Raw genomic sequence first — 54,390 nt, 5'->3', positions numbered from 1 at the left:
CTGTCAACATGACAGCAAGGCATTCAGCGTTTGCAGAAAGTCAGCAATGGTGGCCAGCATATTTCCTTTAACTGCAGTTTTCTTTGCATCCCAGTGATTTTATCTGAAGTTAAAATTCTGGGTACTTTCACCTGTTGCGAGTTCCCTATATACCTCTATAGAGGCAGAACACACAGCATCTAGGAGGTGCTCTGTAACAAGCACTTTAAGGCAGAATATCAAATAAAAATGTTCTGCCTGATCCCCTGATCTGCCCTCTGTGAGGCTCTTCAGGGTTTGACAGGTCAGTAAAACTTAAAACTTGAAATATTCAATACACTATTCCAATATCTTTTTAGAATCCCTCTAGGTTTCAGTCTCTCCATGTAACCTCCACCTCATCTGTTCTGAACCTGTGGAGAGGATACCAAATAAAAAAACCAAATTAAACCAAAACCACAAGTTGCCAGTCTTACATTCTTGATAGGTAACAAAATTAAACCGATCTAATGAAAGCATAACATAGTATTGATAGCAGAAGCTAACCTCTGAGTTATCCAGGAGTCTTGCAGTGGTGTGATGTAACCAGAGCGAAACATTTCCCATCCAGCTTGGGCAATCATGGCACCATTATCTATGCAAAATCTTAAAAGAGCAGAGACAAAAATATAGTGAAGAACCATGAAATTGTCTTACTTTCAAGTCAATGCATGACTGGAGAAAGAGAACCAAACCCATTCACATGGGGCACACAAACCCATACACCCTTGCAGTGAGCCGTGTTTATCTGCCTGGGAAGCAAAAGCAGACAGACTGCGTTCTGAGCAGTACACTGGTCCTGCATAGATATACACTCAGGGATGCACATGAAGATCTATGCAACTGTACACCTGTCATTAACTTTAACAGGCTGGCTGCACAGGCCATTTGTGCTTTCTAAGGGAACAAGGATCTCTGCATGGGTGTACAAGTCCATGCATCTGCATGAATGAGGCCTAATAAATCAGGATAGTGGCCAATACTTACCTTTCATCTGTTGCAAACAATTTGGCACCTCGTTCCTTACACATAATCTCCATCATCTCCTGTAAGCGAATGTTACCTGAGTGTAGAAACATAATATTTACAAAATTCAATTTAGTGTTTGACTCCAGAAGATAAACTTGTAAAACTAAGCCTGTTTTTGAGTTTGCCGTTTTACAAATTGCTGTAAACTGTGTTGAATAGGAAAGCTCTCTATCAATTGTCATCTAAATGTGCATCATTAACGTTGGATGGAATTTTTATAAGATACTACCTTCCCAAATAAAACTAAAAAAATAAACCATATTCAAGTATTTATCACGCACATAAAATACCTAGCAGAGAACTGGTAAATAGATGCAGTTTGTTTTGCACTCCTGAGACCCATTTTCAGCTGACAGTGGGCTGAAGCTGTCTCTCAGCCTGTCCAGGCTGGGAAAAGATCCAGACTTGACAGTCAGTTATTCACCCAGAAGCCTGGACCAGCAGCTGGTTCAGCCTCTGAACTGTGTCGCTGGGAGATTGAGCCAGCTGCTCCCTCCCAAGCCCGGTGCTCCAGTGAGCGCTGGAGAGGCAGAGCAGAGAGCAGGTGACTGACAGTCCAGGTTTTCTGCTCAAAGTGGAGGGCAGAACTGAGCGATCAGCAGTATTTGATCGCTCTGTTATCAGTGTAGAGGCAGCGCTGGACAGATGCATCATCAGATCCATGCTGCATCTACCTAGGCGAGTACACTTCTTTTTTTTTTTTTTTAAACCCCAAACTTCTCTTTAAACCACATCCCGCCCAGCCTATAGACAAATGATGGCTTGGCGATGGCTTTCATATCCTGACTGAACGTCAGTAAGCACCGATCACGCAGCGGCGCAATCGGTCACAGGACACAGCCGATGACGGATCAGAGTAACAGCTCGCTCTCGGTACCATATGACTGCCATGACGAATCACAGAAGGTCACACGACAGGCGTACACAATGGATGGCTTCCTTTCATGCCATCCATTGTGTACAACTGTGTTGTTGCTATCTGTAATTGGTCAATTTGATCACATGGTACAGACAGGGCCAATCACAGCCCATCTGTACCATATGATTAGCTTTGACCAATTATAGCTCATCACAACAAAACAGACTGAACAATTCAGTTTCATTCAGTAAAATGCTTTCTTATAGCAATGTAATACATGTAATACACACAGGTGATCAAATACCACCAAAGTACCACCAAAAGAAAGCTCTATTTGTGGAAAAAAAAATGATCCAAAAAAACTTTATTTGGGTACAGTGTCACACGACCACACAATGGTCAGTTAACACAGTGCCATATTGCAAAAAATGGTCTGGTCATGAAGGGGGGTAAATCTTCCAGAGGTCAAGTGGTTACATTGGCATATAACTATATATTTGAAATTTTGTGGAAATAACATAACGCAATCCTAATGTTTGAAAACTGAAAAAAAATAATATATATCTTGATCACTTCCCCAGAAGGAGTAGTACATTACTATAAAAACTTTATATTGCTGTGGTCACTGTGTTGAAAAAAAATAAAAAATCTTGAAGAAAAAAAAAAAAAATTATAATTTTTTTTTGTATTGTCACGAGTCAGTGTGCCCGATTACCGCCACATTGGTTTAAAAAAAAAAAATGTTTTTCATATAATTTCTTCATTCTCCAAAAAATGACACGACACCTTCAAAAAACCCGCCATGCCTCTTACTAAATACCTTGGACTGTCTACTTTCCAAAATGGGGTAATTTAGGGGATATTTGTACTGTCCTGACATTTTTGGGCCTTAAGAAATGAGATAGGCTATCAGTAAATCAGGATTGATCAATTTTCAGACACAGTATATACCAGAGTTTGTGGACTTTCCTACAGACTAAATAATATACACTGATTTGGGTTTTTCACCAAAGAAATGTATCAAAATAAAATTTGGCCCAAATTTATGAAGAACATTTATTTTCAAACTTTATAACAGACACGAGGACAAACACATTTTTTTCCCATATTTTTAGTCTCTTTTGGTTTATTTAGCAAAAAAACAAAAAACCTAGTGGTGATTAAATAGTATACCACCAAAGAAAGCTCTATTTGTGTGAGCAAAATTAAAAAAATTAAGTTTGGGTACACCGTTGCACAACCGCGCAATTGTCATTCAAAGTGTGACAGCGATGAAAGCTGAAAATTGGCCTGGGCAGGAAGGGGGTAAAAGTACCCAGTATTGAAGTGGTAAAGAGTACAACTAAAGTAAAATAACTAGTGTAGGTAAACAGTACAACTAAACAAACTCTCCCAGCAGGGATTCTTCTACTGGACCTTCTCTATGCAGCTAGTTCAATCACTTGGCTCTTGTTTCTCTTCCTGCTGAGGAGAAAGCTAAGGTATGAAAAAGTATTCATACCCCTTGACATTTTCCACATTTTGTCATGTTACAACCAAACACGTAAAATGTATTTTGAACAGTGCTCTGTGAGATGTTCAAAGCTTGGGATATTTTTTTTTTTTTTTATAACCTAAACCTGCTTTAAACTTCTCCACATCTTAATCCCTGACCTGTCTGGTGTGTTCCTTGGCGTTCATGATGCTGTTTATTCACTAAGGTTCTCTAACAAACCTCTGAGGGCTTCACAGAAAAATATATTTATACTGAGATTAAATTACACATAAGTGGACTCTATTTACTAATTAGGTGACTTCTGAAGGCAATTGGTTCCACTAGATATAAGATAGGGGTGTCAGAGTAAAGGGGGCTGAATAGAAATTCACACCACACTTTTCAGATATTTGTAAAATATTTCAAAAACCATTTATCGTTTTCCTTTCACTTCACAATTATGTGCCATTTTGTGTTGGTTTATCACATAAAATCCCAATAAAATACATTTACATTTTTGGTTGTAACATGACAAAATGTGGAAAATGTCAAGGGGTAGGAAAACTTTTTGAAATGCACCGTATAAGGGCAACACCACTGAAATGCAAATGACCTTCAGGTGTTTTCAACTTTTAGTGAATTTGGACCTTAAAAGTATAACTTTTTTCAGGCTATGGACATTCATAAATGTTCATACTCCTAACAGTCAGTCAATGAGATTTAAAATGGGCTTATATATATATATATATATATTTATAGTTATATATATCATATACATACATATATAAATACATACATACATACATATATATATATATATATATATATATATTTATATACATATACATACACATATATATTCAAGTTCATCTTTTCTTTACCCTGCTAAATGTTCATGGTGCATAGAAGTAAGCATACTTTCTTTCTGTATATACAGTAAAACCTTGGTTTGAGAGTAACTTGGTTTAAGAGCGCTTTGCAAAACAAGCAGAATTTTCAAATAAATTTTGACTTGATATACAAGGGATGTCTTGATATACAAGTAGCGAGAGGCGCCTCTAAGTGTAGCAATATGGTTAAATTTAATGAAGGTACAACATTTAGCAACTCACATGGTTGATGATTGGAACAGGCACATCTAAGGATGCAGGCATCCAGGCTAAAGCTGTCCACATAGACCATCCTACACACCGCCATCTACATCATCCCTTCCATGCTGCCTCTCGCTTTCAGATCGCTTTACTGCAGGGTGGTCTTCCTGGTCAGGATTACAGACTGGCAGCCGGCGGTGCAGAAGATAGTCTATGTGGACAGCCTTACCCCGGATGCCTGCATACTTAGATGTGCCTGTTTTATTCATCAACCATGTGAGTTGCTAAATGTTGTACCTTCATTAAATGGAACCATATTGCTACACTTAGAAGCGCCTCTCTTCTCTTTGATACTCTGTAGCTCCTGCTGGATTTTGCTTCTAATCCCCTTGTTGAAGCGGCTATTTGTGGATGGACATTTTATGGTTATATAACCTATCGCAATGCTATAATCTTTTTATATGGACTATAAACTGAAGGACGTATGAATAAATGGTTGTGGAACGAATCATCTGAGTTTCCATTATTTCTTATGGGGAAATTCGCTTTGATATAAGAGTGCTTTGGATTACAAGCATGTTTCCAGAACGAATTATGCTCGCAATAAAAGGTTTTACGGTATTTCTAATGGAGTACTGTTATTTTCATCTATGTCAAGAAAAAAATTAGCCAACATTTTTACACCACTGATTCTGGACTGGATACTAAAACAGCTGGAATGTAGAGCACAATTTTCTTAAAGAGGTTGTAAACTTATTGTAAAAGGTAACTGATACTAAAAAACGTCAACCACCCGCCCGGCGCTAAAATATATATATAAATCAGTGTAAGGTATAAAGAAATAAATATATCTACTCAAATCATGAATAAATAGTAAATAAAATCATGTAGATAAAATCATGTAAAACATGTCACTCTTTGCATCCTTTTTATGCACTAGCTGCCACTGTAAACGTAAAACTTGCAAAATCAAATGTATAATAATAGCCCAATCTGTGCGTCTCAGTTCGTTATATCATACATTCAGCGGCGCTTCAGCACACACAATGTATGTGTGCAAGTATATTAGTCAGTTCCTGCAGTGCTTCAGAGCCTGCAATTGCAAACTAGTCCCAACTCCACAGGATGTGCAGTCACAGCCAGCAAAAAGATTTCTCCTCTGATGTTCAGCACCAGTGATTGTACACACAGTATCACTAATCCTTCACCACACCGACTGTGCACCCCTATGAAGTGGCCACTCACCGAATTGCCCTTGAAATATCGCCTTTATGCATAAGCTGCATGAGCCCTTGCTTCTAGTCGGTCTGTCATCTCTTAGGCACGTCCAGATCCTATCCGTCCACCAGGGGTCACTATCAGGCTGTATATCTCCTCAGTGCAATTTGTAAGCAAACGACATGAAGCAAGAGAGTAGTGTAATACTGTTTCGACTTTATTAATTAAATAAAACTTCCCTCCCCTTCAGCGTATATGTTTACATTTCAATCACCCTTTGCACGCATATCATAAACACAGAGGCTTTGAAAGGTGCCGACCGCGAGCTAGTCCCTGCTGTGGATTACAGCGCTCCTGCGGCTAACAGGCGAGATCCAGAACAACAGCGGTATCCTCCCTTCGTCTCCTCAGCAGCAGCGTACGTGCATCCTGACCGGTTTCGTCTGGTAGACTTCAACAGAGGACTGTGTTGAAGTCTACCAGACGAAACCGGTCAGGATGCACGTACGCTGCTGCTGAGGAGACGAAGGGAGGATACCGCTGTTGTTCTGGATCTCGCCTGTTAGCCGCAGGAGCGCTGTAATCCACAGCAGGGACTAGCTCGCGGTCGGCGAGCGGCGGTACCTTTCAAAGCCTCTGTGTTTATGATATGCGTGCAAAGGGTGATTGAAATGTAAGCATATACGCTGAAGGGGAGGGAAGTTTTATTTAATTAATAAAGTCGAAACAGTATTACACTACTCTCTTGCTTCATGTCGTTTGCTTACAAATTGCACTGAGGAGATATACAGCCTGATAGTGACCCCTGGTGGACGGATAGGATCTGGACGTGCCTAAGAGATGACAGACCGACTAGAAGCAAGGGCTCATGCAGCTTATGCATAAAGGCGATATTTCAAGGGCAATTCGGTGAGTGGCCACTTCATAGGGGTGCACAGTCGGTGTGGTGAAGGATTAGTGATACTGTGTGTACAATCACTGGTGCTGAACATCAGAGGAGAAATCTTTTTGCTGGCTGTGACTGCACATCCTGTGGAGTTGGGACTAGTTTGCAATTGCAGGCTCTGAAGCACTGCAGGAACTGACTAATATACTTGCACACATACATTGTGTGTGCTGAAGCGCCGCTGAATGTATGATATAACGAACTGAGACGCACAGATTGGGCTATTATTATACATTTGATTTTGCAGGTTGTAAACTTATACACACTTTTTTTTCGACCTGAAAGAGAAAACACATAATGAACTAGTATGCATCGCATACTAGCTCATTATGCAATACTTACCTTAGAACGAGCCCCCGCCGTGCAGTCCGCTTACCTCCATGTCCAGTCGCCCGTCTTCCGGGATCGCGGGATCCGGGCATCTGATTGGCCGGAGCCGCGGTGACGTCACTCCCGCGCACGCGCGCGGGAGCCGATGGTCACGGGACTCTGAAGGAACGGCACCAGCAGCCGTTCCTTCAGAGCGCATGCGCCAGTGACGTCACTGGCTGCATGAAAGGTAAATATCTCCTAAACGGTACATGTTTAGGAGATATTTACAGTACCTATAGGTAAGCCTTAATATAGGTAAAAGTGTCAGAGGAGAGTTTACTTCCTCTTTAAGCAAGTTTTAAAAAATATTCAAGTCAGTATGCAACTTACATCCAACGCCACCAACTATTAGTACTTCTTGTGAGCTGCAATGAGCCATAGCCCGTTCTGTAATCTCCACAAGCATGGCAAACAAAGTCTCCTGTCAGAATAGAAAAGCTTAAGTAAATTAAATCAACACAACACAGATGTTAAGAATGGGAGAGTTGCTTACAGTTAAAGTGGTTGTAACCCTAAAGAAATAAAAATGATATAGGATCCTGTTCCTTTAAAGCATGTTATACAGCACAGTGCTTGTGCTGTATAATTTGTCTCTTCCTATCTTGTAATATACCTGGCTGATCCTGTGTCTCCCTGTCTGTGCTGACCATGGTAATCATGGCTGCTGAGCCCTGATTTTGTGGTCAGTTTACGTCCCTCTGTCAGCCCGCAGTCTTTGCCAATCCCCTCCTGCCTGTCAGCTCCTGTGTGTGAGCCATCTCCTCTCTGCCCCTCCCCTCCTGCAGCTATTCTATGTAAAATAACAATGTGTAAAATCCCCTCTGATATATTGCTCAGTGTCTTTGGTTTTTTAAAAATGAAACAGCGCAATATCTTATTGAAGAGCACCGATGTGCGGTCACATGACAGTTTGCTGCTCTCCTCCTGGCTGATATCAGAGGGAACCTCAGCCCCTCCTTGGTCCTCAGACCGGGGAAGGAGGGTGCCAGGACGTCAGCTGACTGCACAGTGGCGCTATAAAATAAGGTATTGTGCTGCTTCATTTTTATAAAACAAAGGTACTGAGCAATATAGCAGGATATAACATAGGGGATTCTACAAGTACACACTGTGACTTTACAACCACTTTAGGTATGGGAAAGATGCTAAAACCATAAAAGAAGAAAATGGTCGCACACCACCATGGAATCCAATGAAGAAAAGTTCCTTTATTCACATAAGTGGTACAATGTACAGCAGGGTAGGACAGTAGACGCGCTTCACACGACTGCTACGTGCTTGTTCACTATCTGCTAAAACCATACAGTGCCTTGAAAAAGTATTCATACCCCTTGAAATTTTCCACATTTTGTCATGTTACAACCAAAAATGTAAATGCATTTTATTATGATTTTATGTCATAGACCAACACAAAGTGGCACATAATTGTGAATTAGGAGGAAAATTATAAAATGGTATTTAAGTATTTTTACTAATAAATATCTGAAAAGTGTGGCCTGCATTTGTTTTCCTCCCTTTTACTTGGATACCCTTAACTAAAATCTAGTGGAACCAACTGCCTTCAAAAATCACCTAATTAGTAAAAAAAAGTCCACCTGTGTGTAATTTAATCTCAGTATAAATTCAGCTGTTCTGTGAAGCCCTCAGAGGTTTTAGAGAACCTTAGTGAACAAACAGCATCATGAAGGCCAAGGAAGACATCAGACAGGTCAGGGATTAGGTTGTGTAGAAATTTAAAGCAAGATTAGGTATAAAAAATATCCCAAGCTTTGAACATCTCATGGAGGCACTGTTGAATCCATCATCTGAAAATGGAAAGAGTATGGCACTGTAAACCTACCAAGACATGGCCATCCACATAAACTGACAGGCCGGGCAAGGAGAGCATTTATCAGAAAAGCAGCCAATAGCTCCATGGTAACTCTGGAGCTGCAGAGATCCACAGTTCAGGTGGGAGAATCTGTCCACAGGACAACTATTAGTTGTGCAAGCCGCAAATGGGGCCTTTTTGGAAAAGTGGCAAGAAGAAATCCATTGTTGAAAGCCATAAGAAGTTCCGTTTGCAGTTTGCGAGATTAGTGGGGGACACAGCTAATGAGGAAGAAGGTGCTCTGGTCAGATGAGACCAAAATTGATTTTTTTGGCCCAAAACTCTGTGTGTGTCAGAAAACTATCAGTGCACATCAACCTGAATACACCATCCCCACCGTGAAACATGGTGGTGGCAGCATCATGTTCTGCGGATGCTTTTCTTCAGCAGGGACAGAGAAGCTGGTCAGAGTTGAGTTGGGAAGATGAATGGGTCCAAATATAGGGCAATCTTAAAAGAAAACTTGTTAGAGTCTGAAAAAGACTTGACAGAGCGGAGGTTCACCTTCCAGCAGGACAACGACCCTAAACATACAGCCAGAGCTACAATGGAATGGTTTAGATAAAAGCATATTCATGTCTTAGAATGGCCCAGTAAAAGTCCAGGCCTAAATCCAATTGAGAATCTGTGTCAAGATTTGACAACTGCTGTTCACAGCTCTGACAGAGCTTGAGCTATTTTGCAAAGATGAATGGGCAAAAAATGTTACTCTCTAGATGTGCAAAGCTGGTAGAGACATCCCCAAAAGCCTTGCAACTGTAATTGCAGCAAAAGGTGGTTCTACAAAGTATTGATTTAGGGGGGCTGAACACAAATGCATGCCACACTTTTCACATATTTGTAAACATTTTTAAAACCATTTATTGTTTTCCTTCCACTACACGATTGGTCTATCATAAAATCCCAATAAAATAAATTTACGCTTTTGGTTGTAACATGACAAAATGTGGAAATTCGAAGGGGTATGAATACTTTTTCAAGGCACTGTATGTATGTGATTTTAATGAATTCAAGATATGGAATACAGCAGAGTGAAAAATGTAAATATCTCTGCAGTTTTTATCTGCTTAAACTAAACTACAATTACACAAATCTTGGGGAGTCAAGTTAGCCAAGGCATATACGGTAAATAAAAAAAAAAATAAAAAAAAAAAAAAGCCTCTTGCTTGTACATACACCATATATTTCTAATGCCAACCACACAATAGATGATTCTACACCAAAATGTTGCCATATGAAGGGGTAACCATGTAGTAACCTTTACACTACACAAAACAGCAAATTGCACTCACTGTGCAGCCAACAGATGGCAACTATACAGTAAATTAATCTACTGAGAATATTTCAATAAGACTGTGGTAATTTAAAAAAAAGAAGAAGAGATTTCACATGTAATAAAATAATTGGCATGAAGTTCATGTGTATCTTACAAACCTGTAAAGAGAAACAGAGGTCCTCTGGTGTACATTCTCCTGAAGTCAACATTTTGTGAGCCATGTCCTAACAATGGAAAAACAAGCTCAAATAATGGTTGCAGTGTAAATACAGCCAGGAGTGTTACAAGAGATGAAGGATATCTAGTATGTGATGCATAATAGCACATTCTAACATTACCTTGTAGGGGGAAACATTTTTCTATTTTATTTTTAGTTTTACTACCGCTTTAAAAGACAAAAGTGAATTTCTCTATAAGAAACATCTTCTGAGTATCATAAACATAAATATGAAACCTCCTATTTCTGTACACCGATATCTGACTGTCTTGAACTATTCTTTCATTATATTAAACACAAAAACATAACTGCAAAAAAATGTGGTAATGTATGTAATACTTTACTCTTCAGGTGCAGTAAATGCATAGGGCACATTTCAAAAAGCCCAGGTCACACTATTTTAAGTTAAAAAAATATACCATTTTTGTTCTATGAATAAATCATGCACTGATAAGAGATTATATAGACCTCAATAAATCAAGAAATGTTATGTTGGAATTCTATCTCTCTATGACATTTTTTGTTATCGCAAATGTCCTCACCTCAATGTAAGAAAGAATGCCAGAGAAGGACACATCCATTCCTTTCACAGTGTATGGCAGCTCCACAAATTTTTTGCCCCTAAAAATCAAAACCATTAAACTTTTTAACTAAAAATAGCTACAGATTAAGGAATTTATCAGCATAATGTTGATCAGCTTGTTTTCCCAGCTGCTCATAAAGATGGGAATGAATCAATGCTGGTTGTTTGGGAACAAGGCCTCTAGAACCAGTCTGCTTCTGAAAATCTCTGTTCACAATAACTACTATTTTGGCAATGACACTGACTAAAAAAATGGCATACGTCCATGTAAGGGCACTGATGTCACCAACAAATCCCATTCGTTTACTTATTTCATTGTTTAAATAAAGAAGAGTTTGGTGGATGTCCAAGCTCATCGCTAATTCAGGAGGGACAGCAGATCCCTCAGAGTAACAACAGTTGCTAGTGGGCTTGAATTAAATGAAGTATACCTACAATCAACCTAATAGTGCTTGTTTTTTGCACTCATGTTTTATTTGCAAATTATATGAACTATTTAAAACTTTTTACCCTGCTGTCAGCACTATGTTTCTATAAACTTAAATTTAGTATACTAGAAGCAGTATTTAACGAGTAACCAATTTGTTGAGGAAAGAAAAAACTGGATTTTTGTAAGAACTTACCGTACAATGCTTTTCTCTGAAGTTCATCGACAGACGCAGCTCCATCTATTCAGAGACTATAGGGTTATGTTCCTCCCATCAGGAAAATGCACTAGGCAGAAAAAAGCGCTTAACCACACCTATGGGGGCTGTCCCTGCAGGCATAACCCCACACGCTCTATCATCAAGCAGTTTAGTTGCAAGTAGTGTTTAGAATAGAAAAAAACCCCATTCACTCAGAAGTAGAGTGGCAGGTGCTGCGTCTGTCAATGACCTTCAGAGAAAAGGATTTTACTGTAAGTTCTTACAAAAATACAGTTTTCTCTATCGTTCCGACAGACGCAGCTCCATATATTCAAAGACTATAGGGATGTCCCAAAGCAGTATATTCATGAGGGGTTGGAAGACAACGCAAACGGAAACATAACCCCCAAAAGGCTACACTTAGCCAACCAGATAACATGGAGCTCAACCAGTAACAATTGGAGCTCTCTTTAAACAGCAGCCTGCAAAACCTTGCGGTCAAAGGAAGCATCTGAAGATGCCAATACATCTACTTTGTAGAATTTTGTAAACGTATGCACAGACGACCAATTTGCCGCCTTGCAAACTTGCAGCACCGATGCCTGATGGCGAAAAGCCCAAGAGGCACTCAGCGCTCTCGTAGAATGCGCCTTCACCGGGAAAGAAGGAACCTGACCCTTCATTGAATAAGCCTGAACTACCGTCTGCCTGATGCATCTGGATATGGTAGCCGCAGACACAGCCAATCCCTTACGAGGTCCTTCGGTAAGGATAAAAAGAGCGTCTGATTTTCTAAAAGGCTCAGTGATCTCCCGATAGACCCTGATTGCCCAAACCACATCCAAAGAGTGGAACGCAAATTCCATAGAATGTTTGGGCATAGGGCAGAGTGAAGGCAACACAATGTCTTCATTCAGATGAAAATAAGAAACAACCTTAGGAAGAAAGGGCTGATTAGGCTGAAGTACCTCTTTGTCTCTGTGTATCACCAGATAAGGTGAGCAGCGACAACGCCGCCAATTCAGATACTCTGCGAGCGGAAGTGATAGCCACCAAGAAGGCAACCTTCTTGGACAACGAGAGCAGAGAAATCTCCCGAATGTTCTCAAAAGGAGGCTTTTGAAGAACAGCTAATATCAAATTGAGATCCCACGGCGGTAGCAGGGACCTTCTCGGAGGAGCCATATGGCGCACTCCCTGTATAAAGGTACGAATCAAAGCATGCGTAACTAACGGGCGTTGGAAATATACAGTCAAAGCCGACACTTGGCCTTTGATAGTGCCCAAAGCCAACCGCTGTTTAACTCCTTTCTGCAGAAAGGCCAAAACCCTCGCTAACGAAAACAAGCGAGAGTGCACCTTGATTTCCACGTACGATGATATATCTTTCTAGAAGTCGACTTCCTAGCCTTCATTACCGTAGGAATCACAGAGCCATAAAGACCTCTATCTCCCAACACCTGGCTTTCAACAGCCATGCCATTAAAGCCAGCAACTGTAAAGCAGGATGGAAGATCAGACCTTGAGATAGCAGATCTTCCCTAAGAGGAAGTCTCCAAGGCGCATCGGCGACCAGTCTTACTAGGTCTGCGTACCAAGACCGGCAAGCGGTCCGGAGCCACCAGAATGACCGGAATGCCCTCCACTTCCATCCTGTGCAGAAGCCTCGGCAGGAGTTTTAAGGCAGGAAAGGCATAAATTAGCCGATACTGACCCCGAGACCTGGCTAAAAATCTCTGAACCTTCTTTTTGAGGTGAGAAGCAAACAGATCGACCTCAGGTGTCCCCCACCGAATACACAGGAGATGATACACCTCTGGGTGCAGGGACCACTCCCCTTGATCCAACACCTGACGACTCAGGTAATCCGCTTGCCAGTTCTCCACACCTGGAATGTGTCCAGCAGAGAGGGCTGGAATAAAGCTTTCCGCCCAGGCCAGAATCCTAGCCTCCTCCTTGGCCGCTAAGACACTCATGGTGTCCCCTTGTGATTGATGTAAGCCACAGCCGTGGCGTTGTCTGATCGAATCCGAACCGGACAATCTTGCAGACGAGTCATCCAATGGCTCAGACAAAGCTTTATTGCGCTGAACTCCAAACCATTTATCGGTAGTTTTGACTCTTCCATTGTCCAGGTACCCTGGGCACAGAGCTTCCCCAGCACCCCACCCCAGCCCGATAGGCTGGTGTACGTGGTCACCACCGTCCAAAACAACGGGAGGAAGGACTTGCCCTGGCATGAAGCTGGAGACCGAATCCACAACAACAGAGCAGATTTTGTGTTGTGGCTTAACCGAATCAAAGAGTCCAAGGACTTTGGATCCTTGTTACATTTGACAAGAATCTCCCTTTGCAAAGGTCTGGTATGGAACTGAGCAAACGGAACCACCTTGAAGGTTGATACCATCAGACCCAAGGCCCGCATGCAAACTTGAAGAGAGGACAGATTGTTTGCCAACAACCACTGAATCGCCTCCTGCAACTTTTGCAGCTTGTCCTGGGAAAGAAACACCTTGGCCAAGGCTGATTCCTGAGTCAAGCCTAGATAATCCAGTCTCAAGACAGATGTCAGGCCGGATTTCTTGAAATTGATGTGTTGACAGTGACTGTCAGATCCCCCAAAAAGACTGAAGGAGAGTTCGCTCTCAACAGGAGATCATCTAGGTACCCCAGTAACGGATTAGTTTGTGAACCCATTTGTCCTGAATCAAGGAGGCCCCCGCCTAGGACGTGGCGCCTTGCCACTAGAGGATTGGGGAAGATGATTGCTCTTACCCCCTGTGATACCTTTGATTAACTCCTCCAGAGGGGATCCAAACAGTCTCTCCCCTGAGAAGGGAAGATCAGTCGAGGCCTTTTTAGAAGCCTGGTTCGCCGACCAGCTTTTTAGGGATGTATCACACAAACAGCAGGGCTTGAGCCAACTGGTCCAGTAGTTCCAACACCGCAGGGGGGAGCCGTTCAGCTTCCAAGTTACTTTTAAGTAATGTCACCAATTCCGTAGCAGTCTGCGCTACCAAAATATGGACAAAAGGTAATCTTTAATAAGTGACCTGCTACCACGTGTAAATGGGGGGACAAGGATTCCACCAGTCTATCCACTGGGTCCGCAAAAGTTGGAGACTCTTCCACCTGTACCAGAGTCGCTTTATTCAACCAGGACACCGGGGGATCCACTTTTGCTGGTACAGTCCACCTAGTGGACACTGCCTCCGCGAAGGGATAACGGCGTGCAAAACGCTTAGGCACCACTAACATATGCTTAATGTGCCGCCATTGTTCATCCACAATAGTATAAAACAATTCTGGACAAAGGCCCGATTTGTGGGATTTGCTGGAGCCAAAAGACACCTGCGTACCCGGAGCTGTGGGTTCATCAGCCAACTTTAAAGTTTCCCACACTGAAACTATCAGAGCTTCCACCAAAGCGCGTTCCAGTGCGGCAGCTGATGAGGACAGGTCCTCTTTATCGTAAGAATGCGACGACACCGACCCCTCAGGGTGGTCTGCGTCTGCGACAGCCATGCAAAGACCCTGCTGATGGAGGTGAGGGCAGAGGGCGTTTGCGGCTGGCAGCAATAACAATCACAAAATCTATCTTAGACATCATATTTTGCAAAAAAGCTGCAATCTCTGGCTGAAACTGTGAACTAGAAGGTCCCGCAGTCACTCCCAGGGGGTCTGCACACCCCCCAAGGTAAAAACCTGCTCGGGGTAGGGGAATGCCGAGGGGTACACAGGACTAATCCTGCGAACCGAGGGAGCCCCTAAGGTCCGACTATTCCAGGGAAGGGCCCACGTCCGGCCCAAGACCGCCAGGAGTTTTCGGGGGGACAATTAACTCACCATACCACAGTACTAAGTGGGCGCCTTTCCGAAACAGATCACCTCCCACCCGGGATGGGGGTGCTGTCAGCCAAGGGGAAGCTGCGACTAAGGGCGCTCCCAGCGAGGCCGTTCACTCGCAGGCTCGTCCCCATCCGTCACGGCACTGTCGTGGCGAGGCCTAGTTCTGCACTATAACTTGCTCACGCTCGCTGGGAGACCTTAAGGATCTAGATTATCCAGTGAGAAACCTCAGCCGGCTGTTGCTTGTAGTTCCTCTGGATCTTGGTCCTCAGGAATTAACTTGTGAAAATAAAAAGTCACAAATTAACAAACTTTCCCATAATAGCTAAGAACGAAGTCCCAGCAGGAGGCTAGGTCCCATTGCTTAAACTAGGCAGAAACAAACTGCTTGATGATAGCAGAGTGTGTGGGGTTATGCCTGCAGGGGCAGCCCACCATAGTTGTGGTTAAGCTTTTTTCCTGCCTAGTGCCAATTCTTTATGGGAGGAGCATAACCCTATAGTCTCTGAACAGATGGAGCTGCGTCTGTCGATAGAGAAAAAGCATTTCATTCTGGGTGATCAATACACATTTCAGAGATTTTAACAAACTTTGTAGCTGAAATAGTTTGACTGTGTTTTGTTAACTGATTCATTATTATTTTTGGGGAGGTTCTGTACATCAACAGTGCACAGAACACCTCCATGTTGCCATATTATGCTGAATTTTCTAGAAAATTGCGACTGCAGATTAACAATGACATTAAAACTTTTTTGTTTGCTATATTTTTTCCCCAAAAAGTGAAGTCATCCTTTAAATTGGATGATCTCATAACCAAATGCTTTGTCTGCTTGGATAAAGTGATGACAGGTGTTTATAGCTGATGCCCAGAAGCATCGGCGTTTACACATTTACAGAGGCATACAGCCATTAACTTCTATGGCTGATTGTATGCCCCAGTGCAGCTCCCCAGGGGGGGGGGATACACTGCAAATTTTACGCTAGGCATATTTAATCTGTGCGAATGTAGCCTTAATGTTGAGAATAGACACAATTGCAGGTAGTAAAAACCCATAACAAAAAACAATACTGAAAGGTAGAATACAATGCTTTGGAAACGTACATAGAAATAAATGTAGAAGAAGTACTTACTTCTTAGCCATTTGCTCAATATTATATCCAGGACTGGGATCATTTGGGATCTTGTGAAAAAAAAACCAAAAAAACAAAAGCTAACTCCACATTAGATCCACATGACAGCCAAACAACCACCATTTCAGGAAGATAAGTCAACAATAGCTGCTTCCATATTCTCCCAGTGCATGTTTCCCTTAACCACCTCCCTACTGGCCCATTGTAGATATACGTCCTGAGTTTAAAGCTAAATACCGGTGTTATGGCAGCAGATAGCTGCCATAACCATGGTATTTTTTTAAACTGCAGGCGATCGGCTTTCCGATAAGGGTGGTCCCAGCGGCGGATTCGCCGCGAGATCACCCTCCGGGATGGCGGAAGGGGTGCCCCCCCCACCTCCGGCCGCGTCCCGGTCCTTTTCCCCGCTTACTGGACCCGCCGGCAGCGGGGAAAACGATCAGTTCCCGGATCCTCACAGACAGGAGGTCTTGGAGGACCGGAGCGACGGCAAACGTCGTTGCCGAGCAACCGGCTTAAAAGGTCCCTTTTTTTTTTCCTTTCTATCTTTATTAGTGTACTTGTGAGATCTGAGGACTTTTTGACCCCAGATCTCACAAAAAAGAGGTCCTGTCGTGCCTATTTCTATTACAAGGAATGTTTACATTCCTTGTATTAGAAATAAAAATGATCAATTTTTTTTTTTTTTTAAAAACGGTGTAAAAATAAAAAATAATAAATAAAATAAATAGTAAAAAAAAAAATAAAAAAAAATTAAAGCGCCCTGTCCCCGTTAGCTCGCGCGCAGAAACGAACGCATACGGAAACCCCGCCCACATATGTAAACGGTGTTCAAACCACACATGTGAGGTATCGCCGCAATCGTAGAGCGAGAGCAATAATTTGAGCCCTAGACCTCCTCTGTAACTCTAAGATGGCAACCTGTAGAAATTTTTAAAGTGTCGCCTATGGGGATTTTTAAGTACCAAAGTTCGTCGCCATTCCGTGAGCGTGCGCAATTTTGAAGCATGACATGTTGGGTATCTATTTACTTGGCGTAACATTATCTTTCACATTATGGAAAAAAATTGGGCTAACTTTACTGGATTCTTATTTTTTTAATTAAAAAAAGTGCATTTTTTTCGAAAACAATTGCGTTTGGAAGACCACTGCGCAAATAAGGTGTGATAAAAAATATTACAATAATCTCCATTTTATTCTCTAGGGTCTCTGCTAAAAAAAATATATAATGTTTGGGGGTTCTAAGTAGTTTTCTAGCAAAAACAACTGATTTTAGCTTATAAACACCAAATGTCAAAAATAGGCCTAGTAGGCAAGTGGTTAAAATCAGTGTCATACACGTTTAATACTTCTGGTACAATCGTTTTTATTGGATTAAACAAAGCCAAATTATGGGCTTGAGGAGAAAGAAGGCAAAATGATCCCACGCAGGGAAACAAACTTTAAATTACTTGTGAACACAAACAAACCACATATCCAATGTTTCAAAGTGAACAGTAGAAGCATCTGGCACTAGTGTCGTGTGGTGTAGTAGTGGTAATGAGTAACCGGGCACGGGGCCCAAAACATATTGAGACAGCAGGGGTGGGATTGTGCTCCTATGGTGAGAAGAGGGGAAGGGGGAAGGGAACAAAAAAAAAAAAAAGGAGGGGGGAGGGTGGAATAGGGAGGGATAAGGATGCAGAGAGTGAGAACCAAGAAGAATAAAAAAGGGAAGAAAAGAGATGCAGGACTAGGCACGGGGGAGAGAAAGAGATGGTCAAGACAAGAATACAAAAAGGAGATGTAGGCTTAGGCGGGAAGAGAGAGCAAAGACTGCGGGTTAGATGGTATACTAACGCTGTCCAGAATCCTCAAGCTTGCCAGGGGCAGAGTGGGGAGAGCATAGGACAACCAAGGGTTCCACACTTTGAGGAACTTAGCATGAGAGTCATGAAGTATACTGGTCATCTTCTCATGCAACATGAGTCAGAATGCTCTTCACCTCTGCAAACCCAACCAAGGGCTTCCTCCAAGCTCTGGCAATAGCACGCTTTGCGGCAATGAAGAGATAGGTGGCCAGCATTTGTTGGTATAAGAGGCCTGGGAGGGGGCAGTGGAGAAGTGCATGTCGGGTGTCCTTAATCTGAAGGTACAAAGGAAAAGTGTTGAGAGGAGGCCGTAGACCCTAGACCAGAATCCCACCAAAAATGGGCAAGACCACCAGATATGGATCTAGTGTTTGCGTTGGCCACATCTCCTGAAGCATCCATCATTGTATGACAGATTTGAATTGGCTATGAGGGCCAGGACCGAATACCAGTGGAAGAGAACTTTATAGGCTGCTTCCATGGTGACCGTGTTGAAGGAACATTTGGGTACTGGGACCGGTAGAGTCCGAAAGAAGTATAGGATCTTAGGGTGCACAGCCATTTTAACCACATTGATGCAGCTGATCCATGACAGTGAAGGGAATCGCCATGAGTCCATAAGGGCAGTGAGAGCGCGAAGGAGAGGGTAGTAGTTAGTGTCAAAGCGAGAAGCGTAAGAGGGGGGTCAAATGGACTCCTAGGTATTCCAGGGAGGAGTCAGCTCACGGGAAGGACATCTGGAGATGAGAATCAGTGGCCAAAAGGTCAAATTCTGCTACAAAAGCATTACAAGCTTTCCACGTCACGGTCGAGGGGGGAGGATTTCCAGGCCGCAGCCGCCAGTTGAGTAATTTTATTACTTCAACCAGTCAACTGTGAGTATTGTATAATGTAAACTTTACATCTACAATTAATCCTTAATGAAAGTTAGGACTCTAATACAAATGTGTGCACCTACAATATCCTTTTGCAGAAAAACAAGCTATATTTGTTAGAAACATCACAAGGAACTATTCCAATTACGGGTATGGGAAAAAATTTACTCTTCAGAATAATTTACCATCAGCACTACTATCTTGTATAATGGGAGAATAGGAATTACATTACAACCTTGGGAGATATTCCTGCAGTGCTGTCCACCTATACAAATCTGAGGAAAGCAAGTCTCCTGCACTCTATGATATACAGTGTCTTTATTATCATAACCGGAAACCGTAAATAAGTGATAGGTTTAAGTCCCCGTTCACACAGGTGCAATTTGTTAGCTCCAAATCGCATGACAAGATGCACCCCATTGTCGGCAATGGAACAGTTCAAATAGCTGTGACTCATGTCGCAGCAACTTTGAAAAAGGTTCCTGCACTACTTTTTTGCGTATTTCAATGCAACTTGCATGGACTTGTGTTGTATGAAGTCGCAATTAAATCAGAAGTGCAAATCGCACTGATGTGGGGCTTTGAAATGGCACTGAAGTAGCGGGATTTCAAAACTGTTTTGGTGTGAAAGGGGGCTTGACTTTTTTTCCAGTTTTCCAATCTTTACAACATGTAATACTTCCTGGTTCCCTATTTTGCCACTTCTTTTAAATGCCCATACTTTCTCATTATATCAATAAAATGATGGGAAGACATAGCCAGACTAGTAAAGATAACACTATGCGATGACCACCTGTACTACGTTAGCATTACCAGTGCTTCTTGGATAAACTGTAGAAACACACACAATTAACCTGTCCCTGACTTGCTGAGAAAACATCTTACAAAGTGTTACAGTACTTACAAATGTCAAGGACTAGCAGTGCAAACAAGAAATCTGGATGCATAAGCTATAAACTGACAATATCTAATCTCTTTTACACACCTAAAATGACTTTGTCAAGAGAAAAACATCCAGGTGATCAGGTTTAGATTAAAGCAGCCATTCCTTAGCTTAATTGTTTCTATTTGTTTTAGGAAGTTATTCAGAGTATAAATTAAGTTTAATGCCCCAGGGAATGGTTGAGTCTAGCAGGTTTTATGCCCTTAATTACTCATCTCTACAACACTAAGGCCTCATGCATACTGGACATTATAATTATTATAAACGTTCGCTGTAGAATACGTTTTTCAGCGTTTTTGCAGTAGCATTTTAAGCTTTTTTTTAACAAAATTATACTCCCACAAAAGCGTATGGCTCAAAAGCGCTGATAATCTCTGAATAGCTGCGTTTTTTTTAGAGTTAGAGCTTTTTTACAGCTGAAAAACTCCTCTCAAAACCCACTAGTTCGACCTTATGCACACTGGACATTTTACAGCAGCTGTTTTTGGCGTCAGACTTTTTTTCTGCAGCCAGTCAACTCCTTAGCATGTTAACCTATGTGTCCATACACACATAGGCTGTTATCACCAGTTTTTGGAAGGCACATTTTCTGGCTAGAAAAAAACCCCAAAACTAGTGGGTTTTAATTTTTCAGCTGTAAAAATGCTCTAAACTCTGATAAAAACTGAAAAACTTGGCTTTTCTGCGTTTATTAGCATTTTTGAGCCATAAGCTTTTATGGGAGTATAGTTTTGCCAAAAAAACCCTACTCCAAAAAAGCTGAAAAACTCACTCTACAGCTAACGCTACTGCCTTTTTTTTTTTTCTAATAACATCCAGTGTGCATGAGGCCTAAGTCTTTATACCATGAAGACTAAGGTATCCTATTGCCTTGTGGTGTGGCTATTAACAGTACTGTTTCGGTGTCGTCTTTTGAGCTGATAGATAAAATGTCTTACCTTTAGGACTCTAGCAAAACGATCCAAACAGTTTCCTACAGCTATATCTATTGTCTCACCAAATATTCGATACCGACGTTCAGAGTATGCAATGACCTGTAGTGGTAGGAATCAAAGGTCAACATCAATAGGTCACATCTGCTTGCAGACAGGTTGTTATTTACATTGCTTGATCTGAGGTTTTTGGTGGGCCATATATAGTTGATGTGGAGGGTAAGGAAGAGCTTCACGTTAAGGATGACACTCTCAGCTCTTTTACGTAGTTTTCTTTCACTTCTCCCAGTAATTGTAGGTTTAGGGAATAACTGGATATGTGTAAGAACTTACTGTAAAATCCTTTTCTCTGAAGTCCATTGACAGATGCAGCTCTTATGTTTCTTATACCATAGGGTTTTGCTGCCCCCTACAGTAGTACCAGGCAGAAAAAAAAAAAATCACTGACACGACTACAGGGGCTGTCCTTCATGGCATAACCCCACACACACTCTGCCACAAGCTAGTTTCGTAGCAAGGAGTGAAAAAAAAGACACAAACCATCCCCATAACAGAGGGGTGGGTGCTGTGTCTGTCAATGGACTTCGGAGAAAAGGATTTTAAAGGTAAGTTCTTACAAAAATCCAGTTTTCTCCATCGTCCATTAACAGACACAGCTCTTATGCTTCTTATACCATAGGGACATACCAAAGCAGTATAGGCATGAGGAGTGGGAAGAATGCAAAAAAAAAAAAAGCAGGTAACGTTTTTCCAAAGGCTAAACAGAGCCAACTGGGTAACAAAGCTCAACCAGGAACCACGGGAGCTTACCCATAGAAAGCAAATATAAACCCCTGAAAGAGAAAAACAAGTCTCTTTAACCACTTCCCGCCCACCCTATTACAAAATGACGGCGGGAATGTGGTTGAGTTATCCTGACCGGACGTCATATGACGTCGGCAGGATAACACAGCTCTGGGCGCCCCCCGGGGGCGCGCAGAGCGGCGATGCGAGATGTCAGTCTGACACCCTGTACCTCCGATCTCGGTAAAGAGACTACTGACGTAGCTCTTTACCATGTGATCAGCCGTGTCCAATCACGGCTGGTCACATCGTAAACAGGAACAGCCGTTGATCGGCTTTCCTTAGTTCGTGCCTGACAGGCACGAGTAAAGGAGCGCCGATCGGCGGCTCCCCTGACAGGGGGGGGGGGGGGTCGGCACTGGTAATCAGATCATTGATTACCAGTGCAGACTCTCGGGGGGGGGGGGATGCCACTAGATCCACCAGGGATGCCCACCATGACCCCAGGGATGCCCACTATGACCCCAGGGATGCCCACTATGGCCACCAGGGATGGCAATCAGGGCTCAGGGAGCCCCCCATTGCCCTCCCCATCAGTGATGCCCACCAGTGTCCTCCCTATCAGTGCTGCCCACAAGTGCCCATCATTGCCATCCTTTAGTGTCGCCCACCAGTGCCCATTATTGCCCACCAGTGCTGCCTATCAGTGCCCATTAGTGCCCATCAGTGCCGCCCGTCAGTGCCGATCAGTGCCACCCACCAGTGCCCACCAGTGCCGCCTATCAGTGCCCATTAGTGCTCATCAGTGCCACCTATCAGTGCTGCCTATCAGTGCCCATCAATGCCACCTATCAGTGCCCAGCAGTGTCGCCTATCAGTGCCCACCAATGCTGCATATCTGTGCTACCTATCAGTGCCACATATCAGTGCCGCCTCATCAGTGCCACCCCATCAGTGCCACCCCATCAGTGCCACCCCATCAGTGCCACCCCATCATTGCCTCCTCATCAGTGCAGTCTCATCAGTGTAGGAAAAAAACTTATTTATTTACAAAATTGTATAACAAACAAAACTTTTTTTTTTTTTTCAAACTTTTCGGTCTTTTTTTATTTGTTTAGCAAAAAGTAAAAATCGCACAGGTGATCAAATACCACCAAAAGAAAGCTCTCTTTGTGGGGGGAAAATGACATAAATTTGGTGTAAGTACAGTGTTGCATGACCGCGCAATTGTCATTCAAAATGCAACAGCGCTAAAAGGGGAAAATTGGCCTGGGCAGGAAGGGAGGGAAGTGCCCTGTATTAAAGTGGTTAAACAGCAGCCTGCAAAACCTTGCGGCCAAAGGATGCATCCGAAGAAGCCAACAAATCTAACTTGTAGAATTTTGTAAAAGTATGCACAGACGACCAAGTCGTCGCCTTACACACTTGAGTAACAGAGGCCTGATGAGGAAAAACCCAAAAGGCACTCAGCGCTCTGGTAGGACGCACTGTCACAGGGAAAGGAGGAACCTGACCAATGAATAAGCCTGTACAACCATCTGCCTAATCCATCTGGATATAGTCGCAGCAGACGCAGCCAAACCCTTACAAGATCCCTCAGTAAGGACAAAAAAAAAAAAGTCTGATTTCCTAAAGGACTTGGTGGCCAACCGGTAAACCCTGATCGCATGAACCACATCCAGAGAGTGCAAGGCAATTTCCTAGGGATGCTTAGGTTTAGGACAGAGTGAAAGCAAAACAATGTCTGCATTGAAATGGAAATCAGACACCACTGCAGGAAGAAAAAATGCTTTAGGTCGGAGTACCACTTTATCTCTGTGGATGACCAAACAAGGCGAAAGGCAGGAAAGCACCGCCAACTCAGATACTCCGCGAGCAGAAGTAATAGCCACCAAAAAGCAACCTTCTGATATAACAAAGGCAGAGATATGTCCCTATATTCTCAAAAAGAGGCTTTTGAAGAATAGACAAAACCAAAGTAAAATCCCACGAAAACAAGGGGGGATCGTCTCGGAGGAGCCATATGACACACTCCTTGAAGAAAAATGCGAATCAAGTTATTAGCAGCGAACGGGCACTGGAAGGACATCGGCAAAGCCGACACTTGGCCCTTGATCATGCCCAAGGTCAACCATTGCTCAACTCCTTTCTGTAAGAAAGCAAAGACCCTAGCCACCAAAAAAAAGGCAAGAGTGCAATTTCGCGATTCACACTATGAAATATACATCTACCACTTGCGATGACAAATCTTTCTTGAAGTCGCTGTTCTAGCCCTCAGCAGGGTAGGAAGTACAGACTCAGAGAAACCGCCATCTCCCAGCACCTGGGCCTTCAACAGCTATGCCATTAAAGCCCGTGACCGTAAAGAAGGATGGAGGTTCGGCCCCTAAGATAGCAGGTCCTCCCTCAAAGGCAACCGCCAGGGAGGCACAATCTTTACCAGGTCTGCGTACCAAGACCGACAAGGCCATCCTGGAGCCACCAGAACCACCGGAACATTCTCCACCGCCATCCTGCGGAAAAACCTTGACAACAGCTGTATCGGAGGGAAGGCATAAATCAGCCGATGCTAGCTTCAAGGAGCTACCAATGCGTCTGTGGCGTTGGCCAGAGGATCTCGAGCTCTGGCCATGAACCTTTGCACCTCTTTGTTTAGCCGAGACGCAAACAGGTCGACCTCCGGGGTCCCCCAACGGACACACAGGAGACAAAATACCTATGGATGAAGGGACCATGCCCTGTGATCCATAACCTGATGACTCAGGTAATCCTCTTGCCAATTCTCCACTACCGGAATGTGAACTGCGGAGAGAGCCAGAACCTATCCTTCTGCCCACGTCAGAATCTCGGCCACCTCCTGGGCCGCCCGGGCACTCTTTGTGCCCCTTTGATGATTGATGTACTCCACAGCCGTGGCATTGTCAGAATTGGATCCGAACCGGGAGACTGAGCAGTCGATTTGTCCATAGATCAGACACATCTTGATTGCTCTGAGTACCAGAACATCGATTGGTAAAGAAGACTCCTCTGTCGACCAGACTCCCTGGGCACAGAGGTCGTCCACCACCCTGCCCCAGCCCGGCATCCGTGGTGACCACCGCTCCCACAGCAGCGGTAGAAAGGACTTGCCCTGACTCAGGGCAGGCGACTGAAGCCACCAACAGAGAGTTGACCTTGTGAGGCAGCTCAAACTTATTCTGTCTAAAGGACTGTAGATCCTTGTTCCACTTGACAAGGATCTATTATTGCAGAGGCCTGGAATGAAACTGAGCGAATGGGACCGCCTCGAAGGTCAATACCATCAGACTCAGGGCTCTCATGCATGTCTGTAGAGAAGAGAGATAGTTTCCAGCAGCAATCTCTCCCTGCAACTTCTGAAGTTTATCCCCGGGAAGAAAGACCCTCGCCACGGAGGAGTCCAGAATTAGTCCCAGTTAATCCAGTCACACCGGCGGGGTCAGTGCAGATTATTTGAAGTTGATGATCCACCCGAACTCTTGAAGGGTCTGAACCGTGATTGACAGATCGCCCAACAAGGCTGGGTGAGAGTTTGCTCTCAACAGGAGATCGTCCAGATATCCTAGGATCGCAATCCCTCTTTTGCACAGCAACACCAACACCGGGGCCAAAACCTTGGTGAAGACCCTGGGAGCGGAGGCTGGACCAAAGCCGCAAACTGAAAGTGCTCCTTCGCCACGGCAAAACGGAGATACCTCTGGTGTCCCCCATATATAAAGATGTGCAGATACTCATCTTTGATGTCAATGGAGGCTAAAAAATCCCCCTGATCTTAAGACGCTACTACCGACCGAATGGATTCCATCCGAAACTACTGCCCCAGCACAAAGCGGTTCAGAGACTTGAGGTCCAAAATAGGACGCACCTTGCCCTCTTTCCTTGGCACCGTGAATAGGTTTGAATAAAAACCTTGAAATCGGTCCTGCGAGGGACATGACACTTCTTGTGCAAGGAGGTCCTGCACTGCCTCCCTGAGATCCTTCAAGCGATCTGGAGAGAGACGAAGATGTGAGGGAAAGAATCTGTCTGCCGGCCGAGACAGAAATTCGAACTTGTACCCAGAACGAATCAAGTTTGTGAACCCATTTGTCCCGGATCAAGGACATCCAGGGTTCCTGAAAGAAACACAGACGTCCCCCCACCCCAGAAAACTGGTGAGGGCGCCCCTGCATCCAGATTGGGATTTGTCCCCCGAACCGGACTGACTGGTCTTGGGCTTACCCGACCAAGCCTTTTTGCTCCCTCCAGGGGCCCTGAACGGTTTACCTTTCTCTGGTGTCCTGAGACACGAAAAAAAAACGCCTTTGGAGGATTGGGGAAGAAGTGTACTCTTACCCCCCGTGAAGCCTTTTATCAACTCATCCAAGGAGTCTCCAAACATTCGCTTGCCCAGAAAGGGGAGATCTGTTAAGGCCTTCTGGAAGCCTTATCAGCTGACCAGCTCTTAAGTCACACCATGTGGAGTATGGCAATCCTTACCACTGACCCTCTGGCAACCAGAGGGGCCGCGTCCAAGAACGCATCACACAGAATCAACAGGGCCTGGGCCATCTGGTCCGTGAGTCCAGTCAAGGTCAGGGGAACTATCTCAGCGTTCAAGTTACCCCAAAGCACTTTAACCCATACCATTACCATCTGCGAAACCAGAACGGACACCAAGATCGGTTTTTGTACCGAATCCGCCAAAACATGGTGGTGGCGGGAAAGGGATTCCACTGGTCTGTCCACCGGGTCCTTGAAGGCTGGGGAATCTTCCAAGGGTACCACAGTAGATTTATTAAACCTGGAAACAGGGTGGTCAACCCTAGGTGGCACCGTCCAGCGGTTCGAGACCGAATCAGCAAAGGGATAAACGCGTTTAAATCGCTTAGGCACCCCGCCATTGCCCACTCATAATATTGTGAAATTCTTCGAGACAAGGAAACACCTGACCCGATTTCTGGGCTTTGCAGGAGCCAAAACTACCTGACTTCCTGACTGTGTGGGCTCATCAGTCAATTGTAAAGTTTCCCTTACTGAACAAATCAGTGCTTCCACCATAGTGCATTCCAGCGCTGCAGCTGAGGACAGGTCCTCTTCGCCATCCGAATGCAAGGACAGGGATCCCTCAGGGAGGGGGCTGTCAGTGGCGACCATATAAGTCTCTGAGTCAGAAAACAGAGAAGGCAGCGGCCGTTTTTGGTTAGCAACTTGTTTCATGACAAGATCAACCTTTGATGCCAGACTTTCCAATGCTGCAGAAAAAACACTATGGACTGAGAGCCGGACGTACCGGCATCGCACTGAGGGGGTCTGATGGAGAATTCACCTCCTGGGACTCCTATTTGCACTGTGACAAAAAAACGTGCACTGCCCCTTTAAATTCGCGATCGCGGTCTGCACCGGCCGATCGCGCTGTACTTTGAGTTACCTTTTAAACAGCGGCAGGTAGAGTGCGCAGGGAATGCCCAGAAACGACCCCTATACTGTATCACCTCACAGAGGAACCAGCAACATCTGCGGCATGGAGAACTGAGCACAGGAAGCGATGTCACAGGAAGTGACATCAATCCACAAGAGGCCGAACTGCCTGTGTAGCTCCAGGCTACAACAAAAGGGCGCCAATACAACTGCATAGGAAGCACAAGGAAAATGGCCACATCACCTCACACAAACAGAGGGAGCCGATGCCCACACCTAAGATGGTGGCCAAACTCTGCCATGCGGTAAGGACCCAGATACAAGGCCACACCAGGGATCTACCTAAACAGACCCCACAGGATAAAGGTACCGCTGTATACCCCCCCCCCCACTCGGTTGCCAGGCACCGAATATGGTGCCCCCATGTGGAAGCAGGGAGGGCAGGGCCGGAATCCTGATAGGCCAGAGGGATCTTTTAGGAAAACTGGGTTCTATTATCCCCAGGAGTGGGTCCACATCCCCCTCCCCCCAGAGGCCACAAGTGACATGGGGGGCTCAGTTTACTCACCATACCATGGACAGGGTGGGCTACGCTCCGGACAGACCACCTCCCATCCTGAGTAGGGGTGCTGCCAGCCAAGGGGTACACTGCGACTCAGGGCGTTCCAGATCGGTGCGTCCCGGTGAGACATCCACTCGCAGGCTCGTCCCTGTCCATAGGGGCTATGTTGTGGCGAGGCCTAGTGAGGGACTATAACCTGCTCACGCTCTTTGGCCAGGCTGGGAGACTGTAAGGATCTATATTATCCAGTGTGAAACCTCAGCCAGCTGTCGCTTGTAGTTCACCAGGAGGATCCCCCTGACACTAGCTAGCGTTAGTGAGTAAAGAGAAATAAACAGAAAAATTTTTAAAAGAACAAAAAAAACTGAGACCAAAGTCTCAGCAGGAAACCTAGGTCCTACTACTTCACTAGGCAACAAGAAACTGGCTTGTGGCAGAGTGTGTGTGGGGTAATGTGGTGAAGGACAGCCCCTGTAGGCATGTCAGTGAATTTTTTCCTGCCTAGTACTACTCCTGTAGGGGGCAGCATAACCCTATGGTATAAGAAGCATAAGAGCTGCGTCTATCAATGGATGATAGAGAAATGTGACTTCTTCCTATGGGACAGTGCTGGTGCTTGATGACTGGCCGCTCAGGCACACAGGCCTGTCATATGAGAGTCCTCAGCTGTTGTACCCTTCAACTAATGTATTACACAGGGCTCTCTCTCTCTTCAATCCCAGCAGCTGAATGAAGTGGTGGAATGAAGGCAAGTTGTGGGTGTCAACAGTAAAGTAAACCTGTTGCTTTGCCCTGCATGAGTTTACTGTAACCCATCTATTCAAATCTATTTGTTCAGTACACGTTTTGGTTAACTTTTTATACTCAATAACAAGATTAGCATAGCTATCCAAGCTCTTAACTCCATTATCTTTCCCCTTTTGCTCACTGCGAGTACACACATTTTGCCACCAATGATGTATAAAATTCAAGAATAATCATTTTTGCAATACTCTACCTGTGTGTTGCCTCCACTCACATACAAAACAGTGGGGTTTTCAGCACCAGTAATTAGTCGCCCCATTTCAATATGGCCTATGCAGTGATTTACTCCTAATAGAGGTTTATTCCAAAGCTGTGCTACTGTGCGTGCCACTATGGCTACCGAAACCAAAGGTGCTCCCATTCCAGGTCCTACAAAAAAAAAATAGCAATAATTAACAAAGCGGTTCTTATTTTTACTATTTCTTCTCATTTCTACTTATACAATATTCAGAACCTTGGACATGATCAAATACAGGCAGTATAAGCCAAGAAGTGGACAGCAGTCTAAAGTATAAAAAATGGATTTTTGTAAAATCTTACCGTAAAATCCTTTTCTCTTAGCTCATTGACAGACGTAGTCCTCGGTGATACAGCACCTTCGGGTTATGTTGCCTCCACAGGAGCAGGACTAGACAGGAAATTAAAATGCTCTGGCCACACCCTAGGGGCAGTCCCAGAGGGTATATCCTCTCTCTCTCTGCCTCAGCAAATCAGTTATGTCAAAAAGCAGTCTTTAGAAATTTTAACCCAACCCAACTCCAAAACAGAGGGGCGGGGACTACGTCTGTCAATGAGCTAAGAGAAAAGGATTTTACGGTAAGATTTTACAAAAATCCATTTTTCTCTATCGCTCATTGACAGACGTAGTCCTCGGTGATACAGCACCTTCGGGACGTCCCAGAGCAGTATCACAAATGAGGGGTGGGAAAATGGAAATCAAATCCCAATCTAGAAGGCCCAACCGGTGCCAACTAGAAGTTTACAATGCTCATCCTTAATGAAGAGACTCAACAAAAACGGAATTTTTGTAAAATCTTACCTGTAAAATTCCTTTCTCTGAGTCCTCCGACAGTCGCCGCCTCTTCATATTCGTCACATATGGGGTATTAGACTTTGCTCCGAAGGAGTAGCTAGGCAACAGAATATGTTAACAATAAAGCTTTAACATATCCCACCCTCAAGGGGTGGTCCCCTCAGTCAATACCCTCCTACTTCCTGCAACCATATCTCAGTTTTAGTGGAATAGCAGTAGAGTATACATTCAAACCCCAAAAGAGGGGCGGGGGCGGCGACTGTCGGAGGACTCAGAGAAAGGAATTTTACAGGTAAGATTTTACAAAAATTCCGTTTTCTCTTACGTCCTCCGACAGTCGCCGCCTCTTCATATTCGTCACATATGGGGACGTCCCAAAGCAGTGCAAACATGATGGGTGGGAAACGCATCCGCGCCGAAAGGCAACGCAGTCTCCACATCAAAGAAAGGAACCTTACCAAAGGAAGGAAACCAGCTGGGCAACAGCAAAAATAAGTGCTCAACAGGAGCAACAACCCAGGAAAAGACAAAAAACCCAGGGGATACAAAAAACTATCCCAACAGCCAGGAGTCCCCACAAGGGACCCTAGGGAACAGCCGCACTAAGAACCTTGCGGCCAAAGGAAGCATCCGCCGATGCCTGAACATCTACATTGTAGAATTTTGTGAAAGTGTGCACGGTCGACCAAGTCGCCGCCTTACACACCTGGGCTACAGAAGCCCCATGACGGCAGGCCCAAGACGTACTCAGAGATCTAGTAGAGTGCGCCTTCACAGGCACAGGGGGAACCTTCCCCTGCAAGGCATAGGCCTGTTCAATGGTCTGCCTGATCCATTTGGCGATGGTAGAGGCCGAAGCCGCCATGCCCTTCCGAGGACCCTCTGGAAGAACAAACAAGGAGTCCGTCTTACGAAAAGACTCAGTCGATTTAAGGTAAACCCTTATCGCCCGAACAACATCCAGAGAGTGTAATCTCATCTCCTTTGGATGTTTAGGCTTCGTGCACAACGAAGGCAAAACAATATCCTCGTTAAGATGGAATTCCGAAACTCGTTTCGGCAGAAAAGAAGGATTAGGTCGCAAGACCACCTTATCCAAATGAACAACCAGGTACGGAGACTTGCAGGACAAAGCCGCCAGTTCCGACACTCTGCGAGCCGAAGTGATCGCCACCAAAAAGGCGACCTTTTTGGACAACATAGACAACGAGATCTCCCTGATCTGTTCAAAAGGAGCACGTTGTAACACAGATAGAACGAGATTCAAGTCCCAAGGGGGCAAAGGATCCCTCCTAGGAGGAACCAGATGCCGCACACCCTGAATAAAGGTGCCAACCAAGGAGTTGGAAGCCACGGGACGTTGAAACAGAACGGCCAGCGCAGACACCTGACCCTTTATCGTAGCCAGCGCCAAACGCTGATCGACACCCGTCTGAAGGAAAGACAGCACACGGGAAACCGAGTACGTGCGGGGTGAAAACCCCCTGGACTCACACCAGGCAAAATATGCCTTCCAAGTACGGTAATAAACCTTCCCCGAGGAAGACTTCCTCGCGTTGATCAAAGTATGAACGACCTCTGGATAGAGACCCTTCTCCTTCAGGACCTCGGTCTCAACAGCCAGGCCGTCAAAGCCAGCGACTGTAAAGCAGGATGGTAAATCGGTCCTTGAGACAGTAGATCGTCTCGAAGAGGCAGACGCCAAGGGGCGTCGACCGCCAGATTCACGAGGTCTGCGTACCAGGACCGGCGAGGCCAGTCCGGTGCCACAAGAATCACCGTGCTGCGTTCCGAGTGTAACCTGCGAAGGAACCTGGACAGCAACTGAATCGGTGGAAACGCGTACATCAGCCTGTACTGATGCCACGGGGCCACTAACGCGTCCGACGCGTCTGCCCGAGGGTCGCGCGTCCTTGCCACGAACCTCTTCACCTTGTAGTTGAGGCGAGACGCGAACAGGTCCACATCTGGAAGACCCCACTTCGCGCACAACATCTGGAAGACAGCCGGGTGGAGAGACCATTCCCCCTGATCCAGGGTCTGGCGACTCAGATAGTCCGCCTGCCAGTTCTCCACTCCCGGAATGTGAACCGCCGTTATCGCCGGGACATGAGTCTCGGCCCAAGATAGAATGTCGGCCACTTCTCGAGCCGCTCGGGCACTCCTGGTGCCCCCTTGGTGGTTGATGTAGGCCACCGCCGTGGCATTGTCCGTCTGCACCCGAACAGGGCAGCCCTGCAGCCGGTCCGTCCAGCGATGAAGACAGAGCCTTATCGCACGCAATTCCAGAATGTTGATCGGGAGGGAAGACTCCCCCTCCGACCAGGTCCCCTGGGCGGACAGAACGCCCAGAACACCACCCCAGCCCGACAGGCTGGCATCCGTGGTGATTACCGTCCACGAGATCGGACGAAACGACTTGCCCCCGGACACCAACGGGGACTGGAGCCACCACAGAAGGTTTTCCCTGGTGCGATGACTCAACGAGATCTGAAGATCCAGAGATTGAGGTCGCCCGTCCCACCTGGACAGGATCTCCGCTTGGAGACCCCGCGTGTGAAACTGCGCGAAAGGAATCGCCTCGAAGGCCGAGACCATCAATCCCAGACACCTCATACACGTCCGCAGAGACGAGTGTGGAACGTCCCTGAGGGACCTGACTTCCTCCTGAAGAGTCCTGAGTTTGTCTTCCGGCAGGAAGACCTTCGCCTGCACCGAGTCCAGTATCATTCCCAGATAGGGGAGACGAACCGACGGACTCAGTGTCGACTTTGGAACATTTATCGTCCAACCAAACTCCTGCAGAGTTTGCATTGTGACAGACAGGTCCTCCTCCAGACCCTGTCTGGTCGCAGACCGAACCAGAATGTCGTCCAGATACCCCAGGACAGAAATGCCCTGGGCCCTCAATAATGCCAGAACCGGTGCAAGCACCTTGGTGAAGACCCGCGGAGCCGAGGCGAGACCAAAGGGCAACGCCACGAACTGGTAGTGATCCTCCGCAATGGCAAATCGAAGGTATCTCTGATGACCCTCGAATATGGGGATGTGAAGGTACGCATCCTTCAAATCGATGGAGGCCATGAATTCCCCCGGAACGAGGGCAGCCACCACCGAGCGCAGGGATTCCATGCGGAACTTGCGAACCCGCACAGAGCGGTTCAGAGCCTTCAAGTCCAGAATCGGACGAACCTTGCCCTCCTTCCTGGGCACGGTGAACAGATTGGAATAAAACCCCCGAAATCTGTCCCGATGAGGCACCGGAACCACCACTCCCTGAGCCCTCAGGTCCCGCACCGCCAGGTGCAGATCCCGCAGGCGCTCTGGAGACAGTTGAAGATTTGAGGGAAAAAATCTGCTCTCCGGCCGAGAGAGAAACTCGATCTTGTAACCAGATCGAACGATTTCCAGAACCCATCTGTCCCGCACACGGGCCAACCAGGGCTGAAGAAAACCGAGCAAGCGTCCCCCCACCCCAAAACTGGGTGAGGGCGCCCCTTCAGGCCGAACTGTTATGGGCTGCAGGTCCGGATTGGCCGGACTTCTGTTTCCCAGACCAGGGCTTCTTCTGAGAGCCTTGGCCTTTGAACGGTTTGCCCTTGTAGTGCGGCCGAAAGGCACGAAAGGACCCCTGAGGGGGCCGAAAATTAGCATGCTTCTTCCCAGAAGCCCCCTTAGCCTTGGGGAAATGGGGCAAGAGAGTGCTCTTACCCCCGGTGATCCCCTTAATCAACACATCCAGGGACTCCCCAAAAAGGCGAGACCCATCATAAGGCAGATTGGCTAAGGTCTTACGTGAAGATTGGTCCACCGACCAACATTTCAACCAAACCAGACGGCGAGACAACACCGCCACGCTGTGCACACGTGCAGCCAACGGAATCAGGTCCAGGTCCGCATCACACAGATACATGACACCCTGGTGGATCTGATCCACCATATCCAGGGTCGCTGCCGAGGCCGAATCGGCCACTAGGACGCGCCTAAGCATCTGCGTCCAACTTGCGATCGCCTGGGCCGCCATGAGAGAAGCAAACAGAGCCTTAAGCATAGAACCCGTAACAGAATAAGTATGACGGGCAAGAGACTCCAGTCTCCTATCCGTGGCATCACGGAAAACAGGGGAACCCTCTGCAGGAATCGCAGTGGCTTTGTTCAAAACCGCAATTGCATGATCCACTGGCGGAGGCACACACCACCGTTCATCAGTGGCAGGCGAGAAAGGATAACGCAGCTTGAATTTACTTGGTACCGCAAAAGGCTTGCGCAGATCGCGCCATTGATCCTTAACAGCGCGCTGAAAATCAGCATTGCAGGGAAAAACCTGCGGCGTCCTGCGTTTCCTCTGCGTCCCATAAGCCGCCAAGGCAGCGGGGGGACACACTTCGTCCTGCAAACGTAGCGTCTGCTTAATGGAAGCAATCAACTCATCCATGATTGCAAGCTCTTCAGGCGAGCCAGGGGGAGAATTATCAACCCCCTCAACTTCAGCCTCTACCTCAGACCCCACTAGATCAAGAGAGGAGCGGGACCCCGATAAGGAGGTCCCTGCCAGAACAGCCCCATCACCTTCACCCTCAGAATCAGAGGACAGAGCAACTCTGGGCCGTTTAGTAGATTGAGCAGCCACCAGCATTTGTACCTGGGCAGCAAGGCCAGCCACAATAGCGGCTAAATCCCCCCCTGGGGGGGAAACAGCGGTCCCCTGGCTTTCCACCAATACTGTAGGAAACTTGCCCTCCTGAGAATCCATTGCCCCTGTAATGCCAGACAACCAAGGGTTAACTGCCCCCTTTTAGCAAGCGCGGCAAGCGCAGCCCACCGCACCACACTCCGGCACAATGAGACCCCCACAGGGAATATACAAACTGAATACAGGCAATGGATAGCAAGAACAGAAGGATAAAACCTGAGGAGACCCCGCTGCTGCTGCTGCCTCGATCGGTGTTCCTGGAAAGAGGAAGTGATGCTGCCAGGGCGCTCTAAGTAAGCCTATGGAGGCTACAAGAAAATGGCCGCCGTGCATGTAAACCATGCGGCCGGAGCGGGCGCCGGTAAAATGGCGTCGTTTGGCGCCGAAAACGCCGCTCCACAGTGCATAAAAACACACACATTACATCCCAACATAAGGATACATGTTAGATCGCCGCAGCGATCGCTGTATATGCCCAAACATGCCAAGAAAAAACATGCCCCACAGCACACAGCTTCTCACACTGCCCAGCCTGACACACACAGTGTCACACAGCTCCCCCCCCCCCCTTGCAGCCCACAGCATGCAGCCGAGAGATAGGGAGACAAGCAGTGTGATTAAAGGCAGGTTACACAGTCCCAGACTGAGACCCTCCCAGACAGACAGGTCCCCACATAAATACACTTACCTCACATGGCGTGGGGAACCCGCACAGGCGAACAAGCCGCTGCACATGAGGCAGGGAGAGTCGCAATTCAAGACGCACACAATGGAGGTTAAGAAACCGCACAGCGTCCGGTGAGGTAGCCACCTCACCAATCATCCCTGCACCGAACAGGGATGGGTCGTTCACTGTGCCAGGAGCGTTACCTGGCTGAACGCTCGATGGCAGACTGGAAAGCCACTGACCCACGACCTGCGACCAGGGGGATCAGCCCGAGACCCAGTCCGCATGATCCTCTTCGTCCGAAGAACCAACTAATGCTGACAAAAATAACAGCTAAGTAAAGATAGAGAGAAAACTCAAACAAAATATTAAAAAGAAGAAAGAGTCTGGGACAGAAAGTCCCAGCACAGAGAGAGCCAGCCACTCCTGACAAGCTAGACATTAAAACTGAGATATGGTTGCAGGAAGTAGGAGGGTATTGACTGAGGCGGCGACTGTCGGAGGACGTCGGAGGACGTAAGAGAAAAAGATTTTTCAAACAGAAAAAAAAAAACTCTCGAGGTAGACCACCGGTCTCCTCAAATTGCGGCCTGCAAAACCTTGCGGCCAAATGAGGCATCCGCCGATGCCGTCACATCAATTTTATAGAATTTTGTAAAGGTATGTACCGACGACCAGGTGGCCGCCTTACATACCTGGACCAATGACGCCTAAAGGCGAAAGGCCCAGGAAGTACTGAGCGCTCGAGTGGAGTGCGCCCTAACAGGGAACGGAGGACTCTGACCCTTAATAGAATAAGCCTGTACCACCGTCTGTCTAATCCATTTGGCAATGGTCGCGGCAGATGCAGGCAAACCCTTTCTGGGGCCATCCGTGATCACAAAAAGTGAATCCGTCTTACGGAATGATTCCGTAGCTTTCAGGTATACTCTGATTGCCCGAACCACATCCAAGGAATGCAACGCATGTTCCCGATGATGCTTGGGCTGAGGACACAAGGAAGGTAGTACAATATCTTCATTCAGATGAAAATCTGAAACCACCTTAGGAAGAAAGGATGGCTTAGGATGAAGTACTACCTTATCCCTATGAATCACTAGGTATGGGGACTGGCATGATAATGCAGCCAGTTCTGACACCCTGCGAGCAGAAGTGATAGCCACCAAGAAGGCCACCTTCTGGGATAAAGTAAACAAGGGAATCTCCCTGATGTTTTCAAAGGGAGGTTTCTGTAGAACCGACAAAACTAAATTAAGATCCCAGGGCGGTAAGGGCGCGCGGACTGGTGGAGCCAGGTGCCGCACCCCCTGGATGAAATTCCGCACCAAGGACTTGGTAGCTAAAGGTTTCTGAAAGAAGATTGCTAATGCTGAAACTTGACCCTTGATGGTGCTCAAGGCTAGCTTCTGCTCAACCCCTTGTTGCAAAAAAGCCAATATTCGAGTCACCGAATAGGTACGTGGAGGAAATCCTAAAGATTCGCACCACGCAATCTAAGTCTTCCATGTGTGATAATAGACCTTGCTGGAAGTCGCTTTCCTTGCTTTAATAAGGGTAGGAATGACTGAAGCTGACAAACCTCTGTCCTTCAGTACTTGGGTCTCAATGGCCAGGCCATTAAAACCAGCGACTGTAAAGCACGATGGTAAATTGGTCCTTGAGACCACAGACACTCCCTGAGACGAAGTTCCCACGGAACGTCTGCGACTAGCCTGTCCAAGTCGGCCAGGCCGGCTTGACGAGGCCAGCCTAGAATTTCTAAGACCACTGGTGCTGACTGGATCTGAACCAGGCGTCCCTAGAGCTATCTGGCCCCGACCATCCGAGAAAGTCTGGTCGTTTTCTGTTCCCACACATTTATCAGATACCTGATTGCTATCAGGAAGGGTGATCTTTTCTGGTTGAACCTCAGGGACCGAAGTCACCCGGCTAGAGGCTTCTTGGCCTGTCTGGTCAACCAGATCCGATTCCTGTGGGGAATTGAGACTAATCTTAGGAAAAGGTAAAGGAAAAGATCTATTCAGGGAACGGTGACTACCGCTCCCTGTAGTACTTAAATGTTGGAAGGGAAGAATCGCACCGGTAGTAGTAGTTGATGCTCGATCTAATGTCCTGAATACCGGTGAAAACGTCCCCCCACCCTCAAACCGGGTGGGGGCGCACCTTCAGGCTGTGTACTCCTTTGCTTCGGGTTTGGCTGAGTTGGTCCTGTTTGTCCGACCAGCCTTTCTTGAACCCTCCTGGAGGAGTCTTGCCTTTCCCGCTTGTTCCAGCCGGGCGTGCGAACCCTTTATGGGCGGTAAAGAAAGGTCCTCGCTTGTTGCGAGGTCCCTTAGCTTTAGCAGCCTGTGGCAAAAAAGTGCTCTTGCCCCCAGTGGCATCCTTAATGATTTCATCTAGGGTGGCCCCAAATAGACGATTCCCCTGAAAGGGGAGATTCGTCAAGGTCTTTTTGGAACCTAGGTCAGCTGACCAGCATTTTAACCACAGCACACGTCTGAGGATTACCGCTGACATAGATGCATGCCCTAATAGGGGAGTAGTGTCCAAGGCTGCGTCACAGATAAACTGTAGCCCTTGTATAATCTGTTCCATCAAATCAGTTGTTTCCTGGGGAATATCTTTTCCCCTAAGGTCTTGGCGTACCAATCTCGCCCATTCCGTAAGTGTCTGGGAAACTAGACCAATAACAATTACTGGTCTAAATGCTGACCCTATCAGAGAGAAGATGGTGCGGGACTCTGCTTCCATCTTTCGATCCACCGGATCCTTAAAGGACGAAGTGTCCTCCACTGGGATAACCGTGGCTTTATTCAGCCTGGAAATAGGTGGATCCACCACTGGTGGTACCGTCCATTTCTTAATGATGGATTCCTCAAACGGATAGCGTCTAGCAATACGCTTGGAAATAGTAAAGGTACGTTTAGAATGCTCCCATTCTCCTTTAATCTTATTACCAAAACACTTGGGTACAGGAAAAACCTTCACCGTTTTGATGGGCTTGTTAGTACCAAAAGGAATCTCTGTATCAGTTGCTTCTTCCGGTAAAACCTCAAGTTTTAAGGTTTCCTGCACTGCCACAACTAGTGCGTCCACCAATGCTTCTTCCTGAATTATAGCGGGAGAAGAAACGTCCTCCTCACTGTCTGAGGGAGCTTTACCTGAGGTAACAGCCCTTGCAGAGGGACCTGCAACTGCAGTGACCATCTCTGAATCTGAGTCAGAGGTGTCAGATAATATAGGGGTAGGCGGGGGTCGCTTCCTTGACCCTCGTCCCTGACAGGCCGCCTCCACCCGAGCCACCATAGACTCCAAAATTGCTGTAAATGCCTCTACACTCTGTGCACCGGCGGGTCCCGTGGCCCCCTCGAGGGAAACAGGTGGGGGAATTTGTGTGGCAGGGTCCATGATTATTCCAGTAACTTCCCGGATAATATAATTCAAAAATAAAAAACTTTTTTTTTTTTTTTCACAGACCCCCAGCGCCACAAAAGCCCCTTAGTGTTACCTGCTAGGGATCCCTATCGATCGAGAGAGAGAGAGAGAGAGAGAGAGAGAGATAGACCCCCAGGCTCACCACTTGAAGCTCAGAGTTTAACTGCAACAGGTTACAGCGCTGTCTTGACAAACAGGAAGTCTTTTGGCTGGCTGCCCAGGAAGAAAGGAGGCGGCTCCGCCCCTCTGCACGCCTTCCGGCGCCTCCCCTAGCTCCACGAGGTGTTTGGATCACCTCAAACATGGCCGCCCCCATGCTGGAGACACGAGGCTACGCCAAAATGGCGGCTCGTGCAATCCAGCAAAAAAAAAAAATGGCGGCGGCCTGTACCGAATAGCGGTGTGCTGCAGGGCACACAACACTATCTCTGCATGGGGATTTTTGGCGTGGTTGGCGGTACCGGCCCTGGCGGACCTCATGGCCGTTCGGAAGGCCTGCTATAGCTGGAGATTTGACTAGGAAGGCAGTCTACATGTCCGTGGCTTCTGACTGGTAGGTACCTTATTCTTATCACAGTAAGATTCCCAGACTGCCACTGATTACAATCTTTTAAACATGTATACAATTAGATTGTTAGCTCCCAAACCAAGCCTCCTGGCTTTTTGCACATAAAATCACACTCAAAGTAGGGGGATCTGTGCCATGTTATAGGATAGAGGGGGACTCTATCTTACCATACAGAGAGGGGCCCGCGTTCACCACAAGACCCGTCAGGGGGAAAAGGGGGAACATACTACTCACCATACCGGAACCAGGAGGGCACCAACTCCTGACAGTACCCCTCTCCACCGGGGCGGGAGGGCTGTCGACCAATACGGACGCCGTGACTCATGGTCTTTGGCGTTTCAGCGAGACGTTTAACTCGCGGGGTCATTCCCTTAATGGGACTTTGTCGCGGCCGACCCAGCGCGGAGCTATGGCCTGCACGCGCTCGTAGGCTGAACTGGGGTGACCACCGGATCTCAACATCCAGCCCGTCGCCCAGTTCAGCTTTCTTGCTTGAAGATCTCACAGGAACACTGGAGAAAAAAGCTGTCTAAAAAATCTTTTTAAGAAAAAAATCTTGCCAGGACCGAAGATCCCAGCAAGGTATCTAGGTCCTTACTCCTAACTAGACAGAAAATAACTGATTTGCTGAGGCAGAGAGAGAGAGGATATACCCTCTGGGACTGCCCCTAGGGTGTGGCCAGAGCATTTTAATTTCCTGTCTAGTCCTGCTCCTGTGGAGGCAACATAACCCGAAGGTGCTGTATCACCGAGGACTACGTCTGTCAATGAGCGATAGAGAAATCACCTTTATCATCTCAGATATGTCATCAATGGGCATATCACTCCTGTATCTCTCTGGAATACCTCCAGCTTTCCACGTTACAATAGTTCTGCTACGGAGTTTAAAATAACTTTTTAAACTGTTCTGTTTCACTTGGCATATTTATGGTTCTGTTCAACTACTCCTGAAACTGATACATATCTGTCACAATGCATAACCAGTTGGGTGGCCTCACTTTTTTCTGTTTAAAGGATAGGTCTACCTTTAGAACATGTGACATGTTACACCTTAAATACAGGCCAAACATGTTCCCACACAATCCCCCCCACCCCTCTTACCAAACGGTACAGGCAGAAAGTGGAGGGAGGGTGTGCAGGAGCCACCTGACATTGCACCTGTGATTCACTGATCGCTGGTGCACTACTTTTCAGGCTTCTGGTTAACCACTCGGCGATCGACCCATTGAAGCCTTACTGCTACAGGACGGCCGCTCTGCGCAGTATTATATATATATATTTATTCGAGTCTGCATTTCCGGGTAGAGGGCGTGCACCCGCCTGGCTATGCTGTGATTTGTCACAGCACATGCTGATCACCGGGTGCCGGCCAGTGATTGACTGCTGACACTTGGCGATCGCCCCCAAAGTCTCACAGAACACAGCTCTGTCAGTGTAAACAGCACCAAGCTGTGTTCAGTGACAGGGGATCTAGTTGGTTTTCCAAATAACTAGATCCCCAGTAAAAGCAGCACACAGTACACACACAAACACTTTGGGCACATATTTAATCCCTTGATTGCCCTAGAGGTTAACCCCTTCATGCCCACTATTAGTACAGTGACCGTGCATTTTATTAGCACTGATCACTGTAACATTGGCACTGGTGATGTCAGTGGCAGTTAGCTAGTTCCCCCAGCCTCAGTTAGTGTTAGATTTACCACCGCACTATCGTAGTGCCGTTTTAAGTCGCTGATCCCCGCCGTTAGTAGTGTTAAAAAAATGTGATATATAAACAGTATTTTTTGCTAGAAAGTTACTTAGAACCCCCAAATATTATATATCTCCTTATTTTTCTACTTGGTCTTACCTTTTGTGTAAGCCACACAATCTATATCCTTTGGTTGTATCTGTGCTTCCTCTAGAGCTTCATGTAGCACTTCCAGTATACAGGAGCGGTGATGACGAGCAGTGTCACTAGGAAGGAAACCTGTATGGTAGATGTATCTAGCATTATATTCACTTCCTCCAGTTAGAATACACTGATTCATAGCATTCCACTACACTGGCTAGCACAGGATTTTAAAAAAGGAGTGCAAATGAAATACATGAAATGAGGTTTCAATCCTCTATCCAAAAGATGACTGCTTCGTAGGGTAAAGCACAACACAATAACGTATGGAAATATTTTCCTAAATACGCGCATCAGCCAGTAAGGACCCCTTTTTTTTTATTGCAAAGCTTAAAGGAAGGCAAGGGGTAAAAGCCCCCTGGGTCACTACTAATTTAAACTGTAAGGGTTGTAGCTGAGAGGACATCCACAAATATAAAGCTTCTAAAGCACTTTAATCAGTGAGGGTTGTGGCCTAGAGGACTTCCACAAATATAAAGCTTCTAAAGCACTTTAATCACTCCAGGAGTTTTCTTGGTCATAAAAATCCTCTAACTTAAAGTGATTGTAAAGTCTCTTTTTTTTTTCTATTTAAATAACAAACATGTTATACTTACCTCCTCTGTGCAGTTGGTTTTGCACAGAGTAGCCCGGATCCTCCTCTTCTCGGGTCCCTCTTTGCTGCTCCTGGCCCCTCCCTCCTGTTGAGTGCCCCCACAGCAAGCAGCTTGCTATGGGGGCACCCGAGCAGAGTCACAGTTCCGTGTCCATTCAGACACAGAGCTGCCGTTCAGCCCTGCCCCCTCTCTCTCCTGATTGGCTGAGCTTGATTGACATCAGCAGGAGCCAATGGCGCTGCTGCTGTGTCTCAGCTAAAAAGGAGAGAGAGTCCCGTACGACTGAGGCACTCATGGACATCACTGGATATAGATGGGGCTCAGGTAAGTTTTAGGAGGACTGCTGCACACGGGTGTTTTTTTCATCTTAATGCATAGAATGCATTAAGATTAAAAAAAAGAAAAAAAAAAAACTTCTCAGTTTACAACCCCTTTAAAATATGCAGCTGAAACTGTACAGTGAAATATCTTGCAATTATGGCTGCATTCAACTCAAATCCGAGGCTTCCTAATTGTGACCACTACCAGCTATCTCTTTACTAATCATGTTAGCTTTTGACCTAAAGCAAACACACCATTATAATCTTACCTTGCCCTGGAGGTGTTATATAGGTTCGTCTTGGGTTGCTGAGAACCTTACCATCCTGAATAATCCCAACACCAATTTTGTTGGCACTGCCTTCAAACCCAAGTACAATAGTCATTGTGATCGCTAGAAGGAAAAAAAGACAAGTGTTAAAATATGTCAGTAAATTTCTTGAATCATGTTATGGGGGTGGGGGGTTAACCCTTTTGCTGCCACCAACGTAAAGCTTACAATTTTGGGCCTCATGCACACTGGACGTTTTCCTCTCTCTCCTGGATGCCCTACCTCCTGGCAGTGGTGTTTTTCCAGAAAAAACACTTGACGCCTGTAAACATGTGTATCATGTTTAGCCACTCCAAGTACTTGGGCATTAAATCATCTCAATGGCCAAAACAATAATTTATTCTGTCCATTAAAGTGAATTAACGCTCAAGTGTTAAACGCACCTAGCGCTTAGGCAGGCAGGCAATGCATACTAGCTCATTATGCCTTTGTCCTGCAGGTTTTTTTTTTTTTTGGAGGATACAACCGCTTTAATAGAGCCAGTTCACACAGCTCTGGGGCGGCTGCAATCCGCACTGGAAAAGGGTCCCTGTGCGTCTTTGGCTCAGTTTCAGGTGCGAATACAGGCAAAAATTTGGACCCGATTCGCACCTGAAACAGTGAACAGGGACTCACCAGACCCCAGGCACGAACCCGCAGTTGTGCCTGGGGTCCCCTGTTTTTAACGCATACTGTTAGACAGGTTAATTTGGCTGGTTGCTGGCTGGTTGGTAAGTAGTGACTGGAAATCCCTTCGTTTTTGATCTGCGTTTACCCTTCCAGTGCTCCTTACTATCAAGACCAGTTGTAGGTGGAGGAGGTGGCCACTTTTTGCAATATCGTATAACGTTTATATTGGTCAGGCAACGCACTGACACCTTTGCTGCCATTGTGCTATGTGCTGGGTGTTCAATGTGACCCTGCGCCTTTAAGGAGGGGTGGGCTCCCTCCAGTCACCTGTCCTCCATCTATCTCATCAGAATGCATGTGCTCCCATTGTGGAGACTCTTTAAAGGTAGAGTTAGGGACTGCGGATATCAGGGTGCCTTGGCGCGGCCTGCAGCTTACGCATGTATTTGCAAATGTGTGCAACTAAACCCCTGTTTTTAACGCATACTGTTAGACAGGTTAATTTGGCTGGTTGCTGGCTGGTTGGTAAGTAGTGACTGGAAATCCCTTCGTTTTTGACGAACCCGCAGTTGTGAACCCAGCCTAAAGGTTAACTTATCCTTTAAATGCCTGTTTAGTCCAGGGGTGAAGTGATAATATGTGGAGGTCTGTGCATGTATGTCAACAACTTATGGTGCACGGACTCTACTGTTACTGAAAGTCATTGCTCCGTTCATTTAGAGTATTTGATGATTAAGTGCAGACCCTTTTATTTACCAAGAGAATTCTCAGCCATTGTTGTGACTGCAGTGTACATTCCACCGGATGCTAATGCTAAACTAGCTATGGAGGAACTGCATGCAGCTATCAGCAAACAGCAGTCTGCACATCCTGAAGGAGCTATCATTGTTGCTGGAGATTTCAATCACTCCAATCTGAAATCTGTTTTACCAAAATTTCACCGCAATGTCTCCTGCTCTACCAGAGAGGATAAAACACTGGACCAGGTGTATCCCCTCCCCCACTTGGGTCAGTCTGATCACCTCTCCTTGTTCATGCTACCCAAATACACACCATTGCTCAAACGTGTGAAACCAGCTCTGCGGACAGTAAAGGTATGGCCAGAGGGGGCCATTTCTTCTTTACAACAGCAGTTTCAGGATACTGACTGGAACATGTTTGCCTCACAGGCTACATTGAACTCTCATACAGACATAAACACTTACACATCATCTGTTTTGGACTATATTAACACGTGCATTGACAATGTCACTGCCGTCAAACACGTGAAATGTTTTCCTAATCAGAAGCCGTGGATGAACTCTGAAGTCCGTCTCCTGTTGAAAGCAAGAGATGCTGCCTTTAAATCTGGCAGTGTAGAGGACTATAACAGAGCCAGGTCCAACCTGAAAAGGGGCATTAGGAAAGCAAAGCTCATATTCAAATTACACATAGAAGAGCACTTCCACAACTCTGACCCCAGACGCATGTGGAAAGGCATCCAGTCAATCACAGACTACAAACCTACAGCTCAATCAACCAGCAGTGCCTTTCAACCGAACGAACTTAATCACTTTTTTGCTCGTTTTGACCAATGCACAGGACATATTACACCAACCATGGACTCTGCTATTATTTACAGCTCACTTTCATTCTCTATAACGGACGTCTATTCAGTGTTTAGCAGAGTGGATGCACGTAAGGCAGCTGGCCCGGATGGCATACCGGGACGTGTTCTCAGAGCATGCGCTGGACAACTGGCACATGTTTTTTCTGACATTTTCAATCTGTCACTGGCTCAAGCCACAGTACCAACATGCCTGAAGACCACTACTATCATACCAGTGCCTAAGCACTCAGCTGCTGAATACTTGAACGACTTTCGCCCAGTTGCACTCACCCCTATTGTTATGAAATGCTTTGAGAAACTGGTCCTGAATCACCTTACTGCGGGCCTACCACCTACACTGGACCCACACCAGTATGCCTATCGCCCGAATAGGTCAACTGAGGATGCAGTTTCCACAGCTCTTCATTTTGCTCTCACCCACCTGGATAACAGCAATACATACATTAGAATGCTGTTCATTGATTTTAGCTCTGCTTTCAATACAGTCCTCCCCACTGTACTGATCACTAAGCTCAGGGAACTGGGTATCTGCACCTCCATTTGCAGATGGATTCTGGACTTTCTCACCAACAGACCCCAATCTGTCAGGTTGGGAAACCAGGTATCCTCAACCCTCATTCTGAACACTGGCATACCGCAGGGCTGTGTTCTGAGCCCACTGCTCTACTCCCTGTTCACCCACGATTGTGCTCCTTTGTATAAATCAAACATCTTTATCAAGTATGCGGATGACACCACCGTGGTCGGCCAGATTGAAAACAATGAGGAATTGGCCTACAGGGAAGAGATCTGTAATCTGGCAGTATGGTGTGCCACCAATAATCTGACTCTCAACGCCACAAAGACCAAAGAGCTCATTGTGGACTTCCGGAAATCCAACAGCGGGAGACATCTACCAGTCAACATCAATGGAACCGAGGTAGAGCGAGTCTCCAGTTTTAAGTTCCTGGGAGTTCACATCTCTGAGGATCTGTCCTGGCAGCAGAACACGTCAGCTCTGGTAAAAAAAAGCACAACAACGTCTGTATTTCTTGAGAAGTCTCAAGAAATCTCATTTGTCCCCGGGGATTTTAACGAGCTTCTACCGCTGCATCATTGAGAGCATCCTGACCAACTCCATCACTGTATGGTACGGAGGCTCCACTGTGAGTGAACGTAAAGCACTGCAAAGGGTGGTCAAAACCGCTCAACGCATCACTGGCACCCAATTACCTGCCATTGAGCACCTTCACCACAGCAGATGTTTGCGCAGAGCTCACAACATCATCAAGGATTCTTCGCATCCCAGTCATAAACTGTTTAACCTCCTTCCATCAGGAAGGAGATACAGAAACTTGCGCACTAGAACCAGCAGGTTCAGGGACAGTTTTTTTCCATCCACCATCATATTACTGAACTCAACATTACACCGCTAATCATTACAAAACAAACACAAACAAAAGACTGTATGTAACCTCTGTACTATACATGTACATACTACATAGTATATCTTTTCACTCCTCAGTACATCTGCACTATTTATATCTGTATGTATCTTTATCATTACTGTACATTTTGCCCAATATTTCACATTCATTTGTGTATATATATTTTTTTAATTATGCTAGATGGTTATCTGCACTGTAAATATGCTAGATATTTATCTGCACTTTTGCTACATTTTGCACTTCTGGTAGATGCCAAACTGCATCTCGTTGCTGTGTACCTGTACTATGCAATGACAATAAAGTTGTATCTATCTATTACTTACCCTATCCCTCTCTCCAGCTGTAACTGGTGCTGTTCTCTTCTACCCAAAGCTCTGAGTTTTCCTTCAGTATTATTACATACAGTGTGGGGCTAGTAACCCTGCACTGTACATGCACTAGGCAAACATGTGACCACGGTTGAGAGCAGCTTAGAGAGGCAGCAGTGCTGCACTGGCCACATGGGTGAAGGCAGCCTGCTAGAGTGAGGAAAAAGCTTATTCCTGCACAGCTAGACTAAATGAGCATTTAAAGAGTAACGCCCCTTTTGTTGAGAAAAAAAGATTCCCCTCTGGAGGATCTACTACAAGGATTTTAAACTTTCTTGCAGATTCCTATCTTTTGTTACTCAGAAGAAATTACTGTTTGTCTTTCTGTGTCCATGTGGAAAGTGAATCTAATGGGAGTGGTTTTATACTCATCAACCGGCTGCTGCACCTGAAAGGCTCTAATGAGGAAAGTTTTAGGGTCTGCATCTCTTTAGAAGTGATTTCCTATTGGAAATATCTCACGAAAAATGACATTTTTTGTTGCAGGGGATGCCTAAAACTGGACTTATATCTTAGTTTACACTTCTGGGGAAATCAGTGAGCCAATCACACAAGCAGGAAATTGCATATCTAGAGGTCATTTTGTACACATTCTGTGTGCAGAACACCTCCAGGTAGCCATACTGCATTGCATTTTACTGTACAAAAAACAGCAATGCAGATTGAAAAGGAAATGTAATTTTTAATAACACTCAATTACAATACGACTTGTATACGCTATATTATTTTTCCCCCCAAATAAGTGGAGTTACCCTTCAAAAACCAAATCTAGCCAACTAAAAAAATCTCTTGTCTGCACCACAAGGGTTAATTGTTCATTTCGGTCAAGGGGGAACAAATATACATTTACTTTCCTGATCCTCTGCTCCTATGTTATAAAGAGTGATCAGATGAATCTTGTTATGGGGGCACCCGAGCCGAGTCACAGCTCCCTGTCTCTATTCAGACGTGAAGCTGTGGCTCGGCCCCCTTTCTCTTCTCATTAGCAGACTGACTTTGATGAACAGCAGCAGGAGCCAAAGGCACAGCGCTGTGGTGTCAGCCAATGAGGAAGGGGGTCCTGGGCAGCCTAGACACTCCTGTAACATCGCTGGATCTAGATGGACCTCAGGTAAATATTAGGGGGGCCTGTGGCACAGAAGGCTTTTTATCTTCATGCATAGAATGCATGAAGGTAAAAAAAACATCTGCCTTTACAACCACTTTAAAGTATTCGTAAAGTCTTGTTTTTTTTTTCTATTAAAATAACAAACGTACTTACCTGCTCTGTGAAGTGGTTTTGCACAAGGCAGCCCAGATCCTCCTTTTTCTGGTCCTTGGCTGGAGCTCCTGGCCCCTCCCTCTAGCCGAGTGCCCCTAAAGCAGCTTGCTATAGAGGCACCCAAGTCAATAACGCCACTGCTGTGTCTCAGCCAATCAGCAGGGAGAGTCTCGGGCGACCGCGGCATTCCTGGACATGGCTGGATCGAGATGGGCTCAGGTAAGTATTAGGGGGGCTGCTGCACACAGAAGGCTTTTTATCTTAATGCATAAATGCATTAGGATAAAAAAAACCTTCTGTCTTTACAAACACTTTAATCCCATTGAGAACATGTGGTCAATCCTCAAGAAGAAGGTGAACAAAAAACCCCCCCCACAAATTCTGACAAGCTCCAAGCATTGATTATGCAAGAATGAGCTGTCATCATTCAGGATGTGGCCCAGAAGTTGATTGACACATGCCAGGGGGAATTGCAGAGGTCTGGAAAAAACCTGGATAAACTTCATGTCATTGTCAATAAAAGCTTTGGACACTCATGTAATGCTTGTAATCATACTTCAGTATACCAAAGTAACACCTAATGCAAAGAGAGGACTCACTGGAAAAGACCCTGATGCTTTGGAAACATTAAGGGCCAGTTTAAAACACATGCAGTGCAGTGCGTTTTTTTTTTCTGCATCAAAAACGCATGGAAAGTAGGTTATATGGTTTTCAATGGCATAGTTCAAACCAATGTGGTCAGTTCCAGTGCGTTCCTGTTCCAGAAAAAAACCTTGTTAAACTTACCGGTAACAGTATTTCCACGAACCTTCCAGGACAGCTACTTAGAGAGATAATTGGCTCCGCCTTCTACAGGGAACACAAATCAGACACAATTGAAAAAAAGCCCTCCCCTTCCTCTGACCCTGTTATTTTGAAGATCAAGTAAACCTCCACCAATGTGCACAAAGTAGAGGAAAAACAGCAAAAAAACTCAGCAAATTACCACCACCAAGCTATATAGCAGCAATGGTGCCCAAAAAGAATAGGGTGGGAATCCAGGCGCTATCCTCGAAGATTCATGGAAATACCGTTACCGGTAAGTCTAACGGGGGTTTTCCCGCTTCATCTTCCAGGACAGCTACTTAGAGAGGATAAGCAAGATTTTATACCTTAGAGAGGGACGACAGCCTGCAGCACTTTCCTTCCAAAAGAGAGGTCCTGGCTGGAGAGCATTTGTACTCTATAATGACTGATGAACGCATGAGAAGACCAAACCGCAGCTCTGGAAATTTCTTCCCACGATGCTCCTGCTCTTTCTGTCCAAGATGTGGCCAAAGATCTAGTAGAATGCGCCCTAATCCTGTTAGGAGGGGCCTGACCTGAAGAAGTGTAAGCTTCCCTGATCCACTGAGCAATGGAGCTCCTGGAAGCCCTAGAACCCTTTCTGGACCCACTAAATTAAACTAGAAGCTGAGAGGATTTTCTAAATTTGCTGGTCATTTCTAAATAACATCAGACATCTTCTAACGAGAAGGCAACTAAATCTTTCCTCCTCCGGATTTCTGGCGGAGGCACAAAAACTAGGAAGGATAACCTCTTGTGATCTGTGAAACATCCATTTAACTGAAGGATGAGCCACTCAGCAACCAGGCCATCAGCTGGTAAATCTGAGGGTTTTCATTGAACACTGGCCCTTGCCAGAGAAGGTCCCTTTGATCTGGCAGGGGCCAGGGGGGAGCTGTGGAGAGGGATCCCAGAATCACAAACCAACTCCTTCTTGGTTACCAAGGAGCTATTAGGATTACCTCCGCCTGTTCCTGAAAAATCTTTTGGATCACCAGAGGTAGCATGGCAAATGGTGGGAAGGCATAAAAATGATTGAACCTCCATGGAAAGGTCAGTGCATCTGTTCCCAACGCCGTTGTCTCCCTTTCCAGTGAGAAGGCTGGGAGCTTTGTGTTTTGACTGGACACGAAGAGGTCCACTGAGGGTACTCCCCATCTTCCTGTTATCTACCAGAACACTTCCCTGTTCAATTCCCAGTTGCTGCTGATGACTCTTGCTCGGCTCAAATAATCTGCTAGAAAATTTGTTGTACCCCTGATGTGGACAGCCCTGATTGAAGCAATATGACTTCCTGCCCCGGTCAGGATCTGCTGGGTCATGAATAAGAGACTGTTTAGAGCGGGTGCCCCCTTTTGTTGAGGTAACCTATCACCGTGGGGCTGTCTGAAAAGATGAACAGCTCGCTTGCCTGGATTCTTGGTTTGAGAGCTAACATAGCCCTCTCCACTGCAAGGAGTTCTCTGAAAATGGTCGACTGAGTCGCCTCCTCTGATGACCAGGGCCCCTGAGCCTGCCACACTTCTAAATAAGCTCCCCAACCCTAAAGACTGGCATTTGTGGTAACTTTTACAGATGAACTCTGTGTCCAAGACCTTCCCCTCTGCATATGTTCTGGATGTTCCCACCAAGAAAGACCCAGCAAATTCTCATATGAAAGAAAAATAATTCGATTCAAGGATCCCCTCCTGTGATCCCAACATCTGAGAAGAAAAGCCTGAAGTGGTCTGGAGTGCAATTGCGCCCATGGTACTCCTGGGATTGCTGCAGTCATGAGACCTAACAACTGCATTATCTGACGAGGGGAGGTCTGGGGCAGCAATTTGAAATTCTGTACAGACAGAATAGAATTTGATATCTTCTCTGCTGGAAGAGATATCATTTGTTTTACTGTGTCTATATGGTAACCCAAGATAGAGAGACCTTGAGAGGGTATCAGCCACGACTTGTAAAGATTTATCCTCCAGCCCAGACTCTGAATGGTCTGTAAGATAAACTCTAGATCTCTTGCTAGCTTTTCTTTCTCTTTTGCAAAGGATTGATAGATATCTTCTGTAAACGAAAATAGGCCATGACCTCGGCCATAATTTTCGTAAAAATCCTCGGTGCTGCCACGAGTCCGAATGGCAGGGCTCTGAACTGCCAGTGATGCGATCCTTTTTCGGTGAGAACTGCAAACCTTAAAAACTTTTGGTGACTCTGACAAATTGAAACGTGAAGATAAGCGTCCTGCAGATCAAGCGTTATCGTGAACGCCTCTGGCAACAACAGATTTCTGACAGAATAGATGCTTTCCATTCGGAAACATCTGTAAACTAGAAATCTGTTGAGGACGCTGAGGGCTATTTTTACCAAAAAAATGTTGGAATAAAGCCTCCGAAATCTCTGGAGCAGCAGAGGTTATTCTCTGTGACCTCATAGAGAGAGAAGCCGGGTGAGAACAAATCTATGGGGAGGAGGGAGCTTAAATTCTAACCTGTAACTGTCTTTTATAATATCGAAAATTAAGGCATTTTTGGTGATCTCTGTCTAATGGTGGACAAACATTGTCAACCTTCCTCCCACCCCTAACCTGGTATCACTGCAAACTTTTGGCAGGGGCTGAAGGAGCAAAGAAAGCCCCCCTTTTGATTTATCTTTATTAAATGACCACTTCTTCTTGGTCTGGAAACCACCCGATTTAAATTTGGATCTTTTCTCAAAGGAACGAAAAGGTTTCTTGCCCCATGGTTTACTTTTCCTTGCCAGAAACCGCTTACTCTTTTTTGAGGAACATGCCAAAACTTCCTCTAAAGTGGAACCACCCAAGAGTTTCTTTTTAAAGTGAAAACTACAAAATGTATTCTTGGAAGTTAAATCCCCCTCCCAAGATTTCAGCCAGATAGCACGTCTACTGGAATAAGATCAGATATTCTGGCTACAGACATAACCGAGTCAGCTAGGAATGCCACGGACTTAGCCACCAGGGCAAGGGATTCCCTTTTCTCCTCCAGTGGAGTATCAGAGGAGAGTAAGCCATCCAATCTTTGAATCCATACGTCCAGATTTCTAGCCACACAAGTGGAAGCTAGGGCTGGACCTAGGCAGAAGGCAGAAGCATCCCTGGCTTTATACAGCAGTGCATCTGCATTCCTGTCCATTTGGTCTTTCAGTACACCTGAATCCTCAAAATGAGATCAGAATTTTTAGATACCTGGGATAGAGGTGTATCTAATCTAGGACACTTAAAAAATACATCCCCCACTTCAGATTGAAAGGGGAAACCTCTCTTATGACCCTTTGATTGGAACAATCTTCTTTCAGGTACTTTCCATTCTGAAAGGATTATGTCCTTTAAGGGCTAATGGACTGGAAAGGTCCAAACTTTACGAGCCTGCAGACCCCTGTACATTTTATCCTGCACTGACTGGACCAAAAAGATATTTTTTAGGTGAGCTAACAGTTTCCTCAACCTCTGAAACAGAATCCTCATCAGAAGTAGAAGCTCAATTCTCTCCTTCCTCTAGATCAGATACATCCCTAGAACTAACGGTCTCTAATTCTAGGGGAGGTAGGGATCTAGCCGAAACTGTGGCTAAAGGCTCCTGAACTACCATGGCGGACTTTGTGGTAGAAGGGCCGAGGCCAGCCAGCCTATTACTAAGGACTAAAAGGAGTAAACTATCTCCTTCAAGACATACATTTCTTTATAGAGGCAGCCGACTCTGAACCTGCTACTGAGGAAATACATTTGTCACAAAATAGTTTTTTAGAACTATCAAGAAGCCTAAGGGCTCTTTCACACGGGCGGTCCGATCAGATCCCCGTCAGTTTTTTAGGCGGATCTGATCGGATGCCCCATTCAGCCCTATGGAGCAGCGGATGTCAGCGGTGACATGTCCGCTGACACCCGCTGCCATCCGCATCCGATCCTGTCCGTTAAATCCGGACGGATGGAAACCCTATTTTCCATCCGTCCTGGGGATCGGATGAGAGCGGACAGGCGGTCCGCTCTCATCCGATTCCCCATAGAGAGTAGCGGGGGGCTGTGACACCTCCCTCTCCGCACTGCAAGCGGAGACGGAGCTGTCATCCGCCGGCTCAGCGGGGATCGCGGATCGATCCCCGCTGAGCAGCACGGATCCGCCTACGGAGGCGGACCGTGTGAAAAGGGCCTAAACCTACAATTCCCACACTTCTCCTTAAATGTTTTGTCGATAATGAAAAAAAAAAAGCAACACAAAGAGCAAAAAGAATAACTTTTCCTGATTGTAATTTAATCCCCGATACTGAAGAAAGGAAAACGTTGCTCCAGGTGTATAGTGTGTAGTAATTGCCAGGAGATGGGATATCCCATAGAGTGCTGGCCACGGCCCGCCTCCGTGGGAACACTTTTTTCTACAAGTAATTTAATCCCCACACTGGCCCTAATGGTCCTCTCAGAAAGGCAAATACCTTTAGAACAGTTTTGGAGGAAGAGGCTGCCGCTGGATCAATCTGAGTGGGTGCTTTATCCACAGGAATATCCTCTGTAAGAATCTGCTTCATTGCTGGTAAGAGAAACCCCCGGTGTACACTGCTGGTTTAGGTCCTCGCCCACCAGGACGGTCCTCCACTGCCTGAGCTATTCAGACTCTCTGCAGCCAAAAAAATCAGCCACCATACCCGCTGGCTATTGGGGTGATAAGAATTTCCGTGCCTGGAAGTGTGCACCACTACTTCCGGTTCCATGCCATCTTGCTGCGTAACTGGAATTGCATCATCAGATGCCATTTTGGTACACCCGAGGGGAAGGAAGCATGCAGAGATGCCCATACATGATCCTCTCCCCACTTATATCTAGCGAGACATACCTCAGAGCCTGGGAGCCGATAAGTGATAAGGCAAGTACCACTATAAGGGAAAACCCTGTGAGTAATAGGAGATTCACAGTAGACAAGCCACAACTAGTCTAATACCTGTAACCTAAAGAGGGTGGGGTCCGCCAACCTCAGTAACCAGACCCAAGAAAACAACAAACGTTAAAGTGTGTGTGTACTCCTGGAGGTCTGGAAACACAAAAAAACTGAGGGTCAGAGGAAGGAAAGAGCTTTTTAAATTGTGTCTGATTTGTGTTTCTTGTAGAAGGTGGAGCCAAATCATCTCTCTAAAGCAGGGTACTGTAACGCTCCTGCGTTTTCTGAAACAAGATGGATTTGCAGCTGCAGAAAAACTCCACTCAGCAGTCATGTAGAGATACGTTGAAATACCAATTCCAACTCCCAAGACTCATCACTGTGGTCTGTCTGATTCAGCATACAAATATACACACTCAATAAGATGTTCCTGGAGTGATAGATGTATATAGCAGTATAGTGGTGATGAGCTGAAGAGACAGGTATGAACAGTGACAATAGGTGAACAGCACTTGAGAGAAATGTTCATGAGAGTATAGATGGTAACAGGTAGGATGCAGATAGGTTAGCAATCATGTATGGTAGTAGGTGGTAGGATAGCAGATGACATACAGGAGAGACTAACCCAGTGCAAGGATAGATGTTAGTAGGCTCAAGAGCTAGCAATCTAAATAATAGTGCAGATGATAGTAACAGTCCTTAATATGCAGAGCTAGATAGTGTAAGCTTAGTAGGAAGGTTATGGAGGATTCCCCTGCGGGGTACTTATCACTAATAGCAAGCAGTAGTAGAGAGGTTCGGTATGAGCGAGTGATCCGGTAGCGGGATACAGGGATCAGTAGCAAGGTTCCGACAGCGAGGTACGCTTGTAAGCATATGAGCTTAAAGGCAGGTTGAACAAACATGTGAGTGAGAACGCCGGCGGTTGAAATAGCCGCTCTGCGGCGCTCAGTGATGACAGCATCGGTCTTAAAGGTGTATGCGCACCTACCAGAAGAGAATGGTGGGACGCATACACTGAATTGGAAAGTGGAATAAGGGTACCAGAGGTACCAGAACATTACAGGTACACACTAGTAGAAAATCTGCCGAAAATTCCTGCCCGATGTGAAATCGTCCGATTTTCGCCTAGTGTGTACACAACTTTAAGCAGCCGATC

At 45.9% G+C, this 54,390-nt stretch overlaps 1 protein-coding gene across 1 annotated transcript; it reads right to left on the bottom strand.

The window, feature by feature from the left end:
• Positions 1–327: 327 nt before the first annotated feature.
• OSGEP (O-sialoglycoprotein endopeptidase) lies at positions 328–42,332 on the bottom strand. Its single transcript, XM_082264543.1, has 11 exons — positions 42,199–42,332; positions 40,972–41,091; positions 28,920–29,095; positions 21,166–21,261; positions 16,560–16,609; positions 10,913–10,991; positions 10,312–10,377; positions 7,338–7,428; positions 1,006–1,081; positions 526–624; positions 328–392 (listed from the first exon to the last, which is right to left on the bottom strand). Exons 1-11 carry the CDS (start codon positions 42,311–42,313, stop codon positions 353–355), a joined length of 1,008 nt encoding a protein of 335 aa, XP_082120669.1. The 5' UTR covers positions 42,314–42,332; the 3' UTR covers positions 328–352.
• Between the last annotated feature and the right edge of the window lie 12,058 nt (positions 42,333–54,390).

Source organism: Pelophylax lessonae (genome assembly GCF_965119305.1).
Source record: "Pelophylax lessonae genome assembly, chromosome: 1".
NCBI lineage: Eukaryota > Metazoa > Chordata > Amphibia > Anura > Ranidae > Pelophylax > Pelophylax lessonae.
The sequence above is the reverse complement of the archived record's forward strand: the minus strand, read 5'-3'. Positions and strand labels throughout refer to the sequence as shown.

Bases quoted from the DNA above. Each gene is read 5' to 3' on its own strand.
- OSGEP (XM_082264543.1), bottom strand. From the start codon at position 42,313: ATGACTATTGTACTTGGGTTTGAAGGCAGTGCCAACAAAATTGGTGTT. The intron at 16,610-21,165 runs GTAAGACATTTT...TTTTTTCACAAG, and splicing joins GTTTTGCTAGAGTCCTAAAG to ATCCCAAATGATCCCAGTCC. The intron at 1,082-7,337 runs GTAAGTTGCATA...TTCTACACTCAG, and splicing joins AATAGTTGGTGGCGTTGGAT to GTAACATTCGCTTACAGGAG.